Source organism: Bidens hawaiensis, unplaced genomic scaffold (assembly GCF_021521415.1).
Source record: "Bidens hawaiensis isolate Kalapana, Puna unplaced genomic scaffold, B.hawaiensis_p1.1 tig00005195_1, whole genome shotgun sequence".
NCBI classification, from domain to species: domain Eukaryota; kingdom Viridiplantae; phylum Streptophyta; class Magnoliopsida; order Asterales; family Asteraceae; genus Bidens; species Bidens hawaiensis.
Window position 1 is genome coordinate 1,674,558 of NW_027491335.1, and position 72,089 is coordinate 1,746,646.

General features: G+C 40.9%; 4 protein-coding genes and 2 pseudogenes across 5 annotated transcripts in view; 1 reads left to right on the forward strand and 5 right to left on the reverse strand.

The window, feature by feature from the left end:
- Nucleotides 1-10,101: 10,101 nt before the first annotated feature.
- On the reverse strand, nucleotides 10,102-10,853 carry LOC143629437 (uncharacterized). Its single transcript, XM_077098712.1, has 3 exons — nucleotides 10,711-10,853; nucleotides 10,443-10,612; nucleotides 10,102-10,353 (listed from the first exon to the last, which is right to left on the reverse strand). Exons 1-3 carry the CDS (start codon nucleotides 10,721-10,723, stop codon nucleotides 10,261-10,263), a joined length of 276 nt encoding a protein of 91 aa, XP_076954827.1. The 5' UTR covers nucleotides 10,724-10,853; the 3' UTR covers nucleotides 10,102-10,260.
- A 1,753-nt stretch (nucleotides 10,854-12,606) lies between these two features.
- LOC143629499 (GATA transcription factor 24-like) lies at nucleotides 12,607-17,415 on the reverse strand. Its single transcript, XM_077098767.1, has 7 exons — nucleotides 16,789-17,415; nucleotides 16,359-16,442; nucleotides 16,144-16,277; nucleotides 13,604-13,711; nucleotides 13,418-13,523; nucleotides 13,275-13,346; nucleotides 12,607-13,204 (listed from the first exon to the last, which is right to left on the reverse strand). Exons 1-7 carry the CDS (start codon nucleotides 17,224-17,226, stop codon nucleotides 13,103-13,105), a joined length of 1,044 nt encoding a protein of 347 aa, XP_076954882.1. The 5' UTR covers nucleotides 17,227-17,415; the 3' UTR covers nucleotides 12,607-13,102.
- A 1,617-nt stretch (nucleotides 17,416-19,032) lies between these two features.
- LOC143629387 (costars family protein) lies at nucleotides 19,033-19,422 on the forward strand. Its single transcript, XM_077098675.1, has 2 exons — nucleotides 19,033-19,113; nucleotides 19,255-19,422. Exons 1-2 carry the CDS (start codon nucleotides 19,033-19,035, stop codon nucleotides 19,420-19,422), a joined length of 249 nt encoding a protein of 82 aa, XP_076954790.1.
- Nucleotides 19,423-20,060: 638 nt separating this feature from the next.
- Nucleotides 20,061-23,626, reverse strand: LOC143629500 (beta-ureidopropionase-like). The gene is made up of 6 exons (XM_077098768.1): nucleotides 23,440-23,626; nucleotides 22,551-22,658; nucleotides 22,290-22,478; nucleotides 21,991-22,218; nucleotides 21,675-21,899; nucleotides 20,061-20,719 (listed from the first exon to the last, which is right to left on the reverse strand). The coding sequence occupies exons 1-6, from the start codon at nucleotides 23,590-23,592 to the stop codon at nucleotides 20,354-20,356; spliced, it is 1,269 nt and encodes a 422-aa protein (XP_076954883.1). The 5' UTR covers nucleotides 23,593-23,626; the 3' UTR covers nucleotides 20,061-20,353.
- A 1,079-nt stretch (nucleotides 23,627-24,705) lies between these two features.
- Nucleotides 24,706-40,302, reverse strand: LOC143629438 (ABC transporter G family member 1-like; annotated as a pseudogene).
- Nucleotides 40,303-68,443: 28,141 nt separating this feature from the next.
- Nucleotides 68,444-72,089, reverse strand: part of LOC143629439 (ABC transporter G family member 1-like) — a 14,724-nt pseudogene continuing 11,078 nt past the window's right edge. Inside the window, exons 6-10 of the transcript XR_013152952.1 lie at nucleotides 72,041-72,089; nucleotides 70,898-71,011; nucleotides 70,629-70,826; nucleotides 69,425-69,505; nucleotides 68,444-69,322 (exon numbers count right to left, since the gene is read on the reverse strand). The exon at nucleotides 72,041-72,089 is cut by the window's right edge and continues 38 nt beyond it. The product of XR_013152952.1 is annotated as an ABC transporter G family member 1-like (transcript). The remainder of the gene's footprint in view (nucleotides 69,323-69,424; nucleotides 69,506-70,628; nucleotides 70,827-70,897; nucleotides 71,012-72,040) is intronic.

A 72,089-nucleotide genomic window follows, 5' to 3' on the forward strand; every position in this document is an offset into this window, starting at 1 on the left:
TGATCGCAAAGATATCGAAATCAATTATACATCACAAAACTCAGATTCGTACAAATCTTTCAATTACAAACACATTATGCCAATATCTATGATGAAATTTTTAGTCGGTCATGAATAGTAATATTATAATCCCAAGATCTATTAATGTAATCTTTAAATAAACAACATTATAGAATATTAACTAGGTTTTAAGTTTTCAACTTTCAATGAGTGTTCTAAAGATCTGATACTGTATTTTTAATTTTCATATTATATATTATATGTTCATAAATAACTAAACCATCATTAAAACCAGAAAAATTTTCACAAATGGTGTTTATGGAAAAATTTGTTTAAAAAATGGTATGGTTTTGTGGGTTGCTACAAAAATGGTGTGATCGTGGTTCGAAACCACAGTTTGACTATTTTCTTTATGAACATGTCAGATGGGTATTTTAGAAAATAATATTTTTAATTAAAATAAGACAAGCCGTGTTTCAAACCACGGATTGCATCAAAAAGTCAAATCTAATACCACTTCCAATTGTGTGGTGGTTTTCCTAGTCAACCCGTGGTTTGAAATCATGGTTTGACCATTTTCTTTTATTTTCTAAATGCCGATAAGCATATATGTTCACATGTTATGTTCACATGTGTGTGTGTGTTTGTGTTTTTAATCAACCCGTGGTTTCGAACCAAGGTTTGGTTGTTCATAAAGTATCACATGTGAACATACTAAATTAAAGTGGAGAAGGAAGAAAAAAAACCAAGTTCGAAATCAAGAGTTGATTAAAAAAAACGTGTCGGTTTGACCATTTTCTTTTATTTTCTAAATGCCGATAAGCATATATGTTCACATGTTATGTTCACATGTGTGTGTGTGTTTGTGTTTTTAATCAACCCGTGGTTTCGAACCAAGGTTTGGTTGTTCATAAAGTATCACATGTGAACATACTAAATTAAAGTGGAGAAGGAAGAAAAAAAACCAAGTTCGAAATCAAGAGTTGATTAAAAAAAACGTGAACATGTATACTTATCGGCATTTAAAAAGTAAAAGAAAAGGGTCAAACCGTGGTTTCAAACCACGGCTTAATTAGCATAACCACCATACACCTGAAAGTGGTATTAGGTTAAATTTTTATGCAATCCGTGGTTTCAAACTACGGCTTGCCTTATTTTAATTAAGAGTATTATTTTTTGAAATACGCATCTGACACGTACATAGAGAAACTAGTCAAACCGTGGTTTCAACCAACCACGGTTACACTATTTTTGTATCAACCCTCAAAACCATACCGTTTTTGAACGAACTTTTTCGTAAACACCATTTGTGAAAAATTTTCTTAAAACCAACATTATTTGATTACCTTTTATCAGTAAATATATCGACAAATTGAAAGATCAATGACCTAATTGAGACAAAAGTATGAGTGACTTAGTTTGCATTCTATTTCGATGTAAACATTGCTCATCATTGGTCGATAAATTATGTATTAAGAAGCTATAAAATCGAAATAATGAGAAGGCTAAAAGATTAAACGCAAGAACAAGTAGAGGCAACTCACCACCGGACCTTTTGTTACGCATGATAACGATTTCTAGAGAGAGAAATAAAGAAGATTAACCTAAATTTATTTTTAGGCAAATTTGTTTATTTCTTTTACTTGAACGGCAAGAAACAAAGCGTTTAATTTTCTTATATTTTTAATTGTTTTTTTTTTGAAATGCAAATCTTACCATAATATTATAATAATAATAAAAATGCTGAAACTTAAGTGTCAATAGGGTGCCAATTTATGACACGAACATGTTAACACGGCACATGTTTTAACAGGTTTGGGTTTAAGCTTAATAGGTTTCGTGTCTTAAACATGTCGACATGTTTAAGACATGTTTAAATTCTTGTCATAGCAGGTTAAAGACATGTTAACATGTTAGTAACCTGTGTAGATTTTTATTTGAAAAATAATACATATACACTCCTAAAGTCTTAAACATAAAGTCATACTTACAAAAGATATTTCACGAATGCCCGTCAGAACCCGATATTATATTTTTTTTATGGATGTTATGATTTGCGTATATGGTTTTTTGTTTTATGTATGTTATGTATTTGTCGTCTTTTGTTTCTAGTATGTTATGGATTTGTGGTTTTTTATTTCATATATGTTATGGATTATCTATTAATTAAGACTTTTTGAAAATTTTGGTTTCGTTACACATGTATTATTTATTGTGTCTTTAAACATGTCCCTTAACAGGTTAACCTGCTACTAAACAGATTCGTGTTTAGAAAAAATGACACGTTTAGTTATTTTTATTTGACAATATTTTGAGAATCACAATTGAAATAATGCACCTTATTTATTTTTTATGATTTGACAAATCCCGTGTAATACACAGTTTCAAAAGCTAGTAAAGTATATTACTAATGTAAAGTGAGTTAGTCACGTTTTTTTGTTTTTGTTTCTTTAACGTCTAACAAAGATAAATTTTATTAAAAACTAGCAAGAGACTAGCAAATGCAAAACTTTCACTAACCAGATTTTGTACGAATAAAGGTTCATTTCCATGAAAGTGAAGAGAGACAAATCATGTTGTAAAGAAAAATGGAGTCTCTTGTTTGTATACATGAAAGACACAACATAACAAACTTAATGTTATTCTTAAACTAGCTGGCCACCTCTGATAGTAATTTAATTACTTTAGTAATTTGATATGATTATTATTCATGGGTTGAAGAGATAAAAAAAATTAAAACCACCTTGGAGCTTATATTTTTTGATTTTGTTTGTAATATCGAAAACAATTTTTTAAAACCCGGTACGATTTTGCAGAAACAAGCAACAGAAATATAGTTTTTCTATCAAAAAACACATGATATGATTTTGCAGGTTATCAAGGGCATGACTTAACGCATTAAAGGTAACAAACATTCATTCAGTTATTCATTCGACACCAAAGTACTTTTAGTTCAAATTCCAAACTACCAAAAACAAAGTCATTAACGAATCATAGTTTCATCAACATCGCATCATGCAAGCACGATACCTGATCCCTTCTTGCACTCAGACAGCATATCCATGTAAAACTGGCAATTGCTATTGTCACTTCCAGAGCTGTTAATGCACTGCATCAATAACAATTAATAACAAACATCAAACACGTGTTTTTTATAACAATAACGTAAACAAGAATGACGATAACATAACAAACATACATCTTGGAATGCCTTGTTCTGTTCGCCACACGCATCAGAATGAGAGCTGGTTATAGCAACAGCAGGGTCTGGACCAGCAGCAGCAGGAACAGTTTCATGTTGAATGGTATGAGGACCACGCATAGCTTCTTCAGCCATTTGACCAACAGCAGGGTCTGGACCAGCAACAACAGGAACAGTTTCATGTCGAACGGTACGAGGACCACGCATAGCTTCTTCAGCCATTTGACCAACAGCTTTACCAATAGCATCACCGATACTAATCGCCATACCTACCAAGAACAAAAATATAATAATATAAGCGGAAAAGAACACGCGTACTAGCTGTTCTATTGATGTGGTTACAACAAGTGTATATGTAGATATGTATGTACTTTGGATCATGCTTGAGACAAAGACATCAAGTGCTGACCCTTCGCTGCTGCTGCTCTTAGCATGAACAGAAGCGGATGCAGGCTTGACTGGAGCTGGAGGGCTGCGTGCTGACCTTCGCTGCTGCTCTTAGCATGAACAGAAGCGGTTGCAGGCTTGACTGGAGCTGGAGGGCTGCGTGCTGGTGCACGAGCAGGTGCACGGGCTAATTTTGCTGTAAATGATAACAAACATATAATTTGTTTAAAAGCCTAAAGAATTGCTCTATTAGAAAAACTAAGGCGGCTCCAAACATCAAGTTTATAATTATATAATATTATATGAAAACAGCAAGTTAGAAATTAAATTTAATTACACCAAAAATTGCAGAAATTTATGTGAAAAGCAAGACCAAACAATGAACAAATCACAGAGCAATTGGTTTTGAACACACTGTGAACAAGACACAGAAATTTAGAAACACACTATGAACAAGAAGCCAACACTCCCACAAAACCTTAGAAATAGAAATGTGACAGTATGTAGATCAGGCAAACATATCGAAATCAATCAAACGCACAAAACACACAATTAATTCAGATTCATACAAATCTTTCGATTACAAACACATTTATGAATATAATTTTTAAAAGACTTAGATTCGCTATCCTGAAAGGGCTGGCAACAAAGGTTGTTGACAATGACGGACATAGCATAGCATCCGCTACCCCTTAACTTTTTAAACGAAGTGAGATTTTTTTTTTCATTTACATTTTAAGTATTAAGTTACACCTGAAATTACATTACACTCCTAAAAAAAATTTAATAGCCCAAAACTTATACACCTTTCAAAGTTTTATTGAAAACCCAAAATGATTACAAGCCTATATTTAATTAAAACCTAAAGACCCAAATTAAATAAAAAGCCCAAGTCCAATTATTATTCTTGATAAAAGTTTTGAATAGGCCTAACAAATTTAACCCAAACGGGTTAACCGGGCGCAGGTACACACGAAAAGAGTAACTGAGCGCCGGTACGCGCGAAACGGGTAACTGAGCGCCGGTACGCGCGAAACGGGTAACCCGGCGTCGGTACACGCGTAATGCAAAACCAGGCCTGAAACACGCGGAACGCGTAACTAAGCGCCTCGTAACCAGGCCCCAGTACGCGCGAAACGAGGAGCCCGTACTCGCGAAACGGGTAAAAATAATTCTTAATGTTGTGTTGGCCCTAAAATTATCTTCTAGATCCGACACTACTTATTGACAGTTTGCATTCTATTTCGGTATAGAGTGTAGACACTACACATTGGTAAAAAAATTATGCATATAAAATCGAAATAACGAGACATATAAAAGACTAAACGCAAGAACTAGTAGAGAAAGCTCACCACGGGAGCTTTTGCGAGGTTTGATAACAATTTCTATTTCTAGAGAGAGAGAGAAAAAGATTAACCCTGGATTTATTTATAGGTAAAATTTGTTCTTTTCTTTTACTTGAACGACAAGAAACAAAACGTACTCTTTAATTTTATAATTATATTTTTATTTGTTTTTTGCTTTTATTTTTTTGAAATACAAAGTTAAGCAATAACTGAGCTAATAACTACAAGTCTACAACGCATGATATGAGGGTTAGTAACCCTATAAAAAAATGAACCGGATATTTTTGTTAACTTCTACTTCCGGTTATTTGGTCTACCCGAATTTGACGATTTCAACCCAGATGTTTGATGCCGGGTTTGGGTTAGAAGTTAAACAGGTTGGGTAATTTTGGGCATGTAATTCAGGTTTTGGGTCACTTTGGGTCTGGTTTGATATCCAGGTACAGTTATAAAACACACCCATGATTTTGTATTGACTTTAATGGTTTTGAGTTTCCTTTTATACTAATTATTATTATTCGTGCGTTTAATCTAGCTAGTATATTAGTCTCATTATTTCGATTTTGTAGCCGAGGGTAGAGAACTAGAGATCCTCCAACCGGTCAAACCGTCAAACTATTTTTTTTATTTATCAATAGTGAATCCCTTAATATGTTGTTTAAATGAAAAATAAGATCGGAAAAGGTATAATTGGAATATGTTTCTGGTCGGCAGCCGCAACAGATGGAGTTGCAGCTCCTTCAAACCGATGGTCATGACTTCTTGTCTAAAGGATCAAATATCTACACTCTCCAACCCCTTGTGCTTCAGCTCCTTTAGACGACGAGTGAAGAGTATAGCGAGTTCTAACATGTGCCGGAGAAGAGGTTCTGCAATTTAAGACTTCAACAATATTCATAAAAAACCTAACATATTTTACTACATGATATTACATTTTACAAATATGTTTACAATACCTTACACAAATCTGCTGTTGCTATTTTATAACCTTGAATTTTGTTCAAGAGATATGTTAGGGGGGAAAGAAAGGATTATTTAGCATTGTAGTTTTTAGTTTGCAAGTAAAATTTCAGTTTGAAAAAAGCGCAGACCAAGCTCAGTCAATCCATGGTCCAGACTCCATATACCCCCTTTTTGATGATTCAAGATTAGAGCCAAATGTACCTTCTACAAAGCCACACATTTTTCTCATTAATTTTAAGGACGGAGGAATGTGGGTTGTCACTAGACGTGCACAAAAAAACCGGTTCCGGAACCTAACTGGTGGAACCGAACCGGAACCGGTTCCAGTTCCAACCCGGTTGGTACAATACCCGGTTTGGGTATTTTTGTACCCGAAAATCGTACCCGGTTCTCATATTTGTATGTTAGTATCAGTTCCAACCCGGTTTCTACCCGGTTCTTAATTGTAACCGGTTCGGTTCGTACCCGGAAAAACCGGTTCCGGCGGGTTTTTTTTGAAGAGTCAAACAAAAGTCAAAGTAGCCGTTGGAACCGGTTCCAACGGTAATATAGCTGTTGGAACCGGTTTTTTAGCCACCAATTAGCCGTTGGAACCGGTTCCAACGGTAATATAGCCGTTGGAACCGGTTTTCGAGAGACAATAGATCCGTTGGAACCGGTTCCAACGGTAATATAGCCGTTGGAACCGGTTTTTGATGCCCAAACCTATATATAACTTGTTTTCCACCACTAATTTCACCACCAAACTCAAAAACAAACTAAAATACTACTCCTTTAGCAAACCCGTTCCGTTACCCGACCATCCAACTAAATATTATTATGGCACCCATCAAAAAAACTAACAAGAAGGCTAAGAAGAGTGTTTTTGTTGCCCCTGTTCCTGTTACGGAGGACCCAATGGTTGTTACGGTAGTCAACCATAACCGCAACCAAGACATATGGAAGAATTGGGATTTGATTGTGGATGACGAAGGTTATCAAAAGGCTCGTTGCAAACTATGTGGTTCAATATTAAGGCACGATTCCAACTCTACTTTGAGAAAGCACATCGAGAAGCCATATTGCAAGGCGTTGAAAGGGATTGGCGCGACCGATCAAATTGACTTGGGTAAAGATGGTACACTATTTCGTTACAACACGACTCAAGTTCAAGATAAAATGGCAAAGTTCGTTATTCAACGAGGTTTGCCGTTTAACCACTTTGATGACCCGGAGTTGACGTCGTTGATTCGCGAAACTCTACAACCGAGATACACACATGTAAGTCGTACTACCTTAAGACGTCATTGTATCAGGTTGTGGGAGTGTGCTAAAAAAGAGTTAATCGAGTCTTTTCATTCTTTAGAAGCCATGGTTAGTTTAACTACCGATGTTTGGTCGGCACCACACGGGTTGCCCGAATCATACATATGTGTCACCGCTCATTGGGTTGATCCGGTGACATGGCAATTGATGAAACGCACCATCGCTTTTGAAAACTTCCCGTTCCCACATACCGCCGAAAAATTGTTTGAATTACTTGATGAAGTTATAACGACTTACAACTTGAGAAATAAAATATTTTCGATTTCGTTTGACAACGCTTCAAACAATACTAAGGCGGCTGAAAAATTTATCATTAAATATTCACCACCTTGTTTCGGGGATTTTTTTCATGTCCGATGTGTTGCACATATCATCAACTTGGTTGTTCAAATAGGTCTTGACAATGAAAACATTTGTGATGATTTAAAATACTTTAGACTTATGTTACAAGATGTCTTCAAAAGTGGTAAAAGAAGACATCTTGAATATAAGAACTATTGCAAGTCGGTTGAAAGAAAGTATTTGGGGCCGAATTGGGACGTTCCAACCCGTTGGAACTCAACTTGTCATATGTTAAAGTGTGCTTTTGCCAAACGCCAAACTTTACAAGCTTTTCATAACAATCTTGTTGAAGAACGCGAGGCCGATATGTTTCCGGAAAGTGTTTGGGTCCAAGTCGGTTATTTGTTGGAGTATCTTGACGTGTTCAAAAAGTCAACAACAAAATTATCGGGAGTCTATTACCCTACTAGTTGTTGGGTTTTGCAAGAATTGTACTATATGTCTTGTGTTTTTAAAAGCTTTGCGGAGAAGAACAAACTCTTCGAAAATATTGTTGCGGTGATGAAAGAAAAGTTCATAAAATATTTTGAAAACATACCGCCGGTCTTTACTTGTGCCGCCGCATTAAACCCCTATTGGAATGTTAATGGGGTTGAAACAACGATTGAGGAAATATTCGACAACTTAGGTATGCACGAGATTGACCCGAAGTTGTCGACGGAAGCGAAGGACAAGTTCAACAAAAACCTTCAAGACCTTTATGACCATTATTTTCAAATGTATGGTCCAAGCACGAGATCGTCTTTTGTGAAAAAAACAACAACTAGTAGGCCGTGCAATGACCCACTTATAAACTTGATGAATGGGATTCGTGAATCGGCATCTAAGAGGCAAAGAGGAAACACACCAAGTAGCGAACTTGGTCGATATAGTGGAGCAAACTATGTTGAGGGCGCAACGGTCGACGAAATTCGCAATATTGATTTGTTGGCTTGGTGGAAAGGTAAACAAAACGAATTTCCCATTCTATCCGCCATGGCTCGTGATTTGCTTGCCATACAAGCCTCAACGGTTGCTTCCGAATCGGTTTTTTCTCTTAGTGAGAGGGTGTTATCTATGCGAAGAACAAAACTAACTCCCGAGCCTCTAGAGGTTTGCATTTGCCTAAAGGACCATTTGGATGCGGTGGATCGTGTACAACACAAGGCGAACTTTGAAGACGAAATGCCAATAGAGCGTCATATTCATGATGAGGAGGCGGAGGACGGGGTTTCTTCCGATAACGAAGACGAGGGTGAAGACGAGAATGAAGACGAAGAAGAGTTGTAATTATTTGTAACTTGTTCAACTAATATTTAGTTTTGATTTGTTTTATTATAATTACTTTTGTTACTCATGAATAATTTTTGTTACTTTTTTAATAATGACGAACATTTTATTTATTTAAAAAATAACTATTACAAACATTATTAAAACATAAACGATACTAAACATAACAACTAAAACATAAAAAACAAAGTCCGTCGTTTTAATCCGGGAATACTTATTTTTGGGTTGTAGAGCCGGACGACTCTCTCACTTCTGTTTTGTTAGCTTCCAAACTTCTTTTCTCTCGACAATACTTATTCGTATGTTTTCGTAATGTCGAGTTGGACTCTGCTTTAAGAAACTTCGAGCAATATTTGCAACGTGCCAACTCATGTGAGTCGGTCATGAGACACAAATCATAATGAACCCAAACATCGGGGCATCTTGTTGTTTCGATCACCATAACAACGTCATCATTAGTTGCCATTTGTTGTCGGTTTAAGGTTAATTGTGGTTTGGAGTGTGTTTTATAGTTTTGGAAGTGGTTTAACAAGTACACAAACAAACCTTGCTATTTAGAGTAAAAAAATAACCTATTTATAGTTAAAAAACCGGTTCCAACGGTCAAAAACGGCTATATAGCCGTTGGAACCGGTTCCTAACGGCTATGATATTTAAATTTCTAAAAAAACCGGTGGAATCGGTTTTTCCGGTTCATACCCTACCCGGTTCTTAAAAGTTAGCATATTGGGCATCGGTTCGGGTCGGGAACCGAACCGGTTCTTGATTGGAACCGGTGCCATTTTACAACCCGGTGTGAAAAAACCGGTTTCGAACCAGTTCGGGTTTTCCAGTTGAACCCGATTTGTGCACCTCTAGTTGTCACTACATAACAAGATTTAATCTAAACACATAATGCAAAGTTAACTAGTCAAGAAAAGAAAAGGCATGTTTCAATTGCTTTAGAAAGATCTATATGGTTTGATTAAGACCTCGATTAGGTCGGATAATCCCTACTCAGTGTTGACCAATCACACCCTATACAACTTGATTAATTGTATGAAAATTAGGACTTGTGTAATTTAAAGATAATCTTAGTAACGAGTGGTCATCAAAGACTATAGCACAAGGGGAAGTTTGATCACTTACCCTTTAATTCCTTGCTTGGGCTACCCAAAACAGTGAAAGTAGAAGGAAACAGGGGCGCATTTGCTAGCAGATCCGTCTAAGGCCTTTCCACCTAACATCCTATAAACCACCTTCGTGGATTTATATAGTATAACGCAACATGGACCCACTAACCTTAACTGAACGCGTAAGGTAGCAAGTTAAAAGTCACTTAAGATGGTTTAAAGCATTCAAAAGACAAAACATTATTAACACCAAACCAAAGTAGAGTACTTTTAGTTCAAAGTCTATCAAAAGCAAAGTTATCGATGAATTATAGCTTCAGCAACAACCCTTCGCTCAAGCAGCAAGACCCGAGCCCTTCCTGCACTCAGACAGCATATCCATGTAGAACTGGCACTTGCTAATGTCACTTCCAGAGCTGTTAATGCACTGCATCAATTACAATAATCAAAATATAAGATGTTATGATGAAATAAATAAAACCGTATAATATACAAACATCTAAACATTAAACGTACATCTTGAAACGCCTTGTAGTGCATGCCACATGCATCAGAATAAGAGCTGGTTGTAGCAGCAGCTGCTTCTGGACCGGCAGCAGGAACAGTTTCATGCTTAATGATACGAGGGCCCATAATAGCATCCGCAGCCCTGTGAGCAATAGCACTTCCGGTCCCAAACGCCATACCTGTCAAAAACAAATATATATAAGACCAAAACAACATCCATATGCAGAATGATATTGCTACAACAACTGCATATATTTGCAGATATGTGTAGATGTACCTTCAGCTATCATTGACCCAAAGCCTGGTCCGCTGTTCTGAACAGGGGCAGGAGGGGGTGCAGTCTTGGCTGGTGCTGGGGTACTGCGCGCTGGTGCACGAGCAGGTGCACGGACTGATCTTCCTGTTATTTAAGGTGTTAGCACTCACAGCATGTAGAATTCAAAACATTCAAACATAACCTTTGGCTTCTTTTTGAAAGGTATTAGTTCTATGACTCTAAATCAATTTGATATGCAGTTAAGCTCCAACACTAGTATTACGCTAACAATGTTTCATTTCCAAAAGCATGAGTCACGTATAACAAGCACTCAAACTACCAATTATACATGTGTAAGCCAATGATCATAGGTACAATCAAAACAACAAGCAAGAACATAACATGACCAAAGGACAAAGCAATATGATAATAGTAATAATAATAACAATCTACAGCTAGGAGACCTAATAATCAAAGTGCCACTTCAGTGATAAACTAAAGAAATGTTCAGTTAATCTTACAAATGAGACAGTAATGATCTGTCACTTAAAATCAGCCTTTGTACGGCAAATAGGGCTCCAATCATAATATAAAAACAAATTAGAATACAACATACAAATTATACGCAACGTGACGTACGTACGTCGTATTAATATTATTCACAAATATAATAAGATCTCAACGAATGAGAAGCAATTAATTAATAATCAGTAATAATCGGTTGAGGAGACTCATCTGCGACCCATGATGATGATTCTAGAAACAGAGAATACAGATTAACGAAAGAAGGTATGAACGACAAGTTTATTATTTACGATCAAAGGCTGATTTTATAAGGAAAAAGGTGTGGCCTTTGGTAGTTGTACGTTACGCTTTTAAGTTGTACATTGGGCAAAATAAAACATAGTTGTAAAAACTTGTAATGTCACGTATATCAATTTTTTTCTATCAAAATTCAAAGCTCAACGTTACGTGTACGATCCTACATCATATCAAATCCATAAGGCTAACTTCCATGTCCCCGTGTGAGCTATTTGCAACATAATCCACCTTCTTTCCATCTCCCTAGTGGATTCACACTATGGAATTCGACATCTATGGTGGGCGAACCAGCGCTTCCTTTGTTGCCTTAACAACTACAGCCTTCATCATCATCCAACTCCGTGTTGCTCATCTCAGCCATAAAGACATTCTCACACTAAAACAAGCTCCAAAACATTTCCACTTAGCTTGGAAGTTACTCTATTAGCTCCCTGAAGTCGCTATTTTTTTATTATTATTATCGGTATATAACAGGATAGTTTTTTTATACTCAAACCCCTCAAATTGTTGGCATAAATGAAAAAAAAAAAAGAATATTGGAGATGGTATAATTACAATAATTCTTTGGTTGGCAACCACAACAGATGGAATTACAGCTCCTTTAAAACCATAGTCGTGACTTCTTGCTGAGAGGATCAGATATCTTGACCAACCCGATTTGTTGTGCTTTTGTTCCTTTAGATGAAGTAGAAGCTAGCATGGTGGCATATCAACCAATTAGCCAATAGGTTAATGCCACCTCAATTCAACCAAAACCATCCCATCCCAACTACAATCTATCTACTCAGCCCGAGTACATATACTCGGGGCAAACTACTTGGCGGCTAGCTACTCAGAAGAAAGGGGGGGGGGAGGTAGCCGACCCACTACTCGGACCAACCGAGTAAACGAGCACGTCCACTCTAATGCAAAGTTGACAAGTCAAGAAAAGAAAAAACATGTCGCACTTGCTTGAATATACCATCATTTCCTTAAATGGTTTTGAGATCAACACTTGATTGTGCTGGAAGATCTTCACTCAATGGAGATTCTCTTTGATCATATCTTGACCAACCACCTTTATTATTTTTATACAAGTTGGGACTTAATACAAAAGATGTTGGCTTGTGTTATTTAAAAACAACTAAGTTATATTTTTAACATGTATGACCCGAGACTGCAATTTTGATAATCTCAACATCTTAACCCTTTAACGAATGAAATATTTTATGTCAAGAAGGGGAAGTTTGATTACCGACTCTATAGTTGCTTGCTTTAGCTACTGTAACCGATGGACGTAAAAGGATACAAGGGTGTGATTGCCTAGCAGATCTTCTAAAGTTTTCATCTAAGATCCTTATTCATCGGGTATAACCAAAAGTGAACCCACTAAAAGTGTCAATCTACCGCACATTTTTTTCAAAACTTTAATTGACGACATATCTCAGCTCGAGCTACTTGGCTTGTCTGATTTGGCTTGATGATAATAAAGATAATAATCATAATAATGCAGTATATCTACAATCATTGTAACAACTAGTGTGAGTTTGTTTATGAATGCAACATCTTCTCTTATTTTGAACATGTGAATTGGCTGCAACAAATCACTAGTCTACCTTTCAGGTGCCACAGCTGTGCTGTCTACTCCATTAGAGGCAGCCATTATTATAGCATTCATATTTACAGCATCTGTCTCATTTGCTTCCATATCACTCTGCCAACAAAACTGATTAACGTTATTCTCATTGCATTTCTTATTATAATGTGTGCGTGCAGGCGTGTACCTGCTCTATAGTCTTTCCAGTCGGGTCTAGAGCCCCTGATGCTGAAACCTTGTTAAGATCTCTTAGAACACCCTGCACAAGTAACCGACTTATTACATGAAATCCTAGAAACATGAAACATAACGATTAATCTGGATACAAACCTTGTTGGCCCATTTGAGCCCACACGCATTGCACAATGTTCTTGGGCCAGAAGGCCCACGACGCATCATTGGAGTAGCTTTTGAGCTGATTCCACAGTGTCTACATCTGCATATAAGCAAAGACATATAAGTAAAAGATAATGAAAATGAATACAAGAATCTCCAAAAACAGTGATGGAAACTGACATTGTTTCTTCATCCTGCGCAGAAGCACCATTCCAATCTGAAGTAGCTGTACCTGCTTCATCAGAGATTGCTTTGGATGATGTAAACTGACCTTTCTTCCGTTGCATTCTGATATCAAAGTCAAACAAGGTAAACTTAAGTGTTGTGCATAACAAAAACCAATACTGAGTAGACTGATGTGTGCAAATAATATACAGAAAATAGCACATGCAAGTTTTACAGGCAACACAAATGTTGACAAGGAGAATTTCATGTATATCCTTAGATACTTCTGAAATATCATATATAAATGCATGATCCAAACTTCCAATTATCATATTTACCCGTTTTATTAAAAAAATTTAACATGACAATGTTACCCTTCTATTTTTAACTCACTAAATAACAAAAACAATACTTCTGAAGAGAAGATGTAAGCCTTCACCACATAAAAAGGTTAGGATTTCTTAGTGTTAAAATCCCATCTTGTTAAAGAGGTAAATTAGACAACATCATACTTCACTATCATCATCAATATCTCTTGAAATAGCTTATGCAATGTGAGAATACCCATCACACTTCCATCACTTAAATTTGTGAGAAATAGCCACAGAGGCATGTGTTATTCCTACACTGAATTAGACATATCAAACCTAAGTCTTGTTTGGAAACTTACGGTGTTTCAGCCTGTCTCCGTTAATAGCAACAGTGAAGGAAAGCTAAGTCTTGTTTGGAAATAGCCACAGAGGCATGTGTTATTCCTCCACTGAATTAGACATATCAAACCTAAGTCTTGTTTGGAAACTTACGGTGTTTCAGCCTGTCTCCGTTAATAGCAACAGTGAAGGAAAGCGGCAACAAGTAGAGAAAGTGCAATCAGACCTAAGGGTAGAAGGAACACTCCACTAACTTGATCAAGATACGTTTATCGTTCCTTCACAAATAATCCTATTAATTATATGACAAAACATTTATTTATTGGCTAAGAATACGTAGAACAAAATGAGCCCCCCTAAACCCTGTTTAACAAATAAAGAGTTATCCGGATGAATATATTACCATTTGAAATAACTAACAATGTTCACAGTGTACAAAATGAATACCTTAGGATTTCACTTGATTTACCCTTGATGCTATTGTCCACTGTAAACAATGTTAATTATTTCAAATCCTAATAAATTCATTCAATATAACTCTCTGCTTTGTGTTTATTAAACTTGGTTTAAGTGTCCTTGATTTGTTCCCCATACTGTTAGCCAACAAATAAATATTTTTATATAAGTTGTGAAAGAACGAGAAGCATATTTTGAACCAATACGTGGAGTCTTGCTTCCACTTTCAGATCTAAAATCACCGCCTCCAATTATTGTCACTTTCCCTCATTGTCAGTTTGTCACTATCAACGTAGACCGTTTGGAACACTACATGTCTCCAAACAAACAAGCGTATTTCGATCAAAGCCCAACTTGAAGTCTAAGGTATTCATATTGGATTCTAACAAGTAGTCTAAGCAGTTACGCCTTGTTCTTGAGTTTTTTAACTAAGGAAAGAAAAGGAAAGGAGAGGGAAGGATAAGAAAGAGAAGGGAAGGAAATTTTTTTTAATTAGGTGTGTTCTTGAGTTGGAAGGGAATTAGAGGAAAGGAAAGGATAACTATGTTAAAAAATAGTTATCCTTAGTAATCATCCCATTTTTGGGAGGATAATTTATTGGGAAAAAACATAAATTTAATCCCTCCTAACTCCTCCTACTCCTTTCCATCATAAAAAAAACTCAAGAACACCCATTTTTTAACCATCCTTAGTTTTCCTTTCCTTTCCCTCCTTTAAAAAAACTCAAGAACAGGGCGTTAATGCGGAAAAATATCGGATATCGGTTGAGGACCGATATTTGAGATATCGGTTATCGCGGTGGGATATCGGTAATTTTAATATCATGCAGAATTTAATATATATAGCACTTTAACACTAACAATTCAATATACTCACCTAATATTCACAAATTATCCTTTTGCTACTTGCAAAACACCAACAATTGTAGCAAGTAGGAACTGATTAGAACTCAAAACACTAACATTAAACACTAAAAGTTGAAAATCAAAACATAAAACACTAATATCCGGAATGTCAGTGATATATCGGTGAAATATCAGTCAATATCGCCGATATTATTGGTACCGATATTCTGATATTATGGCCGATATTTTGACTAATATTTCACATGAGGACCGATAACCGAGATACCACCGATATTGACTGCATACCAAGCAGTACCGCCATTAACAAAAACCGATAAAGTGACCTTAAGGGATTCATAATGTTAAATCTAGGTTAATGGATTCAACGTCTTCCTTGATTTACTTATTTAACTCATAGAACTATCGATTTAAGAAAAAACAAGTATTAACAAATGGTAAAAATATCACACAATGACTATTTTAACAATTCACATTAAAAAAAAAAAGAAACCTAATCTTGCATCTATTGTCAACTATTACGACCAAAGAAGCAATTAAAATCGGAAATATCAAGAAAGACACAAAACACAACGGATTTTAATACCTAAGAGCAACTTCCTTCCTTACAGTATAACGGATTTTCTTATCAAAGCATCTTTCTTTTCGCTTCTCTCTAAACCGACTCAAAGAAGCCGCCCTTTGCGGCTGACTCGACCTTCCCGGAAACTCCGTCAATCCCTACACATTCAAACAAACAAACCCACTCAAACAAAAACACCAAAAGCCAAAACTCACATCAACAATTTACACTACTCGTACCCTTTGATTTTGAGGAGGAATCCCTAAAGTAGGCGCACCAGTTGGTACTTCATACCCTCCCAAAAGCAATAACACAACTTGCACCTGCAAAATCCCCAAATATAAAAAATTTCCATAAATTGATTAAAACTTCATCCTATCAGCTACACAGTTAATGCAGAAAAATATCAGATATCAGCCAAAGACCGATATTTGAGGTATCGGTTATCGCAGTGGGATATCAGTAAATTTAATATCATGCAGAATTTACATACAGATATAGCAATTTAACACTAACAATTCAGTATACTCTCCTACCAGTAGCAAATTAACCTTTTGCAACTTACGAAACACTAACAATTGTAGCAAGTAGGAACTAACTAAGACTATTATCGGTACTGATATTTTGACCGATATTAACAAACAAACAAAACCCGAATCCCAAAACAACCTTTTCAGGTGAAACAGCATCAAAGACATAAACTTCTCCCTGAAACGACAACGTAAGCTGATCGGCACCGCCACCGGGTCCAGCGCCAGCACCACCGGCAACCGGATGAATCTCGGCATCGGGTACATACAACGGATGCGGCGGAACAACACCCATATCTTCCATTCCACCACCTTCAAGACCACCAGTACTCTGCAGCCCATGATGATTATGATGATGGGTATTGTATCGGATCTGACTCGGGTTATCTATCGACTCCTCTTCGCCAGCTGCAACATCATCGTCTTCTTGCACAACCACATGTGGGTTATCGTTGTTATTGATATTATGATGATGATGGTGGTGTAAATTGGCTGCCTGTAGATTGACTGTTTCGTACATCGATGAATGATGGTGGTGTTGATTGTTATTATTATTATTATTAGCTTCTGACATCATCCAATTGCATCAATTGAAGCCCGGAATTACAGAATTGAATTGAATTGATTGAAATACTGGGGTCATGTGATGTAAGAAAAGGGGGAAAAAGCCCTAATCTTAGCAGGATGAGGATTTCATGAACTTCTCACAATTTGATGAGGCTTTATGTGACTTGTACCTAGCGCGACGATTGTTGTAACTATATGTTTATTCGTGTTTTAAAGGTGTTTATTTTCGAATAAATTAAAATTTGTAAAAGTTGTCACACGATTGGTGCCATTAAATAAAAGCGTTTTTGTTTATATGATTGGGTTTTTAGGGATTTTTGTGTACTTACGTTTGACAGAACGTTGTGGGTTATCTCTATTTAATTTTAACTTTGACTATGCTTTGCTCGGGTTTAAGTTTTTGGCAACTGGGCTCTAGTGGGTGAAAACAAGTATAAAAGAACGGTTGGCGTGTCATCTTCTACCGTTAAATTCTACAACGGGTGCATGTGAACATGTATAGCTTGAAAGGTGGAGTCACGAGCGTCCATATATAGCTAAAAATAGATGAGCCTTGACCTAACCTAACAATACTTATTGCGTATCATTGAAACATAAAGGCTAAAAAAGATTAATTGGAGCAATTGACATTCTGGTTCAATGGTATGTGGTGATGGTTTAAGATTGAGAAATTAAGGTTTTAGGTTCGAACCTGACTCAAGGGAGTCTTCCCATAGTGGTGAGTTTCTTTCTTAATGGTATTCTGGAATGAGCCAAGCCTTAGGTGTCGAAAATCGTATGGACAGTTCACATCCTATATCAGAAAACTCATTCGAAAACTGAGGTTCCAAACACTATTAAAAAAAAAGATTAATTTCAAGATTTGAAGTTACTTTATATTCATTCATGCCCTTACTTGATTAACAGAACTCTTATAAAGGAATAACTAGCGAGTGAGCTACCCACTACCTCGCAAACAATTCCATAATACCATAATAGTTTGTTTGTTTTTTTCTTTTTTTTTTCTGAAGGGCTTATGTCGCATTGGCAGCGGGCCAGCGGTGTCCTTCCCAAAGTAGACCCAATAGCAGGGTCGGCCCGTGGGCCTCCGAAACCAAGTAAGGGCTTTAGACCCATACTTAATTAAGGCATTCAAATTAAAAAATATATATTATAATGAACAAATTAAACTCAAAATTATGTGTTTGTCTGGTGATAAACTTGTATGTTGCTTAGCTATGATCATGAATTTGAGATTGATTCTAAGTGTTTTTTTATAATTCATAAGTCATAAAAGGACATAAAATCTCCTTTCGATTTAGGCCCCATGATAATTGAAATAAACTACTAATAACGAAATGGAAAACTATCAGACTTGCATGGTTGCATGACATAAAAATACCCTCGGTTGTGCACGTGCACATATGACAGATCACCTAACTCATGGTCTGTATACTATCATCAAAAAAATAAAACACAAAATTACACAAATAAAAGTAGATGAACTATATATAACTGTGAATAGCTAAGATGGCATGCAAAATACCAATATATTTAAATTTCTTCTTGTCATCACAAGCTCTTTATGATACAATACAAAATTAAATTGCATTAAATTGCAGAATTGTATCACCAATTGGCAAAAGTTTAAATATAGATTGTTTATGCACGAATAATGAAAGTATTGCTTAAAATAGTCAAAACATAAAAGTTGTGTTATTATTCATGTTGATATATTTCTGTTTGTGAAATACAAAAATAGGAGCACAAAATTGGGATATATGCATATGAGACAAACAGAGATCCCCTGAAAACCCAACAAACATTCAAGAACACCATGAACGTCGACGAAGAAATTGAGCATCTCAAAGAAGAAATCAAACGACTTGGCCACAAACAATCCGATGGATCTTACAAGGTAATGTTTAGATTTACCCCGTATCGTTTGATAATAATTTGATCGATTTAGGACAATAATGTTGGCGCATTATGGTTGATATGACTCATTTGGTTTTATTCTTCCATTTCTGATTTAAAATTTGATAACTGGATGATGAAGGTGACATTCGGGGCGCTGTTCAACGATGACAGGTGTGCAAATATATTTGAAGCGCTAGTCGGGACGTTAAGGGCGGCCAAAAGACGCAAGATCTTGACGTATGATGGCGAGTTACTGCTGCAAGGCGTGCATGATAATGTTGAAATTGTACTCAAATCAACAGCCTGATTGATTGATTGTAACTTGCTTTACAAGGCATCATAATTATGTTTCATGTTGACTATTATACTTGTATAGACTAAACCTGGCCTCTAAAAACAATAATCGACATGTTTATGATACAATATGTTCTACATTCTAGATCATTTGTACATTGTGCGTGTGTTGCAATTCTTAGTTGTGCTGAATTCATCGGGTCAATTTCACGCATATAGTCCTGAGTACGTGGATCTTTGGCCACATGTTTACTTTTATTCGCAAAAACCCTAAATTTCTATTTTATACGTGAAGAATAATGCATACGTAAATCCAGACCTGACAATGACATGGTGTCGAGTGTCACGTTAATTTATGTCATAACCAATAGGAATAACACGCGAGTAAAGGTAGATACGCGACTAAATGATGATTTGTTTCTAGCTCATAGGACCATATAAGTGTATGTCCATACACCTGAAGTATAAAGTATAAACTAACTTCGGTTATTAATGCATTGATGAATAAGAAATAACAAAAATATAATTGTGTTCTTTAACGGAACAGACTATGGTTTAATCGATGTGTTTGCCTTTTCATCAACTAATCTAGTCTAATATACCCCCCTCAGACCAAGGAGGAGGATCACGAATGCTGACTGGACTGAAATCATTGAACAGCAGGCGTGGTAGACCCTTTCGTATTTCGTGAATATATCAACTAGCTGGTATCGAAAGGGAACATGTAAGACAGTAATCTACTCTAATATTCTTACATCATCAAAGCAAATTTTATTATTTTTTTTTTCACACAGCAATTTAGCATCCATAATACACTGATAACGATAAAACCAGAAACTATACACGAATGATCACCAAGTCTTTCATTTCAACTTTAAACCACTGGAGTTAGCATGCATACATGACATAAAGCAGCATGCTATAAATAAAAGCATTTCCAATTTTTAGAAATGATTTTTAGGCAACAAAGGATCAGAAATCACCTGGGGCTCGAAATCAGGCTTCACGTATCGAGAAAGCATGTCGGCATACAACTCGTATCTAGCCGTCATACGGAATCCCCATTTGTCCTTTAGTTGTCTGCAGAGGTTAAGATCCATATCTGAAATCAACAACCCGTCTTTGTTCCTTGAAAGTGATGATGTACACGAAGCATCTGGCGCTGAAACATGACTTGAACCATAGAAATGACCAAAGTCTGCATGTTGCGGTTTTCCATCACCTGATGTGAAGGGGTTTGGAAACACCTCGGTCCCAACCCGGTTGATGGACCCCACATAGTAACTATTTGCTATTGCTGCATTTCGTGCCTAATAGAAAAAATGCATGTGCGGAGTAATCAGATTACAAGCATTTTTCTAACTTAATTAGCAAACTCATAAAATGATTAATTTGTTGAATATGACTGCAAACAATTTCATTTGTTTGAATACATATCACATGACTTTCAACGTGTTTGACCGCTACTTGAACCATTTCCTTTTTAGTAAAAGCTCTTAGCTTAACCATTAAAAAATACATAACTAAAACCAACCCATTTGGACAAATGGGTCAAAATGACAACCACTTGCAAAAATGGCTATCAAACATTTTGGATAGGCTTGTAAACGAACTGAACAGAACACAAACAGAACATGTTCATGGTTCGTTTAACATTAACCGAATAAACAATTGAACACAAACAATTAAACGAATAGGGTTTTCTTGTTCGTGTTTGTACATTAAGAAAATGTACATGTTCGTGTTCCTTTATGTTAGTTCGTTAACAGTATAAACAAACGGTTTACGAACATCACTGAACATAGAAGAACAAACATAACTGAGCTAAAACTAGTTAAAAATAATGTGAAGAACAATATGTTGGGCCTAAAAAGTTTTTAAATTAGACTAAAGTTGCAATGGGCCAAAAAACATTAAATGAAGATGTTAACGAACGCAAACCATTGAACTTAAACAAATGTAATATAAACAAATCTAAATGAGCGAACGTAAACGAACGTTCACAAACACAAATGAATGAGCGAGGCATTTGTTCATGTTCGTTCGTTTTACTACATAACCAATTCTTTTTGTTCATGTTCATTGACTTATGAGCATAAATGGTGCCGAACGGTTCACAAACAATTCACTTAATGTTCAGTTCGTTTACAAGCCTAGTTTTGGACAATTTGTTATAACAATACATATACAAGATTGCTAATTTTTGCCCAAAATCACTATTTATCTGTATGCAAAATATATAATTTATCAAGAATATGCGTGTACCTCAATGGGCCACATTGGCTCACTGAGTTCACCAACAGTGGCAGACGGGTTGAACACAATTTCTGCACCGTTCAACCCAAAGGCTAACCAGTTTAACGGATGGTGCCTTCCATAGCATATATTGACACCAATCTTTCCATATGCGGTCTCAAACACAGGGTGTCCTGTATTGCCCTCCATATAATATGTACTCTCGTTAAAATCCCCAACTCGCGGTATATGATTCTGACATAAGAATTCCCATTTCATTTTGCATTATCGTTAACTTTAACTTAAAACAAATTACAATGATTAAGAAAGTTAATTAATAACTAACCTTCCTGTGCGTGCCAATTATGTTACCGTTATTTCCAATAATAACTGCAGTATTCCAGATAGTCTCCCCGTGTTTCAAATCTCTCTCAAGTATTGGGTTTACTATGACCATATTATATTTCCTTGCAAAATTTTGAAGAAACTGAGTTGACTCGCCATCGGCAGGCTCGGCAAATTCACACCATCGTTTCTCACGGGTGCAAAAGGCAAAAGGCATCATCCATGCCTCCTGTATTTCAGTCATACATTATATTTTAAACCAAAGATACAGAAAAATCTTGTTATAATATTTTGGCTTACTTGTAGACATAATATGTTGACCCCTGAAGCACCTGCTGCATCGATTATGGGCTTTAGTTTTTGAAAGATGGCTTTCTTTTGGTCATGAAAGGGTGCGGTTGTTGGTAGAGCAATCGAGTTTTGAATAAGTCCAACTCGCACTATACGCGGTTCTCTTAGTAATTCTTTGTCGGCATTGAATTTAAATGCCTGCAACAAGAATTGAAAACCTTGTGCAAATCATACATCAAACATTTCTTGTTAATGAAGATAACTGTTTACCTGAATATCGAAATCATGTTGTGAGGACAAGTCTTTGGCGGTTTCTACTATTGTCAAGGGTTCGAGTGGTTTTCCACAATTCAGTCCAATAAGCAAGCGACTGACTTCCTGCAAAAAAGAGCGTTACGATTCACATCATCAAGAAAATAACCACACGTTCAAAAGTCAATAATGCACAATTGCACCTAATAAAGTAATAATGCCCTTTGTTCTCGTGTTAAGGTCATGTGCTACAAAAAGGCTGCTTATAAATTGAACCTCGCAAGTTGTGCAAATACATATAACAGAATCAAACACCTGGCATAAACGAATGAGAATCGTATATATATTGCACCTTTTAAAGACCATCCATGTGACTACTGGCCATTATTTTACAAACAATTAGCATAAACACCATTATCCCACAATTAGATATTTGTTTAATTGATGGTGAAATTAACTGTCTCTCATGTTAATAAGTAATATTACAAAGTCTCATTCTTGGTCAAATAGGATTAGTAGCAGCCAGTTGACCACCAATAAAAGAAACAGTTAAGCTGAGTTCTCAATTTGACTTAAAAAAGCCAAGTTGCATCAGTCTACAAGTAGAGCTAATTATTAAAATCTGTATGAAACTTAAATCCAACAAATACTAATTCAAAATTCAATAGAAAGAAATCCTAATGAAATCACATCTTCTGGTAATGGTAATTATGCAACAATAAACCCTAGCTAGCTAAAATGGAGCACACAATAACAAACAATCCATCAATCGAACATCTGATAAAGAAATATAATTGAAATGAAATGATTATATACTTTTTGCAGTAGTAAACACACACACACACACACACACACACTGTAATAAATAATAATAATAATAATAATAATAATAATAGTTAGATGATACCTTGTAAATTTGGGGATCAAGAGACGATTGAAGGAGGCGATGAAGAGATTCAAATCCACAAATCGAACCATCAGCTGATGATGAATGATTTCCATTATTATTATTATTATTATTATTATTATTATTATTTACAGCTTCGTTCTTGGTCTCCATGTTTCAAGTGCCGGTTACGTAATACACATTTGCACTCTCTGTTATCTGACACTTTTATTATATTTACAATAGCAGTCCTTCAACTGTGGCTAAACCAACACTTTCGTTCTCTAATATTTTTGGATTTGTAGGAAAATACCAAAACATCCTCACTAAACAAATCTATCTTATCTTTGGTACCAATAATACACTCCATCTATCATTCACCAAATATTCTCTTGGTTTTAACCGTTAAGAAATTATTAGTATAGTTTAGATGATTTAGTTGTTATCATGATGTAGCATTCATTAATATAACTTTTTTTTTTCTGAGACTGATTTCATTAAACAAACTATAAAGCTAGCAAGAAGCTAGACAAATACAATGAACACCCGATTATAAATCATCGAAGCTACAATATTTATCAATACCAAGAATCCCAACTCATTCCCACAAGTTTTTCCAAAACGTTAACCTTAGAGAAACTATATCTTCGAATGTTTTTCTTGATTATATTGATTAAGACTAGTTTATTATTATTATTATTATTATTATTATTATTAAAGCGACAATACATCTTTTATTATTGCAATCATCAAACAACCTCTTTTTGAGACACACCTTAATCATCCAATCAATTTTATGTATATATAGCTTTATTATACTACAACGACAAAGATTAAAAATGAAAATTATCTTGAGAATATTAATTATGATTTGTATTTAACGAGATGTCACCCTTAGACTGTTAGACACATAAATATGATTTGCATTTGAACACACATTTATTTAAAGACCAACTAATGACCGACCAAGATTATTTCATGCAATGAGTATTTGTTTTAAGGTGGAAACTGCGTTTTTTTCTCATTCTACCAATAGTAACTAAATTTTAGTAATTAAAATGTGTCTATAGCTGATCTATATCAAAATTTGTAACCATTTTTTCTACAAAAAACACATGTTTTGTAGCAATGGTTTATGTTAGTTTATATTATTAACGAGGAGATATAAACAAGCAAAAACATATTAATTTTCTTAACAAACAATTATGAACATGTGTGTATCGTAAACGAAACTTACTAGACATATGGGAAACAATTGGTCATACAAGTGTACATTACGTACGTTTCCTAGTTCCTAAAAGTATAGCTTGACATGAAATCTCTAATGATAGGCCCCACCTTCTCTTTTGTCTTGATGATACAAAAGAACATTATCCTATATGTAACAACCATACCAAACAATATTCCAAGATCAACCCATTTAGAGTATTCCATTTCGACATGCAACACGCTCTTCAGTATCGTTTCACCATCGACGGTAGGACAACCGCCTGGGTACGCAGGGAACATAAGCCCTTCGAACTCATTTTTATACAACCCTTCCAAGGTATACCTATGGAATGAAATATAGTACATGGGGTATTTCCAAAAGACATGAGGTAGTTGGTTTGGTAACTGAAGAAACACTAAGTGAACCCTGGACAGATTATAGATAATCTGGGGGTTAAGTAATGTTTCCCACGGATGAGATCTAGCTGAGAAGGCTGTTCTTCAGGAGACCTGCAAAACAAACACTGTAAGCTCGTCACTGAGAAGGGGGGGGGGGATTCCTCCTTGTGACCACCCTCCGGCGTGAGAATCAGACTAGATTGCTCTGAATATAAGTGTATATTAAGAGATTGCTAGATAACTGGATAGCAGATGATCTCACCATTCCAAGATGTTGGAGTATTTATAGCCGAATGTAGGTTTCCTAGAAGGTACAGCCGGCTGAATAGTATTCCTGTTCTACCAACAGTGGATTATGCACAGGCCATATTGGTTGGTGGATAGGTTACGGCCAACAGTAACAAAGTCGGCTGCACTATTCCACCAACTGTAGATTATGCACGTCCCACCTACTGTGGATTATACGCAGGCCATGCTGGTTGGTGAGTAGGTTACGGCCAACAGTAACACTATTCCACCAACTGTAGGCTGCGCACGCCCCGCAGTAAGGGTTGGTGAGTAGGCAGCGGCTAATAGTGACAAACAGTACTAGAGGGTGCTCCTCCTCGTACTGTTGTCGGTGAGCTGTCACCCTGTGATTGGCTCATGGGCTGTTCTGGTCAGATTGTCTGTCCTATCCATACCTTGGTAGGTTACAGAAGATCTTTCAGAATCATACGGACTGGCTCATTTTGGCGGGATTGTTCCCGCCTTGCTCATTCCTTCATGTGACTACTGAAGTATCTATTGTCTTGTGCGTGTAGCCCTGCTGTCTGCGGGTAGCCTTCCCTGATGGCTTGTATCCGCAACTGCGGGAACAGGCGGGATACTTCACCATTGGGAGGCTTTCCCTGCTTGTACAGCTTGCGTACTGCGCGTAAGGTTCTCTGAGCATAGTGGGTCCTGCGGGAGCAGATGGCCTTTGCGCAGACGTCCCTGTTCAAGGTGAGTCTTGTGGGACCAACTGGGCTCTGCTGGGACCTACCTCTTCAAGTCCCCCCAGTCCAATGTTCTTCTCATGAATGTTTAATAAGGTGAGGTGAACTTTTGGACTTTAAGCAAGGGGTTTTGAAAAGGGTTTTTAGTTTTAAGGTTCTCCGTGGGGATTCTTCCCGCGGGTTTCCTAATGTCACTTGCAAAAATTCCCGATTTTTTTGCTTGATCTTTGGGTATGATGCGGGTAGGTATGTAACCTTCTCGCAAGTCAGGAGCGTTGAGTCTCACTTGTGTGGATTCTCCTTGAGGTTTTAGTGGTTTTGAACATAGTGATCAATTATGTTTAAACCACCAATTCCATCCTGGAGCCTCAAACAATGTAGTTCTCGACGTTCCCGCTATGCGGGGATGTTATTTCCGTTTCCGCAAGCATTGCCCAGAAGATCCTTCTTGGTTTCAATTCCCTGCGGAGCGCTAGGTATGTGAAGGGTTTTGCCTTAACACTGTACCCGCGCTCGTCTTACGGTTACTTTACTTTCAAGGTACCCCTGGCGTCAATTCTCTGCGGGTGCTAGGTATGTGAAGGGTTTTGCCTTAACACTGTACCCGCACCCGTCTTATAGTTACTTTGTTGCCGGGGTATTCTTGGCTTCAATTTCCTGCGGGTGCTAGGTATGTGAAGGGTTTTGCCTTAACACTGTACCCGCATCCGTCTTATGGTTACTTGGTTGCCAAGGTAAGGGGTATTTTCCCGCTTACTTTTGAATCTTTTTGAATTTTGAATTTTGAAATTCGAAAGGTTGGTGAGGATAAGATCAGTCCAAACATCTGAAACGTCGTGCGACGGTTTCTTCTGACTGTGTCAGGACGTGCAGGAAGTTATGGTGACGTGACAGTACATGGTCATTCCAGACGCTTTTTCAGGCGCGTGGGCGCGATTTTTCGGGCGCGTGGCCGCGAAATTTCTGGCACGCGTCCTTTTTACAGCTGTTGCCAGCTTGCTTTTTGCCACGCGTCATAGTTTCATTGCACCCTCGATTTCTCTCTCCTCCGCATTAAATTCACCGCATTAATTGCGATTAGTATATAAAGGGGGAGAGAGTCCTTTTTAATTCACACCTTCACCCTTCTCTTCTTCTTCTTAGCGATTTCCGGCAAATACTCCCCTTTTCAGGCAAGCATTTTCCCGAAATCGCTTTCTTTCTGCAAGATGTCTTCACATGATCTCGAGTCTACCACCGATGACAGGAGTACTGCTGGTGAGTGCCAGTGTGCTCTGCCCGGCGATCAGTACCGGTATGTTGTTAGGAAGTTCATGCTCGATCCTTTCGAGCCTGAGTTTCCTGAACCCCATCAGACCGTGTACGATGCCCCCAGAGGCAAGATCGGGGTTTATGCAGCATTCTTTGTCTATGGGAATCTTAGGTTCCCATTGACAAAGTTTGTTTACCGTGTCCTTGAGAGGCACGGTGTTCATCTGACCGAGTTGCACCCCATGGCGATCGCCAAGATTCGCCATTTCCAGTGGGTGTGCCGGATTCTGGGCATTGAGCCCTATGTGGACCGCCTGATGACCTTCTATACTTGGAGGTGCATCCAGGGGTGGTACACCCTGACAACCCGGATCAAGGGTTTGAAGATTTGCGCGACCGAGCGCAGTCTCCGATCGTGGAAGCGGGAGTTCTTCTACATTTCTGCCCGCGCCATCCCCATTGCCATGAAGTTTAAAAATGGCCAAGCAATTCCGAGCCTCCACGCCACCAACTACCAGGAGGCGGAATGGTTTGCAAAGATATCCCGGGTCCAATCTCCGGTTTACCGGTTTGCGGAGTCCGGGATGGTGATGCTGGGGATGAGCCGGGTATGGAAGGAGGCGTCTCAGGTTCCCATCCTTCTCGAATACGGTTTGAACTCTACTCCTTATGGTATGTCTTGTCTTTCTTGCTGATATGAGTTTGTCTTCTAACTGTTTCTTTTCTTTCAGAGGGGAACAATTTGGAGTCGCTCCTGTACCCGCGGGAAGCTGACGATCCTGTGCGGGTGGGTACTCGTGCTCTTGACGAGAACGAGTTGCCCATCCTGGAGCAAACAGCGGATCGGTTTGTGGAGGTCTATCCGCTGGGCCACGAGATCCTGAGCCACCGGCGGCCAGGTAAGGCGTTATTCTCTCCTCCACCCCTCAGTGCTGTACCCGCTGCTGGAATTCCTTACACCCTGTCTTCTTCTGAGGAATCCGCAGATGGTCCTCCGTTAGTGCGGAAGAAGAGGGCTGCCGGCGGGAAAGGGAAGGAGAAGGCGGCCTCCACAGCTGATCCAGTGCTCCTATCTGACACTGAGTCAGATAGTGAAGAGTTGGTGGGGAACCCCGGTGGTGAGAAGACCACTGTTCCGGAGGCTACGACTGTTACCTCCGGAGAACCAATGACGACGACGGTGACCGACATCAAGAGACCGGCTCCATCGGGTTCGTCCCCGCCCGTCCGTACGTTCAAGCTCAAGAAAACCCGTAAGTACAACTCTCTTAGCTTTTATCTTCGTAGTTTAATCTTCCAAGTCTTTTTAACACTTTTCTTCTTTACGCAGGTGTGGATGTTGGCGCATTCCAGGGTGAGGGGCCGAGTACTACCTCTCCGCCAATGACGGTAGGCTTGGTCAGCCTACCTGAGGCGTCGACCCAGGCGCCTGCGCCTGCTTCCGCTGGTTCAGTTGCTCATTCTGAGCCGACTGTTCCAGCCGAGATGACGTCACCGCCGGCTGTGAGTGCGATTTTTACAGCATCCTTCACAGAGCCGGCGGTTACTTTTGCCGCGGATTCTGCGGCAGCGACCGCGGCGGCGACCACGGCGGCTGCTACCATGCCCCCGGCAACGACGGCCGGTCCCTCAGGTACGCGTGGGGCTTCTCGCATCTTTCCGCCACCTTCCCATCTGCCTGACCTCTTGGATGGATTTCCATTGGGTTCAGGTGATGGGTTCGGCGGCTATCGGCCTGTAATTGACCCTACAGGTGCGTAGGGTTCCTTTGGCCCTTTTTCACTTATATATTTTATCATCTTTTCCTAACTGCGTTTTGTTTTCTGCAGTTTCGGATTCCAATGAAGTGTATGTTCCGCGATGGAACATACGCCGAGGAACAACCCTTCGTACCCCTGTGGAGTGCGTGGAATGGGCTCGCCACGCTGCTCCCCATGGTGCGTTGGGGGAAGCCATGGCTAGCTACCAGGAGGGTAGGCTAACCAACGAGCTTCGAGTTCTCCAAGCCCGGATGCAGCCGCGCGTCGAGCTGCTTTGTCGTGAAAACGACAAGTTGAAAGCAGCTCGCGCCAAGGAAGTATCCCAAGCGCGGGCTCTTAGGGAGGAGAACCAAAAGCTGTCCGCAGCTGCTGCGGAGAAGGAGAAGGCCTTCAAGGCCCTCGAGGTTGAGGTTCAAGCGCGACTCGAGGCCCGCTCCAAGGCTGCCCAAGCTGTTAACGAACAGCTTCGGCTGGCTAAGGAGACTGCGAGGAACGCAACCGAGAGGGCCACCAAGGCTGAAGCCGTTGCTGAGCCTTTGTGTGTGGAGAATGAGGAGCTCAAGGCCAAATTAGAGGCTCTCCAGCGTGCTCATGATGCCTTGGCGATGGAAGATGCCAAGAAGCTCCAGGAGATCTTGGACCAGAGGGGCGTGCTTGACCATACCGAGCGGAAGCTTAAGGGCGTCGAAGAGGCTGCCGCAAAGGAAGTTCTACTTGCCAATCTTAACAAAAGCGAAGCCGAACGCGCCTGCACCCAAGCTCAAGCCGCCCTTCAAGAAGCTCTGGTTGCCAAGGAATGGCTTCTTCGAGAAGCGTTGTCTCAGGTAAGTCTATCTTCATGTCTTCACGCTTTTCTTTGTAGATAGGGTGCTGACACTTGTATATTTTCTTATGTAGGTTGTGCATCGGGTCTTCTCAGAGACATCCTACGACGATGCAATGAGCGCAGCCCTCAACGCTTCTCACGAGGATGGGGAACGGGTCGGCTTCCTGCTTGGTCTAGGGTTTGTTGAGAAAGGCGTCCCGCCATCCAACTTCCTTTTGTACAATGTAGATACCGAAGCCATATATGACCAAGCAGTAAATCAATACGCCGCCTTCCCGCATCCGGTGGTGGAGAAGGTGAATGAAATTGCTGCTGCTGATGACGGGCTACATATCCTTAAGGCTTACCTTGAACAGCCACGCTCTACTGACGGCGCTGGTCCAAGTGGAAGTGGCCCTGAAGCCTGATCCTGAAGATCCCTTCCCGCTACTAGGATAGATTTAGTTTGTATAGATTTACTTTCTTGTAGGCGGGTAGTTACCCGGCCATTCTTGTAACGAATATTTATGAAATGCAAATCTTTGCGCGGCTAAGACCGCTTGATTCATTGGATTCCTTGCTTTATAAACGTTATATGACTTCCATACTTAAGTTTAAATTAGCAATTTTCCAAGTGTTTAGAATAAGTTAACCTTTGAACGTGGTAGATAGGTGTGAAGTTTTGCTTCCTCTTCCGTGATTGTGCGGGTAGGACCGTCACTTGCACGTAGTAGGATGGCTAAACTTTACCATCTGACCTGCGTGTAGGTTTACCTTATTTGAGGATAAGTTAACCTTTGAACGTGGTAGATAATAGGTGTGAAGTTTTGCTTCCTCTTTCGTGATTGTGCGGGTATGACCGTCACTTGCACTTAGTAGGATGGCTAAACTTTACCCATATCTGACCTGCGTGTAGGTTTTCCTCATCTTTTTTATTTTTTTATTATTTTTTTTATTTTATTTTTTTTTTAGGATAACCTTTGAACGTGGTAGATGATAGGTTGAAGTTTTGCTTCCTTGTTCGTGATTGTGCGGGTAAGACCGTCACTTGCACTTACAATGATGGCTAAACTTTACTTACATCATACCTGCGTGTAGGTTTCCCTTACTAACGTTGTGTTTACGCGGGTTTTTTCCGCCTTCCACACGTAACGACTTACTTCTTCCCGTTTATGCGGTGAATACCGGTATCAGTGGGAAGTTCATAAGTATAAAGGTAAACACATTATGAAAGGAGAATCATTTCCATTAGAAGTGGCTCTAGGCCTTTTCTTTACAAGTTTTGGAATTGATCTACATATAACATTTGCGTAATTGAGCTCCATTCCATGTTCTTGGGATGGGAGTGCCATCGAGCCTTTCGAGCCGGTATGCGCCCTTTCCCAGTACTTCTTTGATAATGTATGGCCCTTCCCAAACCGGGGCCAGCTTTCCCGAGCGCTCTTGGTTTGAAGCCTCGTTGTTACGCAGTATGTAGTCTCCTATCTTGAAGTTGCAGAGTTTTACCCGCGTGTTGTAGTACTTTTGCATTTGTCGTTTGTAGTTCTCTTCACGCACTGCGGATAAGTCTCTGCGTTCCTCGGTTAGAATAAGATCCAACCGTCTTTCCGCATCATTATCCTCTGGCTGAATCAAGGCCCTTGGCGAGGGTAGACCAATTTCGACCGGGACCATGGCTTCAGTGCCATAAGTGAGGCTGAACGGGGTTTCTCCCGTACTGGCCTTCTTCAGCGTTCTGTTTGCCCAAAGGACGTGCGGAAGCTCGTCCACCCAGCCGGATCTGTGTTCCGATAGCCTCTTCTTGATGCCTTCGACGATGCTCTTATTTGCTCTTTCCACCTCACCATTACCTTGCGGGTGTGCCACTGAGGTAAAGGTGTGGGTGATTTGAAGTTCTTTTAGCCACTGTTGTAGCTTCTTGTCAGCAAAGTTGGTGCCGTTATCGCTCACCAAATTCTGTGGAAGTCCAAAACGACAAATAATAAATTCCCAAATAAATTTTTTGATATGTTTCGCAGTTGTTTGGGCTAAAGGTTTTGCTTCTATCCACTTGGTGAAGTAGTCGATGGCTACCACTAGGAACTGAACATTTCCTGCTGCTGTAGGAAATGGGCCTGTCACATCGATGGCCCACTTCTGAAATGGCCATGAAGAAGTGACTGGAACAAGTTCATTCCTCGGGCGGTGCGTGTTGGGTGCGTAAAGCTGGCAAGACCTGCATTTTCTGATGTATGCCAGTGCATCCGTATGCATCCCCGGCCAAAAGTATCCCGCGTTGTTTAGCTTGGCTACAACAGCGCGAGGACCTGCGTGTACTCCACAGATGCCTTCGTGTACTTCCCTTAGGAGGTAGTCGGCATCTTGGTTGTCCACGCATCTCAAGAGTGGGCCAAGAAAGTTACGTCTGTAAAGGATGTCGTTGACGAGCTGATAATTCAGTGCTTTACAGCGTAGTTTTCTTGCCTGTGTTTTTGACTCTGGTAGTGTTCCTGCTGCAAGGTAATTTATTATTGGTGTCATCCACGTTTCTGTACCGGTTTGGATGACACAAATTTCCTTGTGCGGGACTGATGGTGCTTCGAGGAGTTCAATGCGGATGTCCTTTCCCAAGTGGGTGAAGGCTAGTGATGCAAGCTTGCTTAACGCATCCGCAGATTTGTTTTCGCTGCGCTTGACGTGTATGACTTTACAATCACTAAAATCACGCATAAGGGTTTTTGCCTGGGCGAGGTACAGGGCCATTGTGTCGTTCACAGCCGTGTACGTCCCATTTATTTGGTTGGCCACCAGCATGGAATCCACGTGGGCTTCCAAGTTTTTCACTCCCATCTTACGCGCAATTCTCAAACCGGCCAAGAATGCTTCATATTCGGCTTCGTTATTCGTACTTGGAAAATCCAACCGAATAGCGTAAGTATATTCTTGGCCTGCTGGGTTGGTTAATTTTAACCCTGCGCCTGAACCCTCGTTACTGGCTGCTCCATCAGTGTAGAGTCGCCAGACATCATTGATGTCCTGTGCTGGGGAGGGTTGAGCCTCCTCCTGGCACTCTTTCTCCCGCGAAGCGGGGACTTCTGCAATAAAATCGGCCAGGACCTGGCCCTTTATGGCTGGTCTTGGCTTGTATTTAATTGCATATTCTCCCAATTCAATTGCCCATTTGGCTAGACGTCCCGATAATTCGGGTTTGCCTAGAACGTTTGAGAGTTTGAAGTTGGTGAGAATGGTGATTGGGTGGCCCTGGAAATATCGTCTTAACCTGCGTGAAGCGTGTATGAGTGCTAAGACCAATTTTTCGAGGGTAGAGTACCGGGTTTCTACGTCTGTTAGTACACGGCTAACATAATAGATTGGCATCTGGATGCCTTTTCGTTCTATTAGCAGGACTGCCCCGGTTGCTCTATCTGTTGCGGAAAGGTATAGGATTAACTCCTCTCCCGCTTGTGGTGCTGTAAGTGTTGGGAGTTCGATCAGGCGTGACCGAATCTCCTGAAAAGCTGCTTCCGCTTCTGGTGTCCAGCGGAAGTGCGTTTTCTTTAAGCAGTTTCTCAATGTTGACACGAAAGGAAACGACTTATCCGCATGGTTTGCCAAAAAGCGATTAAGTGCGACTAGTCGTCCATTCAGTGTCTGAGCCTGTTTGATGGTGGTAGGTGATTCCATTTTAATAATGGCTTCGACCTTTTCAGGGTTCGCTCTGAAGCCATCTTTAGTAACAATGACTCCCAAGAACTTCCCTTCTTCCATCCCAAATGAACACTTGCTCGGGTTGAGCTTCATGTTTATCTTTCTGAGCGTGTTGAAAGTTTCTTCAATGTCTTTCAACATCGCTTCTGGCTCGGGGCTTTTGATGACCAAATCATCCATATAGACTTCCAAGTTTCTCCCGATTTGGGCATGAAACTCTTTGTCCATCAGTCGTTGGTACGTGGACCCTGCATTCTTAAGTCCGAATGGCATCATTTTATAACAAAATGTACCATCGGGCGTCCGAAATGCGGTTTTGTCCTGATCATCTACGGCCATGTGGATTTGATGGTACCCCTTATACGCATCCAAGAAGCATTTAAGGAGAAATGGTACCAACGAATCAACCTTAAGATCAATTTCTGGTAACGGATAACAATCTTTGGGGCATGCTTTGTTCAAATCTTTGAAATCTATGCACATGCGCCATTGTTTGTCATTCTTCGGTACCATTACGGGATTTGCAACCCATGTTTGATATCTGCTAACGCGTACGATGCCTGCGTCAAGGAGTTCCTTGACTTGGGTTCTACACGCGTTAGTTTGTTCAGGCCCCATTACTCTGCGCTTTTGTACGACTGGCGTAACAGCCGGATCGCACTTGAGCTTATGCTCCGCCTTACTTCGGGGTACACCAGTCATGTCAGCTGGTGCCCACGCAAAGATGTCAGCGTTTTTCTGCAGTAAGCGTTTGAGTAGGGTGCGGGTGGGATCAATGATTGTTGGTCCAATGGTAACGGCCTGGTCGGGGTATTTGCCATTGAAGGCCCATTTTTCAGGTTCGGTGATGGTTGGTTTAGCCTTTTTCGGTTTTGGTTTAGATGAGACAGATGCGATGCATACCTGGGGAATGCCAGTGATCATCGCTACACCCTCAGCTGTTGGCCATCCCATCATGCCGTGGACTGAAGATACCACGACGTTGAATCTTGCCATCCCGTCTCTTCCGAATAGGATGTCGTACGTGTGGTGTGGCTTTTTCATCACGACAAAATCCACGTCCTCTGTGCGTGAATGATTCCCATCAGTAAGAGTAACGGGGAAAGATAGGATACCCAGGGGGGTTTCTGTACTGCCGTCAAACCCTTCCATTGAAGCGTAGACCGTTTCCAAGCGTTCTTTGTCTTCATCATCCAGCTTATCAAAGAACTGCCTGTACATCACTGTCGACGAAGCGCCGTTGTCAGCAAGAGTGCGGGAAGTGATGTAATACCCCAGCTGGCTTCTGATGACGATGGGGCCTTCTTTGCTGGGGCCTCCTGGCACTCGCGGGAAGCGCACCTCAGCTTCCTTCCACGCGCATGGTTCTGTCACTCGTCTTTTTCTTCCTCTGACCTTGCCATGAACCATGTTGATGCTGATGTCGACGGGCTTTCGTCCGTTACCTCTGTACCGGTTGTCATTCCTTCCTCCCTTCCTGATTGATGCCACGAGATGTGCAAGTCTTCCATCCTTGACAAATGTCTCAATAATATCCTTCAAGGATGTGCACTCTTCAGTACCATGACCCTTTGTCCCGTGGAAATCACAGGATTTGCTTTGATCCGCATTAGGTTTCTGCCGGATCAATGGGGCTTTTGGCCATGACAATTTTTCCGTGGCAAATATCTCCGTGACGCTCTTCGTGAGTGGCGTCCACCGGTGTTTTCGGTTTGAAGGGTGTGTGTTGTCCCTTCCGCCAACAAGAGGGCGAGAGCTGGATGAGGTGTCAAAGTTTACCCTTGACTGCCAAATACCTAGCCTCCTCTTTTTGTTCTGCCGGGCGATCCGGACATTGTTTTCTCTTGTCCTCTGCTTGTAGAGGTGCGTACTCTGGGGAAGATCCCTTCCCAGTTGCTTTTCCGTCTCGGCAAAGCGCTTTGCCGCCGTCATGATGGCATCCCATGTTGATGGCATGCCATCCTTACCCGTCAATGTGCGGATAAGTTCTGGGTATTCGGCGCCTTGGATGAAGGCGGCGCGAACCAGATCCTCACTTATGTTGCCGAGACTTAGCTTTTTGGAGTTGAAGCGAGTGATGAAGTCTAGTAAAGATTCATCCTCCTCTCTCACGCAGTTGAGGATCGTCCACTGCTCTTCAGTGACAGATTATAGATAATCTGGGGGTTAAGTAATGTTTCCCACGGATGAGATCTAGCTAAGAAGGCTGTTCTTCAGGAGACCTGCAAAACAAACACCGTAAGCTCGTCACTGAGAAGGGGGGGGGGGGGTTCCTCCTTGTGACCACCCTCCGGCGTGAGAATCAGACTAGATTGCTCTGAATATAAGTGTATATTAAGAGATTGCTAGATAACTGGATAGCAGATGATCTCACCATTCCAAGATGTTGGAGTATTTATAGCCGAAGGTAGGTTTCCTAGAAGGTACAGCCGGCTGAATAGTATTCCTGTTCTACCAACAGTGGATTATGCACAGGCCATACTGGTTGGTGGATAGGTTACGGCCAACAGTAACAAAGTCGGCTGCACTATTCCACCAACTGTAGATTATGCACGTCCCACCTACTGTGGATTATACGCAGGCCATGCTGGTTGGTGAGTAGGTTACGGCCAACAGTAACACTATTCCACCAACTGTAGGCTGCGCACGCCCCGCAGTAAGGGTTGGTGAGTAGGCAGCGGCTAATAGTGACAAACAGTACTAGAGGGTGCTCCTCCTCGTACTGTTGTCGGTGAGCTGTCACCCTGTGATTGGCTCATGGGCTGTTCTGGTCAGATTGTCTGTCCTATCCATACCTTGGTAGGTTACAGAAGATCTTTCAGAATCATACGGACTGGCTCATTTTGGCGGGATTGTTCCCGCCTTGCTCATTCCTTCATGTGACTACTGAAGTATCTATTGTTTTGTGCGTGTAGCCCTGCTGTCTGCGGGTAGCCTTCCCTGATGGCTTGTATCCGCAACTGCGGGAACAGGCGGGATACTTCACCATTGGGAGGCTTTCCCTGCGTGTACAGCTTGCGTACTGCGCGTAAGGTTCTCTGAGCATGGTGGGTCCTGCGGGAGCAGATGGCCTTTGCGCAGACGTCCCTGTTCAAGGTGAGTCTTGCGGGACCAACTGGGCTCTGCTGGGACCTACCTCTTCAGTAACCGAAAGAACCCGGCACCTAGAATCATCAACCCTTGGACTCCAATACCAGATATGATGCCCATTAGCAAATTTGGCACAATGGCAGCTACAATCATCATTTGACATTCAACCAACAACATTGCCATCAAGAGGACTGATTCGAAATATATGAATTGTCCGGGTTTACTTTGGAGCCCGGTGAACGAGTAGGCTATGGCTCCTGGGATTAAGGAGATGAAAAGTAGGTACGGTGTTGAAGAGACTGCGTGACTAATAACATATGATCCTACTCCGTAGTGTCCGTTTAGTCTTTCGCATTGGAAAACCTACATATGTTAGTTACAAAATACAATGTTGTTAGAAAGGAATTTAGCTCGAGTACATTTTGTTTATTCAAACAACATATATAAGATGTTTCAACAATTAAACCTTTGTTTCTTCGACGAAGGAGGGGAACCCGCCAATGGCTAGAAAGGTCAGGAATGAAGGAACAAATAAAATCATTGAAATCCTTGCCTGTGTGATTAATGATAAAAACAGAAAAGAAAAACAAAAACATTATCAATACTTGGAATATTATTCGGTACCAAATCATATTCTTTTAACCTTTCCCTATAGCTACAAAACAGCAAGAATTGAAAATAAATGCCTAACTAGGCAAGCATGATACATCTACAAACTGTTTGGTTAACATATTTTATTTAGCATGAGCCATAAGTTTTTCATAGTATTGTAATTTTTTTAAATGGTGTCACATTTAGAAGATAAGTTTGCTTTTATTTTGTCATGTTCATATACAAACAACGATCATCCACAATAAGGAGGTATAATAACATCAAAAAACACGTCTAGAAAAAGAGGAATAAGCCAGGATTTGAACTCGTCACCTCCTACACACCAACACAATTGTTAACCATATGGCAAGCCAATTATTTTATAACTGATGAAATTATGCAGTATGCACATCTCATAGTAAAACTTTCATTGATGGAGTCAAATTCGAAACCGATTTGGTAGAAGATTGTTCCTAATGCAATACACAATGCAATATATATACCAAGTCGCAACCAGTAGTATCCAAGATCACGATACATGTTTTTAAACGATCTTGCAGATAGCACCATACATTGTGTAATGAAACTGGCTTGCATGCCTCCTCTTCCCTCGATCAGATCTCCTTCCTTCGATTCACAAATAAAAGATTGTTAATGTAATGATCGTAAAAACACAAGCATATATGATCATGCGTACCTCTACACATAGAGTAGCTATTTCCTTTTGAGTTTCCATATATACTTCTGACGACTTGTAGGCTTCAGCAAGTACATGGATTACTTCATCAGAGGCGTTTCCGACATCGGTACTCTATAGCGCGAAAAGAAGAAAGTTAAGCGTAAGTGAAAGGGTCATGCTATAGCTTCACCACCCCCATCTGATTTCATGCCATCAAGCAGCCTTCCACAAAACACTCAGACAATCGTTTTGACCAAGAAAAAAAATCAAAATTTTAAATTATTGGTTAGAACGCCAGTTTGAACAATATTCGAACAACTATTCTGACTATTGGAGGGTCAAACTTTGAAAATTATTTGTCAAACAACCGTTTGGTCAATATTCGGACGGCTATTCTAACCATAGACTCTCAATTCACCTTCAAAATATTTTGGCCGAACGACAATTTGAAAGGGTTTGAATTAGATGTGAGGCGATGAGTGTATAGATGTAATGCAAGTTCTGACTGCTTAATATCATTCATTTGTGATTTTTTTTGGATTAGTACATGATTTAGAATAGAACTAAGAACTTTAGGCGCTTTTATTAGGAGGTTCTCTAACCATACAAAGGAATTCATGCGAGTTCTGACAACATTTTTTTTTCTTTTTTTGTTTCTTCAGTTCCTTGGTGTGATTAAAAAAATTATTGGGAGACATGCAAAGTCCATAGAGTTTTTCACCAAACTTCATAGAGTTTGCTTACCATAAAAAAGTTGTGGAGTTTGCTTGAAGGGGCAGTACTGAACTGCCTAAATATACAAGAACTTCCAATAAAACGCAAGTAAGTTGAATCTTAAATCACCTAATATTCAAAAAAATATATTATGTACTGTGGTCTTAGCTACCTCATCAAAATCTGTATTAATTGTCATTAGGTAGTGATCCGCAGGACTTTGTAGCTCTGGACAAGGAAAGCCATTTATTACAAAAAACTGATGGTGCCAACAAAAGTAGAAGTTACGTTCATGCTTTGCGATATTGATATCCATCTATATAATATTGTAATCTTCATGATCATAAGATGAAGATTATATATAACCTGGTTTGTTGAGAAAGTAGGACCAAAGTATAATGTCTTTCCCAGAGACAGAAGACAAAGATTGTTGAGAAGCCCAAAAACTTGACTACTAGGTTGATGGATGGCTGTCACAACCGTCATCTGGTATTGCTGCGTTAGCTTGGCAATCCGGGCCATGACATGGTAAGACAATGCGCTGTCAAGACCACTTATGGGCTCGTCGAGCAGGAGAAATTTGGGATGTGTTAAGAGCTCTAAACAGATGCTTAGGCGTCTCTTTTGACCGCCACCGAGTCCTTTGATCCCCCAGCCTCCGATTCTTGTGTTCATGGAATCTTGGAGCCCCATCTCCCTTATTGTTTTATCAGCTCGATCTCTCCATCTTCTCAGATTTTGGCATCGACTTGGGCAGTCGCAGTTCAGCCGAGTAGTAGACCGTTTCTTTAACAGTTAAGAGTCCATGTTAATACTTGTTCTTGTGTCATGTATGCCTACACTAGTTTCAAAAATAAAAAGTGTAAGCATGATCATATGCACATACTGTGACCAAAAATAAAGACTATTTTCCATTAAACTTCCTTAAAAAGGGGGCCAAGTGTTGAAGATCGTGGTCATAGTTGATCATAGTCTCATACCATGGTGCCATATGCAAGTCTTGATTTATGTCCGTTGATTAGAATTCGTCCGGTTTGCCTTGTGTTTGAAGCCAATCGCCCTGTACATTCATACAATTAATACGTAAAACGATTTGTGTACGTATGTATTATTGTGTTCTCACTAATCTATACGTAAACATATAAATTACAAAGAGCTCATGAAACACACAAGGGTGTAAAATGGAAAATTATTGTGGAAGTAGTTGTTTTGGAAAAGACTGGTATTCTAGGTGTTTTCCAAAACTTCATCTATGTTAATTCCATAGAGTTTTTCATCAAAGTCCATGGAGTTAGCTTGACACTATATGGGTAGGTGTACAATATAGAAGTCCAAGAAGTTAAAAAGAAAAAAAAATCAAGAAAACAACTAGAACTACCAAAAATCCTTGTAATACAATTTTCTTTTTTAAATGGAGAAGTACATACCAGCCAATGAATCAAGGAGAGTAGACTTGCCACAACCATAAGGACCCATAATTGCAACAATCTCCCCGGGTTTAGCATAACCAATGGCATCAGTTAGTATATATTTATATCCTTTCTTCCATGTACTACCATTAGAGCTTGAAACAGCTACTCTAAGCTTCTCCCATGTCAAATAGGCTCCGGTCCGTCTTTTCTTCATCAGACAGGACCCTGACTCAACAAGTTGGTTGCAACAATATCCTTGTTCATTAACAAGATCTGGACATATTTCACTATGTTTTCTAAAATTAGCCATGATTCAAGATCGAGAACTACAAAGGAATTTAGGCAGGTAGTTAAACAGAGGCGGATTTATGAATCATGAAATGAGTGGGAGCTATATATATATATATATTGTAGAGGTAGGGTACCAAAAAGACCCAAATACCCTTAAATACTACCCGCGGGTCATAGAGAACCCTCTTATAAACCACCCGCGGGACACTTGGGCCACCCGCATGTTACGAGTAAGGAGGAACGTTCTCATAACACACGCGGAAGCATCCTGGCGTCCTCAAAAGTCATCCGCAAGACATGACGTATGTCCGCACAAATAACTGGAGGACAGTGCCAGTAGGACAGCTGTCACCATTCAAATACTTTCTAGAAGAAAGGCTCATGATTCTTACTTGGGGAATACTTGACATACTAACCAATGAACAAAGGACACCTGGCCAGGTTGTTATAACCGTGCACATGGTCAAGGTGCGATCCATCATATCAGCTGGTGACACGTGTTCAGGTTGTTATACCCATGCACATGGGACGTATAGCCCAACCTATCACATGAAGACACGTGGTCAGGTTGTTATAACCGTGCACATGGTCAGGGTGCGATTCATCCTATCAGCTGGTGACACGTGTCCAGGTTGTTATAACCATGCACATGGGACGTATAGCCCAACCTATCACAATAAGACACGTGTCCATGCGGTTATCAAAGATTTTCTAGAAGAGGACAGCTGCCCCAATCATCTTCCATCATCATTCGGCTATAAATACCTTGTCAAACGATATGAGGTATTCATTCATTCACTCACATATATTCTGAATACACTTAGTCTTTATACATCAGTACTTTCTTCATTACGAACGTTACTGATTCTCACGCCGGAGGGTGGTTACAGGAAGACCCCCCTCTTGTCCTTCCTGTAACGAGACTCACGGTGTCTGTTTTGCAGGTTCCGGTCACTGGACTTTAGGAAGCCTTACTCAAATCGTGGTAGTAATTATCGTATTGTACCCTGTGGACTCACTGGATCCAGGACCCATACCCGGGAGCGGATCCGTGTTTCTTCATTGGCGCCATCCGTGATTTGTGTTAGAACAGCTATAGTTTTCGTTGGTTTTTTGGTTAGTTTGATATGAGTAAACTTCCTGAAGGGCCGACGAGAACCCCTGCAACTGAGTCACGTGTAACTAACACAGAAGCACCTCCGGGTCTTAGTGTTTTTGCACGCATCACGACTCCAAGTGGCCGTACTCTTGAGCGAGTCACAGCTCCAGGGTCACGGAACATTGACGTAACACATGGGAGTTTTACCCTAGAGAACGTCACAGCACCAACCGGTACCAACCCCCCAAATATGGGACGGACCTCGGCACCGGAAGGTTCTAATTTGGGTAATCTCAGACGGATTACGGAAGAAACTCTCCGAAAGTGGTCAGTGTTGGATATAGAAAATGATTCAGGTGACTCTGACGTGGCGAGATCTCATAGACGTAATTCCAGATCCAGAGGAGCCTTGACTCCTGAAGAGTGGCTCCATGTGCAGCAACAAAGTTTGGTGGCTGAATACGAGCGTAGAAAACGTAACGAGCAACTTCACGCCCGCACGTTGGATTATAAGGAATCCCCTAGGGGATCTCCTTCTCCTCCACCAACAGTGCGAGGAAGTCAAACCCGTAACAGTCAACAGACGGAACTAGAGTTTGGCGAACTTTCGAGGCTACGTCCTCATCCTCGCATAAATATGCGGATGCCATCTTATTTAGATGAGTTTGACGGTTACGATTCATCCTACCACCCCGGGAGACTATTGTATGTATACCGGAGACAGTAGGATGAGTTCTCAGGCAAAAAGCAGCCGTCCGCATGACATAGTCCGCCATACCGAATACCATAGCAATGTGGAACGAGACTTTACTAAACCATACCGCCCCGCGACCTTCGCTGAAAAATCAAAGTTCATAGCAAGTATTGCCACAGCACCCTTTCCCGTTAATGCTAAGATACCTACATCGGTGGGTAAGTATAATGGTATGACTAATCCAAGTGATCATCTCCAAAACTTTATTGCGGTAGGTGGTGTTAGTGGTTGGACGCTGCCTTATTGGTGTCACATGTTCGCATTGACACTAACAGGGGCAGCAAGAGAATGGTTTGAAAAGTTACCCAACGGTGAAATTTCTAGTTGGGACGATCTGGTGAAAAAATTTTCCCAACACTTCAGTCAACAGAAAAAACATACGCGAGACCAATCAGAAATTTTGGATGTTGTCCGCCGCGATAACGAGTCCATAGAAGATTTTATCACCAGGTTTAATGACGAAAGTTTGAACATCGGTGGAATCAGTAAAGACATGCTTCGTGGTGCCTTCCGCAAAAACGTCAAATGTGACAATTTAGTCCGCACGCTTACGGGCAGAGATGGAATGCCAAAAGAATGGGACGACCTAATGACTGCGGCAAAGGTGTATGCTAATACTGAGAAAACATTGAGGAATGGTAACACGAAACAAAAATTTAAAGTTGAGTTTCAGAATCCGAGATCTAATAGACAGACGAAAGGCCCTATTTGGTCAAGGCTTCAGCCAAGTGCGGAAGCGTCAAAACCATTTGACGCAAGATCCCTCATAGACAGCAAGAACAAAGCGGGACCTGTAAACCGAGGTCCCAACAATTGGACTCCTCTTTCAGAGACTCTCGCTGAAATTCTCACCACAGAGAATATAAAATTTAGAAAGCCACAACCATTAACAAGAAGATCATTCTTGGATACTACTAAGAACTGTTCGTATCATGACGACATTGGTCATAATACAAATGAATGTAGAACATTGAAAAATGAAATTGAGACGGCTGTGAAATCTGAAAAACTCAAACACTTGGTAAAAAATGGAAAATCAGACAATGGAAAAACACCTGTTCGGGACATCCAAGGCCCGAGTAAGAAACAAATTAAAGATTTGAATGTTCATATGATACAAGGAGAGTTTCATACAGGGAATAAGAGAAAAAAAATCTGATGATTAAGAGTGGAAGAATGAACCAGTGATCTTCCCTCGAATTAAAGGAGGCCCGAACAATAAGAACCCCTGATCATCACTGCTCTCTTCGGACACTATCGTTCTCATTACGTCTTCTTGACGAAGAAGATAAAGAAAGACTGAAACCCATCCACGCTCCAGTGTCGGGATTCGAAGGAGAAATAATGCATCCTCGGGGTGTAATTTCATTCCCAGTCACCCTGAGTGATGGAATTCATTCGAGGACCGAGGAGGTCGAATTTCTGGTTTTGCCAGCAACATCAAGACATGATATTATCCTTGGACGAGAAGCGATTGGTGATTTCAATGCTCATCCGTCCACAACACACGGTGCAGTAGGAGTCCCAACTTGTACTGGCATCGCAATAATTCATGTTAACAGGCACTGCTTTGCAACCGCGAGTTCAAAACCAAGCAAGATTCCAAAACAAGCTTTGAGAACTGAACCGGAAAAGTGGGTCTTGAACAAAGATTTCCCTGATCAAACTGTAACAATTGGACCTGCTATCTCCGAGATAGTGCGGACTTTCTTGAAACAGTTATTATCAAAGAATGTCGGTGTTTTCGCATGGCAACCTGCGGATATGACGGGTGTCCCGCGGAACATTGCGGAACATAAACTAAGGGTAAACCCGTTGTTTGCGCCAATTGTTCAAAAACAACGTAAGATGGGTCCGGAACAAACAAAAGCAATGAATGAACAAGTCCAGGACCTCTTGCAGGCAGGAATCATTCGTCCAATTCGTTACCAAACTTGGGTCGCCAACCCAGTTATCGTCCCCAAAAGCAATGGGGCATGGAGAATGTGTATCGATTTCAAGGACCTAAATAAAGCATGTCCCAAGGATTGTTATCCTTTACCCGAAATAGATCTCAAAGTTGATGCTGTGGCACCATTCAAATTCAAGTGCTTCTTAGATGCTTACAAAGGCTACCATCAGATCCGCATGGCAGCGGGTGATGAGGACAAAGTAGCATTTAGTACCGATCAAGGCACCTTTTGTTACAAAATGATGCCTTTCGGACTAAAAAATACGGGAGCCACGTATCAACGATTGATGGACACAACATTGTAGGTTCCTGAACGCGGATCGTACACGGGAAATCTCTAACAACGCAGGTGCGGAATCCCTGCGTATATAGGTACGAGTGTAGATATTGTAGAGATTGAATACACGAACAATGAACACGAGCTATAAGGTAAACACGTTATATTGAATAACTAAACACGTGACAGTAAGTCACTGTTACAGAGAACAAAACGAAACAAAGCGTAACCAAAAACCCTAACTCACGTCCTCTTCTGTTTCGGCTGAAACAGTGTATTTAAACACGACAACTTCGCCACTGGCGAAGTTGTCAGTAACCTCGCTAAATCAGCAAGTTCGCCATAGCGAACTTGCTGATAACTTCGCTAGTTTACAAAACAAAACATAAACAAACCATTAACTATATTACAGACTCGATAACAAATACTAGACTATGAACTACTGACAAACATGTACCAACAGACTCCCCCTTGGCAGTAGCTTCATATCTTGATCTCTGAGTCTTGTAATCTTGCACTTTCACGCGTGCGCCCCTTCTCTCACACAAACCGACACAACTCCTTGATATTTCCTCGCTTGATCCTTCCAAGCAGGAATGTAGAAGATCTTCTTGTTGTTCAGCACTTCCAGATCAGCCTGCGATAGATTAACAAGATGCATCGGGTCATAAACCCGAAGAACTTCTTGTTCGTCCTCATCTTCCATAACCGCCTCAGCTGTCTCGCAATCCACATACCACCATTTCAGATCTGTTAGGACATTCTTGGGCATGACTCTCATTGGTACTTCCTTCAGATGTCGGACTGGTTTATACTTCATAACCATCCATGGTTTTCCGTCAGCCCTCATTCCCCTATCTTTATCTTCTATCAATCTTCCTTTCTGAGGCTTTAGCAGTTCAAACTTTTTGTCTTTGATGGCTTCTTTCCAGACGATCTTTTCAATAATTCTCGCCATATTATCGTTACTTCTGTTAATTAGCCCCAGTCTTGCTAACTCTTTCACCTCGCATTCCGGTAGGGAGTTTAGAGATCTCAATAATCTTTTAAAGTATTGAATGCCGTCGTACCTTTTGATCACAAATAATTTCAACTCTTTGTCGTACAACCAGCATATAATACCTTTCTTCGACTCTGCATAGCCCTTTATATTATACGTCTTTCTAAACATTGTTGGCACTGCAGGCTTCTTAGTTTTAACAAACCATTGAGCACACCCTTCTTTCCAATTTGGTTGCTCCTCCCATACCGTATCATCTACCACATTCTCATCTCCCAAATCTGCTCTTTCAACAGCTGGAATCTCATGTTCCACTGCGTCATCCACGATCTCTCCTTCTTCCAACACATTCACCACATCAATATTTTCTCCAATCCTTTCAATTTCCTCCACGGGCAACACATCATCGTCATCATCATTCACAAAGTCATCAACCTCCTCCTCATCTAACTCCTTCAAAGCATCGATGACGTCTTCAACATCAGCATCGTCATCAACATCCACAACATCATCACCCGCTGCATCAGTTGACTCCCCCTCAGCTGTGGAAGCCCCAAGATCCTGAGAGGTTCTTGGCAGCTCACCACCTGCACCCGAAGGTGCATTGGGATCATCGTCATGATCTTGTCGTCTCTTTGTCCTCAACTCATCGCCCCTGCAAGTCGTCTCCCCCTGAGATGCCAAGAATTCCTTGAAGGCATCGATAGTTCGTCCGTGTTCTACCAGGAGGGCGGCTTGGATTTGATTGGCTTCCACCAGGCGGTCAATGGTCTTCGATTGTACAGCAACAATACGCTCCAGCGAAGCAATCCGTTCAGAGTCTGAAGCAGGCGTTGGAGTTGGTGGAAAAGTAGCAGCTGAAGTGACCGCAGGTGGTACACTAGGTAACCCTGCAGTTGTTGTAATTGTTGAGTCGACGAAGCGTGCAACTACCACCGGGGGATCAACCAGTTGGGGTGGTAGCGACACAACTGCTGGTGCCGACGCCTCGACCGTAGTAACCTGTGCAGTAGTAGGCAATAGAGACATACCTGACAAGGCAGGCGGAGCAAATCGTACGAACCTTGAAGTCTCCCCCGCTCCAGTGGCCATACCTTGTCGTTCTCGACGTGAGCGTTTCAGCACAAGTCGGACTGCCTCTTCCTCATCTTCATCATCTTCATCCTCATCCACAGCCCTCGGCCGCTTACCCGATATCCTCTCCCGAGTCACCAACAACCGTCTGGCCTCAGCAAATGTTTCTTCCAGCTCGGTTTCAGCTACCGAAGTAGCCGCTGAGGTAGTACCCAAAATCTGAGAACCCGAGAGATCCATATCGAACAGACCGTGTCCACTGAAGGCAGCATCCAGATCAATGTTTGCAGCAGCAGACACAGCCTGCGATGAAGTAGCTGGCACAGCAGCAGAAGTGACAACAGGCGCAGCTGATACAGCATGAGGTGCTGCCGCCTGATGTGGTTGGGGATCCCTGAACTCATCCCCGCCTGCATGGACATACTCTGGGTTAATTAGATACCCGAAAAGAGGAGTATGCCTGGGACGACGCTCAGGGTTGCTCCGAGCGCTTGACGTCCTGCACTGAGCGAAGATACGCTTAGTGACACACTCAACGAATCGTATCGGGCGCCTTTGCGGTAGAGACGGAGCAATGTGATTGATAATCATCTGCAAGAAGCGCGGATACATAGTGAATCGCTCGCGCGCCGCAGCCCGTATTTGGCGATCAATCTCATAGAATATCATCTGACTAAATGAGTATCTGCGATTATAAGTCAGCGCAAGCATAGCCGATTGCATCGTTGCCCCCATTCCGTCTGTCCCTCCCTTCCTGCCGGACATGCAAACAATCAACACATGCATCAAGAACCGCCATTGGTCCAGCAGAAAGCCTTTCCTCCTTTGTGAGTCCCCCAGCGGACCCGAATAACCCATTCTCAAATATGCTCCATCACGGAAAGGAGCTGTGAATTCCGTAGGGTCATCTCTGGTTTCTGCACCGAACTGCAGAGCCAACCGTATATCCTCAGAAGAGAATTGTATGTTTTGGCCATTTACGGTTGCTCGTATCACCGAAGGCTCAGCCCTGCAATCAAGGTAAGCTGTCTTCCAGAAGTCCTCAATGTTTGGCAGGGAGATGGGCAGTGTTGTCGTTAAAGCATGAAATATCCTTGATCGCTGGAGAAATGTGATAATCTCCCTGAAATCATCTAAGCCTCGTGCATCTGGATCTAAGGTGATATATTGGTTGTGGGATGGAAAGAATTGTCGTTGGTCATCACCGTCATTACCACCAGTTCCTCCAACAGCAGCCATATCTGCACCAAACAAGACAAGTTAGAGAGCAGTAGTGTATTCCACAAGTTCGCATAGAACCAAGTGCGAAGTTGTGAGGTAACCAGTACAGGCGAAGTTAAGGGTGAGGCGAAGTTGGAGACAACTTCGCTTCGTCCTTAAGTTCGTCTGAAAACTGATAAGGCATTTGAAATAGGCGAAGTTAAATTCTTGGCGAAGTTACGGTTAACATCGCCACTGGAGAACTTAAGCCGAGGGCGAAGTTGGGGACAACTTCGTCATTGGCGAACTTCAGCCACTGGCGAAGTTGAGGATAACTTCGCCAAAACCTTAACTTCGCCAGAACCAGAACCAGCGACTGTTCAGATTCAATCGATTTTGTCCGATGATTTTCGGACAAAATCGATGATTTATAAGTGAAGAACAACATATTTCAAAGGATTTGAGACGTAAGGCTCGTCCATGATCACGTAACAAAGGGTCGGAAAAACTTGGTTTTGAAAGACCGACGATCCAAGGTCTCGAACCGGGTAAACTATTACGAACGAGAGAGGTAAGATACAAGTGATAACACATACCACAAGAATAATAGTAACAAGAAACACAAGATCGAAAAGACGATTGAGTATAAAGATCGCCGAAGGATTTGAGGTTTTATGTTCGCCGGAAGATTTATGAAAGAGCTACAGTGTTGAAACAGAACATATATAGGGCGGAGTTGTGTCTGGCGAAGTTACGAATAACTTCGCCATGGCGAAGTTAAGCACAACTTCGCCAAATTCAACAACTTCGCCAAATTCAACAACTTCGCCAGTAACTACAAAATCAGCCCTTTAAGTTTGAAAAATTTGTCATTTAACCTTGGAAGCTTCCAAAAAGAGTTATAACTAAAATGGTCATGTCCAAGTAACCAGTCAAAATTAATACAACTTAAAAAATAGGAAAAACTTATTTTACGAAACAAGGGATCAAATTTCAGTCTAGTCAGGGGACCACCATGTTTTAGAAAAGATCCTAACAGGAATCATACTAACTACGTGACTGTCACTTGGATCCGTGTTTGGCTGTATTATGACATAGAGAAGCAGGTTATAAGCATGTAATAACTTAAATGGTTTTCATTGTTTCTGTGATACGGATTAAGGTTCAGTTAAGCTCAAAAATTTAAGTTGGCAACAACTCAGAGGTAATGATGCCTTCTATCTATTCTCAAAGCGTATTTGGCTATACCCAAGTCACCCCGAATTGACTTCGACCCAAAGTGTCTGATTAACTTGTAGATACTCGTTGTCTGCTTCCCGTTTTCTTCTTACTCCAAACTTGAGAAATCTTGAGAAGTGTCGGTTCTCGTGTTTATTGTCACTACTTCTCATAAGTACATTTTTTTTTTTTTTTTTTTTTTTTTTTTTTTTTTTTTTTTTTTTTTCTTTTTTTTTTTTTTTTTTTTTTTTTTTTTTTAATCACACATAAGAGTTTTCATCGGAGTACTAAACTACTGCAAGTCCCGAATCTGGATCACTGCAGTGTCTTGAAATGCTTTCTTCACGGGAATCAGAACACTCACGGGCTCGTGTATGACTGGGTAGTTGCTTTTCTGCCTATCCTTCGAAAAGATGTGTATGAAGACATGCAAAACTCTTAAGGAGTTTCCACATTAAATTCGAGTAAATTTAGGTTAGTATCACATACACTTTTACGCACCATTAAAATTACCATGACATACAATGACTGTTCTAAAGCCTTTTAAGCTTAATAACTTCACTAGTTAGGCACACATAGTCAGTATACATATCATTTTCCAAGGGTGGATCAATTTTCTTTTAAACACAGCAAAGAACTTCTTACGAAGTAATAGACTTGAAAAGTAATTTCATTTCCCAAAATAAAGTTTTGAATTCAATTGCCCCAATCATGTCAAAGTCATCAGGTAAACGGCTATCCTGAAGATCCATTGGATCAGCTGGACCGACCACATGCAAGTATGTGTCCTTCTTACTAAGAATGACCGACTAATTTTCAGCAACTGAAAGAAAAACATGTCAACACTGCCCCAGTTACTTTCAGTCTTCCGGTTAATGGCTATCCTCATTTCCTAAGTCGAAAACAAGGACCAAAACATATCCGAGGAGATGTCCATCAAACCGAGGTAACCGACTAATTTTAAGCAATAAAGACTCATTTTTTTTTTTTTTTTTTTTTTTTTTTTTTTTTTTTAAATCAAAAACAAAGACATGGTTACTCGGGATTGATCATCCCATTTAGTTCAATTAGGTTTTGAAATCTGGATTTATCAAACGCTTTTGTAAACAAGTCAGCAAAATTTTCAAGTGTATCAACTTTTTCGATCTTGATCAGTTTCTTCTCAGCACAATCCCGTATGAAGTGATGACGAATGTCAATATGCTTAGTTTTACTGTGCTTCACGGGATTGTTAATTACTGAGATGGCGGCAGTGTTATCAATTAAAATAGGAGTGAGTAAGAAATTCAGACCATAGTCGCGCAATTGTTGCTGAATCCATAAAACCTGAGAGCAGCAGTTGGATGCTGCCATGTATTCAGCTTCGCAAGTTGAAATTGCGACTGATGTCTGTTTCTTGCACTGCCAGGAAACTAATCTTCCTCCAAGAAACTGACAGCCTCCTGTTGTTGACTTCCGACTCTGATTACAACCTCCATAATCAGAATCAGTATATGCCACCAGTTCAACGTCTCCTCCCTTTGGGTACCACAATCCTAGTTTCGGCTTGCCCTTGAGATACCGCAAAATCCTCTTCACACCTTTCATGTGAGATTCCTTTGGGTTTGCCTGAAAGCGAGCACAAAGACAAACAGAAAACATTATATCAGGCCTAGAAGCAGTTAAATACATTAAAGAACCTATTATCGCCCGATACAGAGTAGGGTCCACATCTGCGTCACCATCTGATTCAGCTCCCAATTTGTGATTGACGCAGATTGGAGTGTCATATGGAGAACTGTCCTCCATCTTGAATCTTTTCAGCACATCATGAACATACTTTGTTTGATGAATGAACATTCCATCTTTCTTCTGATCAACCTGCAATCCTAGAAAGAAAGTTAGTTCACCCATAGCACTCATCTCGAATCGTTTCTTCATGACAGCCTCAAAATCTTGACACATGGATATTCTTGATGCAGCAAAAATGATGTCATCCACGTAGACTTGAACCAGTAAGAAGTCACATCCTTCTCTCTTCACAAACAGCGTACTGTCGATCAAACCCCTTTCAAAACCATTTTCCAGCAAGTAGTCCGATAACGTTGAATACCAGGCACGAGGTGCCTGATGTAAACCATATAACGCCTTGCTCAACCTGTATACATGATCAGGAAAGTCTGGGTCAGGAAAACCCGGTGGTTGCTCAACATACACAACCTCGTCAACTTTCCCGTTAAGAAACGCACTCTTTACATCCAACTGAAACACCTTCATCTTTTTGAAAGCAGCAAACGCCAAAAACAATCGAATCGCTTCTAACCGGGCAACAGGAGCGAAAACCTCATTGTAGTCAATACCCTCTTGCTGATTAAAACCTTTAACAACCAGCCTCGCCTTATTTCTCACAATAATCCCCTTTTCATCTCTCTTGCACTTGAACACCCATTTCGTGCCTATAGCGTGCACATTCTTTGGTTTTTCGACCAAAGTCCAAACTTCCATTTTCCCGAACTGAGCCAACTCTTCTTGCATAGCTTCGACCCACGAGCTGTCCTTCAAAGCCATTTGATAATTTTTCGGTTCAATTTGGCTTATAAAGCAGGAGTACAAACATTCATTCATTATACCTGTTTCTTTTATGCTTGAATAAACACAGGTGTGCTCATTCAGGCTACTTCTGGTTTGTACACCCGAGGACACATCACCTATAACATTCTCCAAAGGGTGATCTTTGTGAATTCTCGTGGTCGGAACAGCACCGACATGTAAATTGTCTTCCAAGTTTGAAGAGATCTCATCTATGGTAGTTTCAGGCTGAGAGTGAAAAGGATTAATAAACTCATCTTCAGTTGAGGCCGCAGGGGTATCGATAGGGTTTGATGTGGAAGGCTGAGATTTTTCTGTCATCTGATGTTGCACTAGCTCCTCTTCCTCATCAAATATCATCTTCGTCACAACTCTTTCGTCTTCTTCAGCAATTTCCAAATTAGGTACGTTAAACGACTTAAACAGTTTAACATAGTCAAAAAGCTCAGCAGGTCCATTGCTTGGTTTTGGCGGTTGATAACTAGTAATGTCGGTGTTACAAACCACCTCCACCTTGCAAGTTGTCGTATTGAAGACCCGTCTGTTGGGAGTCCCAACAACATAACCGACTAGAATTCCCTCATCGGCTACTTCACCAAATTTCAAGTTAGTCTTCAAAATCGAACAAGGAGACCCAAAAGGTTCAAGACCACACAAGTTGGGCTTCCTTCCGTGCATAAGCTCGTAACAAGTTTTTCCAAGTCTCTTAACGGTTAACACCCGATTCAGAACATAGCAGGCTGTAGCAACTGCTTCAGCCCAGAACATCACAGGAAGCTTTGAGTCGGCCAGCATAGTTCTGGCTCCTTCAATCAACGTTCGGTTCTTCCTTTCAGCTACTCCGTTCTGTTGTGGAGTATACGGAGCGCTATATTGATGCTCAATACCCTTCTGAAGACAAAAGATTTCCATCTCAAAGTTCTTGAACTCTGTCCCATTGTCGCTTCTGATGAATTTAACTGATTTACTCATGACGTTCTCGACTTTTGTAATTAGATTCTTCACCATCTGAGTCGTCTCGTCTTTCGTTTTCAGAAAATATACCCACGAGTATCGTGAGTAATCATCAGTTATCACCAAGCAGTAAGAAGTACCGCCTAGACTTTGTACATTCACCGGACCGAAGAGATCCATATGAAGTAGTTCTAGAGTACCAGCAATTGAGTTGATCGTCTTGGTGAGATGGCTTTTCTTGTGTTGTTTTCCCTTCTTGCACGCTATGCATTTATCTTCAAAGTTAAAACTCTTTAAGGGAACACCCATCACAAGCCCATTTTTGACAATGAAGTTCATCTTACGAAGATGAATATGTCCCATTCTCCTGTGCCATAACTCTGATTCTGATTCGCTTGCCTTTGTCATTAAACAGGATTCTCTGGTGGCCATTTCAGTAGACCTCATATCCATCACGTATGTATTCGTTTCACGTGGAGCTTTCATTACTATCCATTCTTCTGGTATATGAAAACCAGGCTTCAATACAATTGCTTCATTCTTAGTGAAATGGACAGTATATTCTTTATCACAGATCTGCGACACACTCAGCAGATTGTGCTTTAATTCCTCCACAAAATTTACATTTTCAAGTGTCATTCTCCCATTCGACACTGTTCCTCTCCCAGTTATTCTTCCTCCGCTTTCACCAGCAAAACTAACTCTAGCTCCCTGAACAGGTTTTAAATCTTGCAACAAGTGTTTGTTGCCAGTCATGTGCCGGGAACAGCCGCTATCTACAATCCAAAGATTGTTGGCAGCCCTGTTCAACTGTTCCTGCACATTAAAACAATGAGTTAGAATCTTGGGACCCAAGACCAGTTGGTCTTGGATCGATACATCCCGTACCCTGGCTTTCTCAAGTTAGCGTCAGGATAATTTCTGTACGTCCTGTTAGGGAATCTCCCTGCAGATTGAGTGTAATGCCTTCCAAACCTTTGAGAATAGAAAGTGTTATTTCTTGTGGTTTGGTTGTAAAAATGAGGTTGGTTTTTATGAAAACTTGAATTCGTTACATTTTGGCAATTTTTAAAGTTTTCATTTTTAGCTGGAATAAAATGACGCTTATTCTCATTTTTATTTGGCTTCACATCTCTAAATCTCGGTTTCAAAGGACAATCTGCAACAAGATGTCCTAACCTGTTACATCTAAAGCAACATCTACTCTCCATTTTCTTGTCAAATGTTGGTTTGGATGTAGAGGTAGTATTACCAGCCGTTCGTCTCACATAAGGTGGGACGTACGGATTGAGTGGAGAACTCTTTTTAGAAACTTTATCATTATCTCCACTGGTGGGTAATTCTACCTTTTCTTTTGTCTGACCAGATTCGGACAACATATCCGAATCTGATGAGACTGGACTTGATACAGAAATATTCACACTAGAAACAGGCGAACTTGTTTCGCCACAGCTAACACTTGGTTTGACACTAGTAATTCTAATTGGGGTTGACTGAGCAATCTCAAAATCAACAGATTTCTGAACACTTGGATTATAAGTGTAATTATGGTTAAAGGGTGGTGGAACCTCGTGGTATCCGATTCCTGCCCTCTTTGCAGAGGTACTTGGATCACTCACAAGGTGATCAAGGATAGCCGAGGAGTTTCTGAACTGCTCAAGTTTGCGGTTCAGTTCCACCACCTTTACCTGGTGGTCAGCAATCTGTTTATCTCTATCAGCAATCAATTTTGTCTTTTCTTCCAAAACCTCATAACTAAGATCAATAATTTCTATTTTCTCAGCAAGTTTAGTTTTAAGACTTTTAATGTCTTTTTCACAAGCCTTTATCTTAACTTTATAACTGTTTTCTCTTGCTTTAATGAAATGGTGATCTTCTTTAACAGTTTTAAACTCAGCATCTAATTTGACATACTGATCAGTTATATTGGTTAGTTGCTCAGTCAAATTTTCACAATTAGCACAAATAATTTTGGGACATACCTTGGATCTACCATCCTGATCGTTCGCCATGAAAGCAGTTTCTTCTTCATTTGCTTTCTTCTCTCCATCAACCTTCTCAACTTCTACAGCTTCAGTCTCAGCCATGTGTGCTTGTTCACCCAAACCACTTGAGTGTTGGTTCCAGTTGTATTCTCCTGCCTCTCTAGTTAACATGGCATTGATCTCGCGGTTAATTCCAGAGTGTTGGTTAGGCCTAACTTGTCCCCGTTCAACTCTCTCATTCCTACATTCCCTAGCAAAGTGCCCGAACTGTTGACAATTGTAGCACCTTACTTTTGATTTGTCAAATCCAGGCCTACCACCAACAAACTTTCTTCCTGTTTTGTTCATAAAACGTTTTACCCGTCTCACGATCATTGCCATTTGCCATTGCAAATCCATTTCTTCCAAATCGTCAGCATCAATCTGGTCATAATCCTCATCAAGAACGGCAGGGTCCACAATCTTCCCCTGGATATAATTCTCGTATGAAGCAATAAATGAAGCGTAGACTGCAAACTGCTCTTCAGCAGATTTTACACTCATAGGCATCTTGGTGTAATTATTGCTTGTGGGACCAGCTGAATAACCACTTGTAGAGGATTGAGGCTTTGAAGCACTAGATCCTCCAGCAACAAAACATACGTCCCCATTTGAGTTCACAGAAACATTTCCTTCATGTGCAGAGTCAGAACCTGACTCCCCCTTCGAATAAAATGCAGCAGATTCAGGCCTTGAACTTGAGCCTGAGTTAACTTTAGCACCATACATACCAGGGTCTTGTATCTGGTCTGTGGGTGTCTCCTTTCGAACCATATTTAGCTCATACGTTCTGAGCTTGTTCACTGCAGTTTCTAAGTCACAGTTAGGAAAGTCTTTGTCTTCCCTCATTAACACGGTATACATTTCCCACTTCGGTGGGAGAGCATCTAGAAGCTTTTCAACGATCTCCTCCTCTCGATAGGCAATTGAATAGTTGCTAAGCTCTGTCATTAAGTGATAGTATCGGGTGATAATATCATCTAAGGATTCATTCTTCAAATATTTGAAGACGGAGAATTGGGTTTTTAAAAGTTTAATTTTTGAGGCACGTATACCCACGTTCCCCTCGAATCTGTTTTCCAGAGCATCCCAGAGCTCTCTTGCAGAAGTGTACTTTCGGAATGTATGAAGAACTTCTTGAGGTAGTGCCATAGTAATAGCAGCATGGGCCTTACTCTCAGCCTCATACATTTTCTTCTCCTCGTCATCCATCTTACTGTACTTCTTCACCACATCACGTCCTTCGTATTGCATGGTTGGAGGTACATATCCATCCTGCATGCACACCCACATCTTGGCGTCCTGATATTTGATATACTGGATGAACCTGTCCTTCCATGCCACGAAGTCCGTTCCCTTCATCAACCTCGGGGCCTTAGTGGCTGACCCCGCCTCTACCTCCATCTTGACTAAATCTGAGATGTTAATCGCGGACATCCTTGCGAAAACCTGAAAAACCTGAAAAACACACAAAAAAATATTAAAACAGCTCAGATGGCGAAGTTAAGAATAACTTCGCTGGAAGTTAACTTCGCTGAACAAGAACTTCGCTGGATCTTAAATTCGCTTGACTTGGCGAAGTTAAGAATAACTTCGCTTAGAATGAGCGAACTTAGGATGTAAGCGAAGTTGGGTGGTAAGCGAAGTTACGGATAACTTCGCTTTGGCGAACTTATGAGGTAAGCGAAGTTGTGGTTAACTTCGCTAATCCTTATATCTTCGCCGAAACCCTAATCTCCAGTGACGGCAACTTCGCCTGAATTCAGCAACTTCGCCCGATGAACGCGAAGAACAGTTCAGATCTGAAACTCGGATTTTAACGAGAATTTTGAAGGTTTAAAGGCTTAAACACACTGGTAGGTAGCTAGAATGAATAAACACACCAAAAACTCGTCCCGGTAACACCCGAAATGAAACGAAATCTACACCCGCGTGAAATCCCGAACCTCACAATCGAGCCGATGGCTCTGATACCAATTGTAGGTTCCTGAACGCGGATCGTACACGGGAAATCTCTAACAACGCAGGTGCGGAATCCCTGCGTATATAGGTACGAGTGTAGATATTGTAGAGATTGAATACACGAACAATGAACACGAGCTATAAGGTAAACACGTTATATTGAATAACTAAACACGTGACAGTAAGTCACTGTTACAGAGAACAAAACGAAACAAAGCGTAACCAAAAACCCTAACTCACGTCCTCTTCTGTTTCGGCTGAAACAGTGTATTTAAACACGACAACTTCGCCACTGGCGAAGTTGTCAGTAACCTCGCTAAATCAGCAAGTTCGCCATAGCGAACTTGCTGATAACTTCGCTAGTTTACAAAACAAAACATAAACAAACCATTAACTATATTACAGACTCGATAACAAATACTAGACTATGAACTACTGACAAACATGTACCAACAAACATTTAAAGGACAAATTGGTCGAAACTTAGAGGTGTATATGGACGATCTTGTAATCAAAAGTGTTGAGGAAGATCAGATGCTGAGAGATATTGAAGAGACTTTCGAAACATTGAAAGGTATTAACATGAAGCTAAATCCAGCCAAGTGTTCATTCGGAATGGAAGAGGGAAAATTTCTGGGAGTGATTGTCACGAATGCGGGCTTCAAAGCTAATCCAAACAAAGTTCAAGCTATAGCCCGCATGCCTTCCCCGTCCTCCCTCAAGGAAGTTCAGACACTCAATGGGCGTTTGGTTGCTTTGAATCGATTCTTGGCAAACCATGCAGCCAAATCTCACCCATTTATCTCAACACTAAGAAATTGCCTTAAGAAAGCACATTTCAATTGGACTGCGGAAGCAGAACAAGCTTTTTTGGAGGTTAAAAAATGTTTGATGGAGCTGCCCACATTAACAGCACCCTGTGCGGGGGAACCTTTAACATTATACCTATCAGCGTCAGACATCGCCATTGGGGCCGTCCTCCTGACAGATCGAAAGAATATTCAAACACCTATCTACTACGTCAGCAGAACATTATCGGACCCGGAAACAAGATACTCCATGCTTGAAAAACTTGTTTTAGCACTGGTCTATGCTGCCCAACGCCTCCGCAGATACTTTCAAGGGCACCCCATCAATGTTTTCACCGGATACAAGCTCAAAAATGTTCTCAGTAAGCCCGAATTATCTGGCCGACTGGCCAAATGGGCCATCGAACTAGGTGAACATGCAATAGAATACAAACCTAGGCCAGCAATCAAAGGGCAGGTGTTGGCGGACTTCGTGACAGAAGTTCCGCATCACAAAGAAAAAGAATGTTTAATCGGGCAACAACCCCAAGCACCTCCAAAATTAGGACAAATTTGGTCCTTATTCACGGATGGAACTTCAAGCAACGAGGGATGTGGCGCAGGCCTAAGGCTGGTCAATCCCGAAGGCCATGAGTTTACATATGCCATAAAGCTGGACTTCAAAAGTACCAACAACGAGGCAGAATATGAAGCTTTCTTGGCAGGCTTGCGGATAGCCAAAAAGCTTGGGGTTAAACATTTAGAAGCCCGGGTGGATTCCATGTTGATTGCGGGACAGATCAATGGTACATACGAAACAAAAAACGCTATCATGGCTTCATATGTGTCACAGGCAAAGGATTTGATGCTTCAGTTCTCTTCTTGCAAAGTCATTCATATAAAGAGAAGTGAAAACAAATCAGCGGATGCTCTCAGTAAATTGGCTTCAACGAACTTCGAACATTTCGCCAAGGACATCCGCATTGACGTATTAGATCGCCCGTCTGTTCCGCAACATCAGGTTTTAGTGATCCAAATAGGAGTAGAATCCTGGATGACACCCATTATGGCATAGTTGTCATCTGGAGCACTTCTGGAAGGAAAAGAAACGGCCCGGAAGATAAAGCACAAAGCCTTAAACTATCATACTCTTGATGGTATTTTGTACCGACGTTCTTTCCTCGGACCACTACTTTGATGTGTGGGTGCCGAGGACGTGAATTACTTAATCAGAGAGGTTCATGAAGGCATTTGTAGTCTTCACGCGGGTCCGCGGATGGTTGTAGCAAAGATAATGAATGCCGGGTATTACTGGTCGGGGATGCATATGGATGCTGTACATGAAATCAGAAAGTGTGATTCATGTCAACGCCATGCTCCTAACACGCTTCGACAAAAAAACGAGTTAGTCCCAGTCACTTCAGCTTGGTCGTTCCAGAAATGGGCAGTTGACATAATGGGACCTTTCCTTGAAGCTCCCAGACGTATCAAGTTACTGATAGTAGCCATCGACTACTTTTCAAAATGTGTGGAGGCCAAACCAGTTGCTTCTATAACAGCAACGAGTGTTAAAAAATTCTTGTGGGAATTCATCATATGCCGTTTCGGCCTCCCTCTAGAGCTCGTTAGTGACAACGGGACACAATTCACGGACAGGGGGTTGCAAGAATGGTTAAAAGAGTTACACATTTCTCAAATCTTCACCTCTGTAGCCCACCCGCAAGCGAATGGTCAAGTCGAAAGAACAAATCGGATGATTAAAGAAGGAATCAAAATGAGGCTGGGAACAAAACGAACGGGATGGGTGGACGAACTGCCCCATGTACTATGGGCCTTCCGCACTCAAAGGAATTCCAACAATTCCGAAACCCCCTTCAGTTTAACATATGGCACAGAAGCCATGATTCCCGCCGAGATTGGTATCCCATCCGCCAGAGTCCTTATGATTGAAGATAACGATCATGAGCTCCGGATGAACCTCGACCTCCTCGAAGAAAGGAGGGAAATGGCATCGATCCGCGAGCATAATTACAAACGACAATTGCAAAAGTATTATGACTCACGGGTTCAAAGATGTGAATTCGATGCGGGAGATTATGTCTTCCGCAGTAACGAAGCCTCCGGGCAAGTTGGCCCCTACATGGGAAGGACCTTATAGAATCCAGAAAGTTCTGTCTAAAGGTGCATATAAACTAGAAAGGTTGGACGGGACAGATGTCCCTAGAACTTGGAATGGGGCCCAACTGAGAAAATGCTACATTTAGTATGTTTATCTTTTGGCCTGCGCGCCTAACTAGAAGTTCATAACATTTGTAATTTCATTTCTTGTAAGTTGGCTTATGCCCTAGTTATGAAAATTTTCATTTCAGTCATTTGAGACTTGTATTATTACGTAATCCTTTATTGGCATACAAAGAAGATCCTACTAAACACTTATAATATGACAAAATAAACAAAGTGTAACGGATGCAAAATTAAAACTTCTTTATATACACAAATGGGATTACAACAAAAGATCAAGTTACAAGAAAAAAGAAAATTCTATCTATGGCGTGACATCTTTGTGTTCCGCATCGTTACCTCCAGCATCTTCAGCATGGTCTTCTTCTTCTTGTTCATTACTTCTATCAAGTTCAAGAAGAGTCTTTAGTCGTTGAATGCTATCCTCTTCGTTAGCAAGTTCGGATATCTGGTCCGCCAACGAAAATTTCAAAGAATCAAAGTCCTTTGATTTCTGTTTAAGAATGGCAACAGTATCCTGACCAGCCAAAACATACTCCTCAGGAAGCTTGGAAGTGGAACCAAACTGATAACCTTCTTTAAAGCCCAGTTGGCGACCAGCTTGCTTCGAAGCTTTGAGGAGGATAGCAACACAATTCCCAAGTTCGTCACTAGCCCGTACATCGGTAGTGACCTGATAAGACAGTTACACATAAGTAACTCTAAAAATACTGGGAATATTTATGATAAGAATGAGACACATACCTTGGGAATAGCCTCCGCCAACAGCCATTTTTGATCTGCCTTGGCCTGAATAAATTCCATTTTGTGTTTGGCACATTCTAAGGCTTGGTAACGGTTTCTGGCATTAAGGTCAGCCAAACGCTTGTCTTTGGCCGCCGACTCAGCCCGAAGGGTCTCCAACAACTTGGCTTGTTCAGCCATCATCTTAGACTGTTCATCCAGCTGTTTCTGGAGAGTGACCTTGGCTTCCTCGGCAACAGACCGAGCAGTTTCTTCCGCCTTCAGGGCCCGGCTACTTTCCCTAGCTTCATTCATGGCTTTAAGGGCTTCTTCTTTGGCATCGGAAGCGGAGGCCGCTAGCTCGTCTCATTGCTCATTCATCGTCAACCAGTCCCTGGTTATTTCATGGGTGGTGGAAATAGTGTTCGCCAAATAGTAAGAATGAGAGTTCAGCAACTCTTGGCGCACACTAAGACGACGCCTCTCCTTTTCACCGTGCGGGAGACACTCCCCCAGAAATTCAAAACATGTGTCCACGTTACGGAATGTCGAATCCCGACGTAAGGACCAGTTAGGTTGATGAGGGGTGGGGTCCTCCTTCTCAGGAGTAAGGGAGGTTCGGGAAGAATAGGGGAACGTGCTTATGCCCCCTTGATCCCTGAATTGGTGTACATTGTACGAAGGTGACACCTTAGCGTGAACAGCGGTGTCCGCCTCCTTATTCTTCAACGGAGAGTCGTCCGTCACAACAACCGGATCCTCAGCAGTATTAGGAGGCGGCGGTGGCGAACGAAGATGTGAACTTTTCAATCCGGAAATACCCTCGGAAAGATTATCCAGGTTCACTGAAAAACACTAACAATGATTTAACATCACAATAAATAAAGAGAAAAGGGAAGTAGGAACTTTGCATACCCAGCGAAGGGTCCTCCGCATCAAGTTGTTCCAATCGTGCTTCCAAGGCGGAAGGTTTAATCTTTTTTGACTTCTTCTTCTTGGGAACATCCTTTACAGGATGAATTTTTCGCTTACCCGCCGCCTTGGAGGCGCCCGCATCAACGGCCGAGCGTTTACCCTCAGCAGTAATATCATCAGGGTCCCGGACCCTCGACTTCTGTAGTGGTATCAGCATCATCTGGGCCTGTTGATTGAATAGTCGTAGCTAGTTGACGAGTGAGACCTGCAGTTGAGCCCATAATTTTGTTAACATCAATCGAGCATATTTCTCCTGACAGTGACGACTCCTCGCTAGACGAGAAGAGCACAATCACTCCGCTAGAACTAATAGCAGTCACAGGTTTGGGTTTCAAAGCACCCTCACCTTTCTGGATGCATTCTTTAACATATGCCTCACCTTTGGCATACATCGCCTCGGAAACTTTTGGTTCCGGGCGGAAAGCTGTGGGAAACACGAAATTAGAACGAGTGCGCTCAAGAAAGGACACATCCCTTTTATCGATTAGGCGGCGCACCATCATTCCCCCCTTGCGATCCAACAAAGTGCTAAAGGCGGAACCTTCGCAAGAAAACAGATTAGAAAATTCTTAATGACAGAACAGAGACAACAACAAACTTACTCTTGTCGGTCTCCTCGTAGTACGGTTCCAGAGTTGGAAATGGCCACAATCGGCTCATCCTCGCACTCACCGTTGCCCCTTCGTGGATTGGGCTCATGGGAGTCGGTGTGGAGATCAGCGTTTGATACCATGCCTGATCTTCATGGGCGGAGGCCACAACCACTGGCATAGCCTCTTTCGCCTTCCGTTTATCATCGCGAAAGGAATAGCATCCTCTCGGATCCAGAAAAATTTAGGTTTCCAGCCATTGAGGCTACGGAGCCATTCCGTGCCTATAACCCTCTTCTCCATAGTCGCGAAGCTGTACCATCCGTCACGGAAGGTCATCTTGTAAAAAACGGCGAACATGCCAACAGTCGGTTCAAGGTCGTGGGTCTGGCAACAGAATTCGAAGTGTCGAATCCTCAACATCCCGAAGGGATGAATCTGGGAAAGATGAATCCTATAAGTTGTCAAGACCGATTGGACAAATTTGGTAATCGGAATCCGGAAGTTCCATGTTGTAAAGTGGTCTATGTATACAGCTATTTTCTTTGAAGGCGGACTAGTAGCAATAGAACCACTAGCAGGAAGTTCTGGTTCCCACTCCGTCGTCAACCCATAAACATTGACAACATCATTATAGTCTTCTTCTTTAAGACAAACGGCAACCTCGTCGATAGTAGGGGTACTCTTCTTCTCTTTAGCCATTTTAACTCCACAAAGATCAAGAAAATCACAGGATGAGGAAGAAATATCAAATAAAAATGAAAAACTTCAAACGTTTGAAAGAAAAGAAATCTGAAAGTGATAAAGAGCAAATAGAAGATACAAGGGCCATATTTATACTCATCGCAATTAATGCGATCCATAAAGCGCTAGAGGAGAGAGAAACCGCGGACCGACAGACGACTGACACGTCAGACGGGAAATTCAAGATAATGAAAACAGACTGTCGGCAGCGTCATATACGTCCTGTCAGTTACCCTCAAGAAGTTTCTCTCTCCGCCACGTCACTATAGTTATCCAAAACTTTCAAATATTTCAACAAATTGAAGGATTCAGAAAATTCCTCTCAGAAGGTATTAAAAGTAGTAAAAAGATCACAAGAAGTCAAAAGAAATATTCTTCATTAATGATCCAAAAAACATTACAAGAAGGAAAGAAAACTTTTTACAAGTTATAGAAATAGTAAATCTATCCTAAGGGTTTGAAGCGGACGGGTCTTCCGGAGCCTTCACAGACGTATCTTCCGAAGAATCATCCTCAGAGTCTTCCCCAAGATAGACCTTCAAAGGTTGTAGGCCATCATCTGCGGATGCAAACTCCGGAAGCATTTGCTGAAGCGTAAACACTAGGTCATCATGTTCCTTTACCCGCGTAACTCGGGCTTGCTTGACATCAACTCCATGAAGAGGATGACCTCTGAATGTGCGGTTGCTCTGAGCATACTTCATCCCTTCATGGAAGCCCACAACACGCCCAAGTGTGGAAGAAGCAGACATTGCATTGGCAAAGCTGTCATTTAGCTCCTTACCTCCTTTGATATGGCGAACAACCTGTTAAGACAAAAACATAAGTCCCCAATATTAAAAGGTACGAGTGAAACAACAAATGATAAAGTGTGACACAACATCAACTCCCCGAGTAAGGAACCATTGACGGTCCTGTTCCGCACACTCGGCCCGCGCTCGGAACTCCTTTGATTCCGCGATGGCTTCCTCATGAACTTGGAGGAGGGAATCATAAGCAGTCAGGATTTCAACAGCACTTTGATCCTTAAGTTCAGCCCGCTCCTTCTGCGGCTTTAGCTCCGCTTCAAGATCGTGAATTCGCGCACCTTGAAGGGCCACTTGGTTTTCTAATGAAGTATTAGCCTCTTGAACACGAGCCAATTCATCCCTTTCCCTCTGAGCTTTAGCTCGAGCAGCCTCAAGAAGGGAATTTTGCTTTTCACAAGCTTATTTTCATCGCCGGGCAGCCTCAGCATTGCGATCCTGCTCGTTTTTCAAGGCAATTTCTGCATCAGATTGTTTCCATTTGGTGGTTTGGGCAGCAACGCGATGCTCCTCAGCCTCCTTCCTGGAAATCTCAGCCGCCCGACGAGCTCCCCCCACCTTCCCGCCTAGAGTACGCCACTCACTTAAGACCTCCTGACTACCGGCTAAGGCATTAGCCAGATGATAAGCAACATTTGTATGAAGGTCGTGGCGGGAAAGATCACGCTGATATGCCATCTCAGCAGGGGGTGCGCAATGTTCAACAAATTCCATATAAGTTCTCGGTTGGGAAAACCGAGAACCATTGGTAATGCCACATGGAGGGACAAACAACTCGTGTTTGTCACCCAAGCCCGTATCCCCGTAATAACGGGAACCCAAGGGCTTAAGACGAGCCGGGGTGGAAGAAGACTGTTGAGGAGGACTTTGGCGTGGAAGCTCGTCAGTCTGAATATGATCTTCCTCAGCAGCAGGACTGTCTTGCTGATCACCACTACCACCCCCACCTTGAAAAAAATAATCAAAACGGGATCACAGCCGGACTGATTGTCCGGAACTCCCGTTGAAATATCAATCGGAGGAGTAGGCATCTCCTCATCCATAGTAACCCCAGCCTGGGGGAAAGTTGGTTGATCCTCCATGTTAGCAGCATCAGGCGGAGTAGATGGTTTATCCTCCGTCCCTCCCCTTGAAAAAGGGGATGATGGTTTCTCAGTATGAGGAGTGGGTGTTGATAACTTCTCGATATATCTTCACTAAAAATCAACGGATCTACACAACAAGATTTATACTTAGCAAAATACTAATAAATAATAATAATAATAATAATACAGTATTTAAAGGCTAGCATGTACCTTCAACAGTGTCAAGACGGTCAGCAAGGCTATACTGTGGCTTCTTGGGACGGTGTATTTTCCGTTTTTTCTTGGACGGTCCCGCCTCAGAGTCCGCAGCCTTCTCGTTCGTACGACCCATCTGGGAAGCTAAGAAAACTCTCATTTTCTCCAATTTTGCCAATAAATGTGAGACAGAGGAAGGTTCAGAAGTATCGAAATCCTCTTCTTCGGAGGCAGAAGACATAGAAACATTACCACCGTCATCACTTGACGATAAGATGGCAACTATCCCGTCCGAAGTAACGGCAGTAAGAGGAGGAGGGTTTAGAATATACGCACCTGTTTCAAAGGTGGCATTTGAGATTACAGGTTCAGCCCGAACTTTCTTCGGAAACAGAAATTGAGATTTAGTTTTGTCAAGAATGGGTTGGTCCCCCGCCTCACGGATACCCTTACGGACACAACCCCTATCCCCAAAAAGAACGTTAAACATGGGACTCCGACCTGAGGAAATAAAAACTTAATCATTCAACGATTCAGAATAAAGAAGAAACAAGTATACAAGGGAACTTACGCTCATGCAAGTCTACAAAAATAGGCTCCATGAATTCCGCCGGCCACAGACGACTCATGCCTGCCCACACCAATGCCTCTTCCGGCAAGGCACGCATAGGTGAGGGCTCCATGGTAAGGATGCGATACCATTCACGACCCTCATGAGCAACTGTCACTACCTCCGGGAGACCAGAATTCACAGGGCGGCGAACCATGGGTAGAGGCACCACGTCCCCGGATATCCAGAAAAACTTGTTGCGCCAGTCGGCGGACAACCTTTCAACCTCATTCCCAAGGCTCCGATCGGAAAATCCTTGGCACGTATACCAGCCATTATGGTTAGCAAGGCGATAGAAAACCGGGAATCGATCTATGTGGGGAACCATATCATGTGCTATGCATACAAATTCATAATGACGAATTCGCATCATAGCACGCGGGTGTAGTTGAGATAAATGAATTCCATAAGCGGTTAGAATTCTCTCTAAAAATTTTGTTATAGGAAGACGAAAATTCCCGTGAACAAAATAATCGGCATACAAAGCCATTTTCCCAGGCGGTGGGAAACTGGCTATGGATCCAGGAGCAGGGAACTCTGGCTCCCACTCCGGTGGAATGCCATAAGTCTCTAGCAACTTCTCGTAATCAGAATAGTCCCACGACACTTCTTTCTCGTCAACCTCAGTTTGAACATTCGACATCTTAGAAAGATTTGATGAGAGAATACAAGAAAGTTCAATGCTTTATCAGAAAAAAAATTAAGAAGCTAATCAAAGCAAAAGAGCGATAAAACTTCAAAAAGAATGAGTCTCTCCTTATTTATACCCATCGCAGTTAATGCGATGGGATATGAACAGCAGAGAGAGAAAAACATTACCCAACCAGTGACTGCCATGTCACGCAGGAAATTCGAAAAAGAGAAAAAGTTGTACAGTCGGGTACAATGACAGCCGTCAAAAACGTTCCATCATCTGTTCACGCGCTTGCGAGTACTCAACTTGTCCTTTTTCGTGACTATCCATCCAAAGAAGATATTTTCTACCTAACCTCCGAACAACAAAAATCCCCAAAACATACGTTAAGTCCAGAAATTTCACCCGCACAAAGACTTCATGCGGAAGAAACACTGGACTGGGGGACTTGTAGAGGTAGGGTACCAAAAAGACCCAAATACCCTTAAATACTACCCGCGGGTCATAGAGAACCCTCTTATAAACCACCCGCGGGACACTTGGGCCACCCGCATGTTACGAGTAAGGAGGAACGTTCTCATAACACACGCGGAAGCATCCTGGCGTCCTCAAAAGTCATCCGCAAGACAGGACGTATGTTCACACAAATAACTGGAGGATAGTGCAAGTAGGACAGCTGTCACCATTCAAATACTTTCTAGAAGAAAGGCTCATGATTCTTACTTGGGGAATACGTGACAAACTAACCAATGAACAAAGGACACCTGGCCAGGTTGTTATAACCGTGCACATGGTCAGGGTGCGATCCATCCTATCAGCTGGTGACACGTGTGTAGGTTGTTATACCCATGCACATGGGACGTATAGCCCAACCTATCACAAGAAGACACATGGCCAGGTTGTTATAACAGTGCACATGGTCAGGGTGCGATCCATCCTATCAGCTGGTGACACCTGTCCAGGTTGTTATACCCATGCACATGGGACGTATAGCCCAACCTATCACAAGAAGACACGTGTCCAGGCGGTTATCAAAGATCTTCTAGAAGAGGACAGCTGCCCTAATCATCTTCCATCATCATTCGGCTATAAATACCTTGTCAAATGATATGAGGTATTCATTCATTCACTCACATATATTCTGACTACACTTACTCTTTATACATCAGTACTTTCTTCATTATGAACGTTACTGATTCTCACGCCGGAGGGTGGTTACAGGAAGACCCCCCCTCTTGTCCTTCCTGTAACGAGACTCACGGTGTCTGTTTTGCAGGTTCCGGTCACTGGACTTTAGGAAGCCTTACTCATATCATGGTAGTAATTATCGTATTGTACCCTGTGGACTCACTGGATCCAGGACCTATACCCGGGGAGCGGATCCGTGTTTCTTCATATATATATATATATAAATGACATAAGAAAAAAGCTAGCATTAAATGGTGGTAGAGTAAGATAAATATTAAATTAGATGTAATGTTGAAATTGGTTATGGATGAGAGTATACTTGAGCATTCATAACAACAAACATTCTCTATCATCTAAGCTCTACATCATATTCCAAACATGCCTAAAAACACTCATTTTCATCCACAACAAACCACTACAAACCCTGTTAAAAGTACTTAAATTCTTTGTAAGACAGGCCAACCCTAGTCGTCCGCATTTCGGACTTCGCCACCCTCACAAATTGCCACAATGGGGTAACTCCGTTATAACTTGTCTGCTTGTGCCAGTGTAATTCAGACCGCACCCACAAACATCTTGTTGTGGTTGCTCTTCTAAAAGTATGTTTAGTTGTATTTTAATAGAGTTTGCAAAGTCTAGGGACTAGTTGTCTCAAGATGGAAGATTACAACTTCCATGTCTAGATGTCAACTTAGGGTTTACTTTGAAAGGTGGTGACTTTAACGAACGCACCGGTTCGTGATGTATAAATAGGGTTAGAATGTTGTATTCAAGAATCATCATATAAAATGTTTCAATCAATAGTTTTGTTTGTTCAATCCATGTTCATATGTATTTCTTATTGTCAAATTAATTTCAAAGATCATCAATTGGACCAACAGGTGTTCTTGGCGGGGCTAAATCCATTTTGATCCACTCCGTTCCCTTAAGTTTGTATCAAAACTCGTAATTGATTTTCTAGTTGCAAATACACTTTTTTTAGTATTGGTTTTTGTTTGTTGATCTAGAATTTTAACGAATAAATACAAACAAACAAGGGCACACTCAACAACAAATTAAAATAATAAATCATGTTCTTTTCATTATCATCATCGTACTCGGTATACCCCACCAATAGCAAAGCTATGGTAGGGTCTGAGGAGGGTAAGATGTAGACAACCTTACCTCTATAGAGAGACTGCTTCCGGTGAGACCCCCGGCTCGGCAGTAGTTTTGCATTAATAATAATAATAATGACTGAACAACAAGAACTACGTATATTCGTTCGATTCATTTGGAACCTTGTTTGCGCAATCAATAGAAAAACATTTTTGAACTATATGAAGTCCAAAACAAGAATGGCAGCTTATATGCAATAATTTATTCACTTTTCATACTTTTATAGAGAGACTGCTTCCGGTGAAACCCACGGCTCAGTAGTAGTTTTGCATTAATAATAATAATAAATGAACGACAAAAACTACGCATATTCGTTCGATTCATTTGGAATCTTGTTTGCGCAATCAATACAAAAACATTTTTGAACTATATAAACCCCGAAACAAGAATGGCAGCTTATATGCAATAATTTATTCACTTTTCATACACTTAAGCACATGATGAATGGTATAAAAACAAAAAAAGAAATTACATGAGTTCAAAGGCGCATTTCTTAGCCCTTGGTACACCCTATTTAGGGTTCATATAGGTATCGTAACTGAAACTTATTAGCATGTGGGAAAGAATTGATCATACAAGTGTACGTTTCCTAGTTCCTAAAAGTATAGCTTGACATGAAATCTCTAATTATAGGCCCCACCTTCTCTTTTGTCTTGATGATACAAAAGAACATTATCCTATACGTAACAACCATACCAAACAATATTCCAAGATCAACCCATTTAGAGTATCCCATTTCGACATGCAACACACTCGTCAATATCGTTTCACCATCGATAGTAGGAAGACCGTCCATGTACTCAGGGAACATTAGCCCTTTAAACTCATTTTTATACAACCCTTCCAATGCATACCTATGGAATGAAACATAGTACATGGGGTACTTCCAAAAGACATGAGGCAGTTGGTTTGGTAACCGAAAGAACCCGGCACCTAGAATCATCAACCCTTGGACTCCAGCACCAGATATAATGCCCATGAGTAAATTTGGCACAACTGCGGCTACAATCATCATTTGACATTCAACCAACAACATTGCCATTAAGACTATCAATTCAAAATATATGAATTGTCCTGGTTGTCTTTGAAGTCCGATGAATGAGTAAGCTATCGCCACTGGGATTAAAGAGATGAGAAGTAGGTATGGTGTTGAAGAGACTGCGTGACTAATAACATATGATCCTACCCGTAGTGTCCATTTAGTCTTTCGCATTGAAAAACCTACATATGTTAGTCACAAAATACAATGTTGTTAGAAAGGAAGTTAGCTTTGGTACATTTTGTTTATATATCCAACAACACATTTAAAATGTGTAAACAAACCTTGGTTTCTTCTACGAAAGAGGGGAACCCACCAACGGCTAGAATGGTCAAGAATGAAGAAACAAACAAATCATTGAAACCCTAGCCTGAGTGATTAAAGAAAAAAACAAAACCATTATCAATACTAATGTAATATACATATGATGCCAAACTATATTCTATTAACTTACAAAACAACAAGAATTGCAACCAAAATTGCTCTAATGCATGACACATCTTTTCATTATTCAATGTTCAAACTGTTTTAGACTTTAGTTAACAAATTTTCTTTTGCATACGTCAAATATTTTTCTCTTTTTTTTTATACTAAAAATGGTGTCACAATCAAAGGATAAGGTTACCTTTGTTTTGTTAGGCACGTAGTCAGATACAAACAAATTTCCAAATACATCCCTTCAAGATACACACAAATGATTCCGGCCACGTGGTTGGTCTGCTTTGCTTTTTATTTGTTTTTTGTTTTTAAATTTGCGTCGGTTTGTCATCGTACCGTTAAATGATTCCGGCCAAATTCGCGTAAGCTCACGGTCGCAACCTAAGATTTTTTCCCGCGAGTTTTCTTTGTCCATCAGTTATGGAGGAATTCGCATAAGGTCACGACCATAGCACATACATATTTTTTTGTTTTCGCTACAGTCTTTATTGTGCAAATATGTTAATTTGTGGTATTTTGAGGGTGAACAAATTAACTTATTGCTTTAATTTCAGTGTTATAACCTGATACCAACTGGGTTGATGGATGTATGTGTGTAAAAGACACATACACCATCTTAATCTCTTAAAAACATGCAACCGGAATTGTATCATTAGCGATAACATTTGTAATACTTAGATTTTAACGTGGCCGGCCATTTGAAATAACTTTATATAGTGTAGATATATTAACATTTAACAGTAGTCCGTTATTTGATAACTAATTTTCTTCATTCCATTTTCACTACTTAAAATTGTCTAAAAAACTTACTTGCATATTATAGCAATAAAATGTAAACAAAGTATTTTTCTTTTATTTCGAAAAAATGTTAAATAAACTAAATACGTATAAAATTCAAGATTGTTATTAAGATGAACTTTTTTGATGATATAATTCATTAAGTTTGGTATATTTCTTAAATTTGTTATTGATTAAATTACTATCATGCATCAAAGGAGAAAAAGAGTGGCTTTTGTGTTGAACTAATGCATAATTTAATATACAGCTTACATTGATGGAGTCAAATTCGAAACCAATTTGGTAGAAGAGTGTTCCTAATGCAAAGCCCAACGCAATATATATACCAAGTCGCAACCAGTAGTATCCTAGGTCACGATACATGTTTTTGAATGATCTTGTTGATAGCACCATACATTGTGTAATGAAACTGGCTTGCATGCCTCCTCTTCCCTCAATTAGATCTCCTTCCTTTGATTTGCAAATAAAAGTTCATTAATATAATGATCAAAAAAAACAAGACAATATATGATCATGTGTACCTTTGCACATAGAGTAGCTATTTCCCTTTGAGTTTCCATATATATTTCGGATGATTTGTAGGCTTCAGCAAGTATATGGATTACTTCATCAGAAGTGTTTCCGGCTTCGGTACCCTATGGCGTGAAAAGAAGAACAATTGAATAAAATGTAACAAGAACTCTAAATTTTAGTGTAAAAAAGAGGAAATTTGATGAAAAATAAAGGTACAAGGTTGAATTCCACGACTTGTATATATCTACGTATCACTCAAGTTTGACGAATTTTTTGGATTTGCGGATTCAGCTGAGTTTTAGGCGTTTTATTAAAAGTTATTGTAGTACTAGCAGTTCGCTAAGCGAACTCCATAGAGACAGAGCCGGCCTTGGTGAGGGCGGGGAGGGCAACTGTCCCTGGCTTGATCAACCAGCTGGCAGACTCGAATTTTATATATAAATCATATTCTTAATGTTTAAATCTAATTACCCAATTCATTTAAGATCAATAAGCTCATTCAAAAATTAAATTGTTTAAGCTCATTCAAAAGGGGGTTGCGGCGCAGCTTGTTGCCCGCTTACCTGTCACTTCATTGTAAATCGTTTGGATGTTTCTATAACACAGGATGAACTTTATTGTTTAAACCCAATAAAAAAACCATTTTTCTTAAAGCCCGCGTTTTTCTCACCTCCAGCCCAAAAATCTTTTAACCATTTTTGGGGGTGGCCCTGCATAGAGGGTTCTTTTTTTTTCACCAAACTTAAGCCTTCAGCTGTAGTTTTACACCAAACTCTATGTAGTTCGCTTGATACATGCTTGCAGGGTAGCTAAATTTCTAGAAGTATTAAGAACTTCCAAAAGAACATCCAAAATACTTAGCTGAATCCTATGGGACATAGGTCTTATTGTTATGTTTACGGGTCACGGGTCAAAGTTGTGGACTAGTTATTTGGTTTTATTCACGTGTTTTAGATGCAAAGTTTTAGACTTTTAGGAGTATGTGGCTTGTAGTACATGGGTCAAAAGGTTTGGGATGAAATTGAAGAGTTCCATAAATCAAATAATCTTCCGTTGGTGTCTCCATTTGAGGTCCTACCTCAATAAGTACTGAAATACTGAAATGATTGAACATTTGAACAACAATATTTTTATTACTTAACAGGTCCTACCTCATCAAAATCTGTATTGATAGTCATTAGATAGTGATCTGCAGGACTT

Coding starts and splice junctions, on each gene's coding strand:
- LOC143629387 (XM_077098675.1), top strand. CDS start 19,033: ATGAACGTCGACGAAGAAATTGAGCATCTCAAAGAAGAAATCAAACGA. Junction 19,114..19,254: donor AATCCGATGGATCTTACAAG/GTAATGTTTAGA, acceptor TGGATGATGAAG/GTGACATTCGGGGCGCTGTT.
- LOC143629499 (XM_077098767.1), bottom strand. CDS start 17,226: ATGATGTCAGAAGCTAATAATAATAATAATAACAATCAACACCACCAT. Junction 13,712..16,143: donor AGGAAGGAAGTTGCTCTTAG/GTATTAAAATCC, acceptor CTTTGATATCAG/AATGCAACGGAAGAAAGGTC. Junction 13,524..13,603: donor GCGCAGGATGAAGAAACAAT/GTCAGTTTCCAT, acceptor GCTTATATGCAG/ATGTAGACACTGTGGAATCA.
- LOC143629437 (XM_077098712.1), bottom strand. Junction 10,354..10,442: donor ACTACAAGGCGTTTCAAGAT/GTACGTTTAATG, acceptor TAATTGATGCAG/TGCATTAACAGCTCTGGAAG.
- LOC143629500 (XM_077098768.1), bottom strand. CDS start 23,592: ATGGAGACCAAGAACGAAGCTGTAAATAATAATAATAATAATAATAAT. Junction 22,659..23,439: donor TTGATCCCCAAATTTACAAG/GTATCATCTAAC, acceptor TCTTTTTTGCAG/GAAGTCAGTCGCTTGCTTAT. Junction 21,900..21,990: donor TAATTGGCACGCACAGGAAG/GTTAGTTATTAA, acceptor TTCTTATGTCAG/AATCATATACCGCGAGTTGG.